This window comes from Solanum verrucosum, unplaced genomic scaffold (assembly GCF_900185275.1).
Source record: "Solanum verrucosum unplaced genomic scaffold, falcon-dt-bn FXZP01000051.1, whole genome shotgun sequence".
NCBI classification, from domain to species: Eukaryota; Viridiplantae; Streptophyta; class Magnoliopsida; order Solanales; family Solanaceae; genus Solanum; species Solanum verrucosum.
In genome coordinates, this window is record NW_026020110.1 from 2,025,504 (window position 1) to 2,086,451 (window position 60,948).

At 33.5% G+C, this 60,948-nt stretch overlaps 3 protein-coding genes across 3 annotated transcripts; 1 reads left to right on the forward strand and 2 right to left on the reverse strand.

Moving 5' to 3' along the window:
• The first annotated feature begins 32,007 nt into the window (after positions 1-32,007).
• LOC125825367 (uncharacterized) lies at positions 32,008-32,925 on the forward strand. The gene has a single exon (XM_049504708.1). It carries the CDS (start codon positions 32,008-32,010, stop codon positions 32,923-32,925), a length of 918 nt encoding a protein of 305 aa, XP_049360665.1.
• A 13,016-nt stretch (positions 32,926-45,941) lies between these two features.
• On the reverse strand, positions 45,942-46,988 carry LOC125825391 (putative RING-H2 finger protein ATL12). Its single transcript, XM_049504737.1, has one exon. It carries the CDS (start codon positions 46,986-46,988, stop codon positions 45,942-45,944), a length of 1,047 nt encoding a protein of 348 aa, XP_049360694.1.
• A 2,102-nt stretch (positions 46,989-49,090) lies between these two features.
• LOC125825389 (ninja-family protein mc410) lies at positions 49,091-59,460 on the reverse strand. The gene is made up of 3 exons (XM_049504734.1): positions 59,291-59,460; positions 56,816-57,900; positions 49,091-49,950 (listed from the first exon to the last, which is right to left on the reverse strand). The coding sequence occupies exons 2-3, from the start codon at positions 57,843-57,845 to the stop codon at positions 49,451-49,453; spliced, it is 1,530 nt and encodes a 509-aa protein (XP_049360691.1). The 5' UTR covers positions 57,846-57,900; positions 59,291-59,460; the 3' UTR covers positions 49,091-49,450.
• Between the last annotated feature and the right edge of the window lie 1,488 nt (positions 59,461-60,948).

Consider the following 60,948-nt stretch of genomic DNA (forward strand, 5'->3'; position numbering starts at 1 on the left):
AATGAGCACGAAAATGGACAATGGGGAAAACAAGAGAGACAAGGAGAAAGAAAGCAAGATAGAAGCTGGAAGAAATGGAACCTAAGGCATCTCCGTAACCTCTCCGCATCGCGGAGACGAAATAGAATTTGGCCCGCGAAATTCAGAATCTAGGCAGAGCACTCTGTGCCCTCTCCGCGTTGCGGAGAGGGAGTTCCAATTTAATTCAGCGAAGCGAGTTTAAAGCAGAACACTCCGTGGAAGGCCTCCGCATCGCGCCCCATGTGCCCAGTTTTGGTTGTTTCAACTTTTAGTATAAATAGGTCATTATAATATTTTATTAATTATTCTTTTTCTGGGTTTTGAAGAACGACGAATTGGGAGAACGTTTTCACCATTTTTAGGGTTCTTTCCTAAGCTCTCTTCTTTTTTATCTATTTATGTTCATTAAACATTGTTTGATCGATTCTTAATTATGAGTAGCTAAATACCCTAGTTCTAGGGTTGTAACTACAAGATGATTGTAATCTATTAAGTTTTCATTGAGTTAATGTCAATTATCATATGAATCTTTCTTATGTTCTTGCTTTCTATATTTCGTGACTGATCACCATTGAAATAAATACATTGTCTAAATTAAACTCGAGAGAGGAATAAGAGGATAGAACGTGGGACATAGGGAGCATGATTAATTCTAAATAACTAGGGTTAATTTGTATCTAGGATAGGGATATACCTAGAACCAAGCTTGGCTCACCATACAGGAAGAAATAGTAATGCTCGATGCTTAATTCATCCTATCCTCGCTCAATGATGTAGTTAGGGTGTTATTTATCATAGGCAATTAGAGGTCGAGAGACCATGATCATACATTCAACCCTGTGATTCATTAATTCGATAGTTGATAATTACCCATATAAATAATTTTGATTGCATAAATCCTGATAGAAGCTGCAGCCCTGGACTTTACCCAATCATTATTTTTAAACCCTTGAAATTGAATCACTGTTATTGCATTTTGTTACAACTCTAGATTTAGAAACTAAATCACGTTTGAAATTTTGATAACTTTTGTGATTAGCTAAAAGTTAGAGAAATTGTGTGATTCTAAACGTAAGTCCCTGTGAGTACGATACCCGGCTCTTAAAAAGAGCCACTTTAATACTTGAATGACCACGTGCACTTGCGTGTGCGATTTGGACGCAACAAGTTTTTGGTGCTGCTGCCGTGGACTTTAGAATTAGAAATTATATGATTTTTCTAATTTCTGAAGTTAAAAAGCAAGTGTTGACAACTTGATCTTAGCATTTCATTATTGCAGGTTGTACTGGAATTTCAAACTGGACAACGATCAAGGATTGGTATCACCTCTAGCTGAACCGGAAAGGTTTGTTCACTACCAAAGAAGGCAAAGACGACTCACTTATCCGGTCCCTCTTGTTGCTAGTGAACCAACATCTCCAGTAGCAAGAGTTGAGGAAGAAGAACCTGAAACAATGGCTAAATTGAAAGTACGAGACGTGGCAATCCCATGTCCCACCAATGTGACATCATGCATTCAGAAACCTGAAGTTGGTGGAAGGTTTGAATTGAAGCAGAGTATGGTGCAACTATTGCACACTAATGGGTTGTTCACTAGTCTGTCGCACGAGGTTGCAACAGTTAACATTCAGAATTTCCTCGAGATCACTGATACATACACTCCAGCTGGAGTGAATGTGGATTACGTGAGGCTCACTTTATTCCCCTTCTCTCTTCTTGGGGAAGCAAAAAGACAGTTAAACTCAGAGCCCGCGAACTCAATTACCACTTGGAATGATATAGCATAGAAGTTCCTCATCCGATTTTTTCCATCTGGTAAAACAGCTAAGTTGAGGAGTGACATTTTGAGCTTTAGGCAAGTCATTTCTCTATTTTTTCAAAAAAAAATTTATATTTAGACATTTCATATATTTGTCCCAAGTCATTTTTGACTTCTTGGAACTGATTAGTCAGTCACCGGGTCGCTCATTTAATTTTTATGAAAGTTTTACTTGTTTAGAGCTTTTGCAGTATGGATGGTTGAATTTGGTCATAAATTCAGGTAAACTTCGTTAGAATGCAATTTTGATGTTTACATTAGCTCCGAAATATCGAGTTTGGTAGAGATGGACCATTGGTTCTTGTCCCCACTTTTTATTGAGATGACCTATGATGGATGTTTTGACATCTCTGTTGAGCCTAAAATGTCAAATTTGGTGGGGTGGTCATATAATTTGTTTTTGTGCAAGGTATTCCAAACGAATCCTGAGCTCTTATCGGGTTATTTTACCAAATTTGAGGTGCTACAGCCTTTTGCAGGTGCACCTTGGTTTGTTCATTGCATTCGAGTTTTACTTAAATTTATGCGTGAGTGTACCTTCAAGACTTATGGGGTTTAGTTAGGTTTAGATTGATGTACTTACTTCTTTTATGTTGTTAGTACATTTGTGTGCATTTATGTTAGCTTTCCGCTCTTTTAACCTTTGTTTGTGTTTTATTCTAGCATTTCATATTGCTTTTACTTTTCTTGCTCAACTGTCCTATGATGCCTACCGAGTAATTGTTGTTTTGGTACTCATGTTCCTCTTTTCATCTGTTTCGTGATGCAGGTCGGAGCACCAGTTACCAACATTGATATTCAAGTCGATTACAGCTTCAGTTCAGAGGCGAGGGTGAGCACATGGCATCCTGAACTTACCTCTCTCTATTTTGATGGCTAGTCTTTCACTTTTTGAGACTTGTGACTTCCAGGTTTTGGGAGGGATCTTATATTTTGGTTTGCTTCTGCCTATTCTTCTGCTTTCTATTATTTAAATGTCGCTTCCGCTTTGTTTCTACCCTTACGCTCATTACTTGTTGTTCTAGGTTACGGATGGCTTACTTACTGGTGGATTATAGTAGGTCCCATCTTGAATTGAGGAATTGGGTCGTGGCATCCCAAGACCTGGTATCAGTCAGTAGTTGACCAACTATTAAAATAGCATTACAATGACAATACAATTATACATAACTTTCTCCGAAAACAAAATAAAGACTAATCCTAGGCAAAATAGAGAGAGATAGGCAACTCCGAATGCCAGGAGATCACCCAAGTCTCTAAATCCCAAGAGCTTCTCTGTATGAGAACTAAATAAGCAATGTGAACTGGTACTATGATCTGCAGGGTGCCGAAGTGTAGTATGAGTAGCCAACAAGTGTCACTTAGTAGGCATATTTTAACTGAGCTCCAAAGATAAAGCAAACATAAACAACATGTAAGAAATGAGCATATATGACAAGTAACTAAGCAATAACAAGGAACTTATAATAAGAAACAATCTGTAAAAGAGAGTAAGGAAACATGTATATGAACCAAGGGATGAACCTGGATGCGCTAACCTAGAAACCTATTCACGACAATGCTCTACTAAGGGAAACAACTGGCCAAAAGCATACTATCAAAATAACCACAAATATCATCACATAAAAGCCAAGAAGGCCATTCTAAACCAAACCCTGCATAAAAAGTTTCAAATAGAGGAGAAGAAGGGCAATGTCTACCTTCTAATAAAGGACCACCATTCATACCGCTACAAATACACAATCAATCAAATAGTAACCTTACCAAGCCACTATGTGCCTGGAAAGCACACAAAAGAAAAAACTAAACCCGTACGCCCCCCATAAGACCAATAGGTACAACCAATTATGCTTGTGATAGGCAATGCATAATGAGTGCAAGTTATGTAATAAACTCAGTAATAGTTCCAAGTGCCAAGAGACAAGGTATATACACCTATCCCCAGTCCCCGTTAGAGAGGTAGGACCCATGTGCCTCCCTCTTTCTGCCATTACCACACGTGTATTACCTCATAACAATAATGTATTCCATACTCAGATGAATTATTGGCCTTTCTTTGACTACTAACTCTCAAAATGAGACATACATAGGATGGACGGACCAAGAATAGAACTTGGTTTCTTAGATTATTATATGTTTATTATCTCCTAACAACAATGTATTCCATTCCTAGATTGATTATTAGTCTTTTTTGGCTACTAAATCTCTAAATGAGACATACAAAAGTTGGACGGAACAATAATAAAACTTCACTTCTTACATTACTACACGTGTATTACCACATAACAATAATGTATTCCATATACAAACAATAAAATAGATCTAATCCCACGACCTAGTAGGTGCTAGTACAAAACTACTAAAAGAGAATACAAGTCAAGGAAGTGGACAAAAAATACAGACTTGTCTCGTATATAAAAGGCTAGCCAAAAAATATATAGAGAAGGAGATAGGATGAAATAGGTCACTATTAGCTGACTCTCAAATCTGAAGTCCTCCGTAGCTAGCCCAAATCGACGTTGTCGGCTGGCGGTAGGATCTGCATCAAAAAAACAAATGCAGAGTGCAGTATGAGTACCAAAACATCATGTACCCAGTAGGTACATAGGCCGACTGAGCTTGAATAATAAAGTCAATATGAAAAGCAAAAAACCAAAAGAAACTAGAAGTCAAGCAAGTGAAATGATAACAGAAGACTAACTATATAGAACATGAGTCCAAGAGCGAATAAAAAGAACAACAAAGAAACTAGTTTTAACCTAACTGGAACCTCATAGGCCCAAAAGGTACACTTGTGTGCAATCGTAAGTAAATAACCCAAATACACCCCCATAAGTCCAATGGGTACACAAAAGAGCTACAACTATTTAAGAATGATAACAGTGAAATCTAGAACAAGAGAGTGAATAAACCATACCTCAAAAAATGGCTAAGACAACCAAATAACCCAATAGAACCATACAACTGAATCTAAACCTGACAAGAGTAATGTTCCCAAAACTTGAACTGTGACTATAGACAATGTGACAAGACCTTGAACCAAGACTATAAGAACAATGTACCCAAAACTTGAACCACAACTATAAGAACAATCAAGGAAGGATCCCATAACATAAGTCATCATCTTACGGGCTACCATTTATTAGGGCCCAACTCTATAGCTGACATGAGTCACTCCAAGCTCGAATCCAAGACCAATCCCAAAGTAGTCGAACGAAGCTCGATTTTGCAATCGAATAACATTAGGGACATAGCATAAGGGAAGTTATGGATGAAAGGTCAGGAGAGATGTGTTTCCTCCTAGCTAAGGATCATACTATCATACCCAAATTTTCTATATCAGTCTACAGGGAGCTAAGTCATCTGAAGCAACACCGGAGAATTTCTTAGGCCTATGGGCTCCAAAGAAAAGTCTAAGACAATCACTAGTCTATGCCTAGGCTAAGGCCAGGAACAAGATACCAATAAAAATATGAACAACAAAACATACTACAAAGCATAGAATAACCAACACAACTACAGAAAGCATGCCCGAGTTCCCGAAAACTATCTGAAATACATCTAAGGCATGAATTATGATAACTAAACATGATTCAAACTACAAAACTACCCCAATCCTAGATAATCAACATGAATTCACAATTATAAGCTCAACCTAAAGACCGATAAGTTGTAGTGTACCTCAAAGCTAACCACGCGCGCTAAAAAATCACAATTCTGGAGTTTTCCCCTTTTGAATGGCCTCTGATAGCTGCCATACTATCAAATATATGATTACAACATCAATACAAACATTTAAACACCAAAATTAAAATAATTGAAGACAAACCCAAAATTCAGTGATAAAGAATTATGGGACCCACATTGGAAATTCTGAAATCGACTCTGTCAATTAGTCCTAATTAGTTCAAGAAACTTATGCCCAGAAAAATAGACACAATCCAAGCTCGAAAATAACAAATTTAGATCATTCAATAAAAAATAAACCAATTTGCAATTAAAGCTCACAATAGAGAAGAAGGGATGGCAAGTTACAGATCAATACACGCGATAACCGAGCCCATAATCGCCCCATAACAATCCTGAAGGACTCGTAACAACAATAAGACAATTACCACAGAAAAAACTAGCTCCAAAGATTAAAATTGAGTTCTAAAGATATGAGAAATGAACTTAAAATGGGTATAATTACTTGCAGATACTGCAAAATTGATCACTTTGGCTACTTAAGCGGCATCGCAAAAGTGATGGCCTAACCACTAAAGAGGCTTAGCCATGCACGCAGGCTATCACTAAGTTAAGCGGTGGTCGCTTAAGCGAAGCGAGGGACGCTTAAGCGGTTAGCCTTGAGCTGGAAGGCCTTGCTTATGTGACACACTAGCCACTAAAGAGGCTTCCAGTTAAGTTGTGTCAAGACCTCTTGAGTAGCTGCACCAACACGGTGCACCAAAATTTTTAGTTATGTCTGAAAAGATTCTACTCGGGTGCTCGGATTGGTTCAGAACTCCGTGCATGCAAATGAACTATGCTACCCCACTACAGTTGACATTTCGAGCTCAAAGGAAATATCGAAACCCCCAACCGAGGTGGTCTAGATAAAAAGTGAGTTCCACACTCAAACCTCATATTAAGACAAAATCTATGAGGTGGCTCAAAATGAGCTCGAAAGCCTCGAGATATGCATCAAATGTCCTTCTACTATACCCACCGGAGTTAACAGAACTGTCAGAATTGTATTCTGAGGTCGTTTACCATATGTTTTTATCGAAGTTAACCGTTCAAATTTCAAAAGCTTCAAAATACGAAAACTTGCATAAAAACAAAATGAACGAGCAAGTGACCGAACTCTCAATCGGGGCAAGTCATAAATGACATGGGATCTCTATAGGAACGCTCTAAACGCCAAAAAATTCAATAAAGAGAAAATAACCTAGAGGGTCATTACAAATTGTATGTAGGTATCCAAAAGGTAAAATATCAAATTACCAATCCCTAAAAATCATCCCAAAAGCCCCCAAAAAATAGCAACAAAGAAGTGTTGAAACTAAATTGTTGGTTTTGTAATTAAAAACTATATTTAGTTAATAAAACATAGTAGATTTATATATTATGATATAAAGTGTTAAACACAATATTCTTGTATATTTTCGTGTTTTTTATAACTGATATTAATATGTTATTACTATATATAAAATTTTGTTAGACAATCCAGGGGTGAACAAAATCGAATAAAAAATTGCACCAAAGCTCTAATAGAGACAAGAAAATCGAGTAGCGATTTGATTTGACTTGGTTTGGTATTGGAACAAAAAACCCAACTATACTTGGATTAATTTGGTTAACTTTAAAAAGTCAATCCAAGACCAAACCAATTCAATACTATATATATAATTTTTTTAATTTATTTTATACGTAAAAGTGTCTACTTTGATACAATTCATAAATATTTCTTATAATTTTTCATAGTTTTTATCTGTTAACATAGTTTTACATTGATTTAGACAATTAAATTGCGTAACATAATTTAGTCTTTCTTTAATATTTAGTTATGTAACTAATACTCATTAGACTTATTTTAACATGATTTAGTACTTTTAAATTACTATCATTTTCATTATGACTTATTTATTTGCAATGTTTATTTTATGTGATTTCATTATTATCTTTTGTTGAATATTTTAGTATCATCACTCATATTGTATTTTGTATATTTTCTTAAGAAACAACTTAGATTGTTGTATTTTGGTAGGACCAAAAAAATATTTAAAGTACAAGTTAATTATACTCTACCAGAAAAACTCGAAAGAATCTGAAAACCCGAAAAAAACCCAAAGTAGAAAAATTCGAATTTTAATTTATTAGTTTGCTTTGGTTTGGTTTGATTTGGTTAACAAATTTAAAATCCAACACAAATAGTTTGATTTTGTATTTTAAAAAAAGTCTAAACCAACCCATCCATGTACATCCCCTAACACGATCAATGCAAAGAATGTAACTCTCAATAATATTTAAAAATCTAGCACACTTCATGAATATAATTTCACATTCATCATAAATAGAGAAGAAATATGTTTTTGGGAGAATCTTAATAGCTCAGTTAGTTGACTACCTCAAATTTCACCTTGTTGGTAAAGATTCAATTTCCTACATTGTAATCACTCCGTTGTTTCCCCTTCCTCTGCCCCCATTTTTTTTACAATCTTAAAATATACATTTCATTCACAAATATAATCAACACATGTCACTCTACCAATGATACATGAGTAACACAACCAAAAATTTATTTTACCAAAATAGAATTGGTTCAAGCATTATATAGTATGTACTGAAATTACATAATCCTTTTGAACAGTAAAAAAAGAATGATATCGACCTAGAGATGAAGAAAAACAGACAAAGATGACCACTTTGAACTTGACAATTAAAAAGTTGTTAGGGTTCCAATGAGTACAAGTCCATTTTGAAGGAGTAAATTTGAAAATGAAATGTGTTGATGTAGTGGCCCTCATATTTCAAATTTCGTTATTCTTTTCCAGATGAAAGGATGAATGCTTAAAACAAGTAATTTAAGTGTGTTTTTGAACTTTGTCGTTCGTGATAAAGAACATCAGCATGACAACATCTGGATTATATATATATAGTTGAATATGTACGGATGAGATATATAGATCAGAGTCATATTTCACTAATAATTAGTAGTATCTCGTAAATAATGTAGGCATAATACATAAATATATATGTTCTTTAACTTGTTTTCAGTTGGTATCGATGTCTTTCAAGTTTGAGGGTGCACAAGTTGACACTTAAATTTGTATAAAACAGAATAAATAGACACATTCATGGAATTTCAAGACGCAACTATAAATGAGTGGGCATGAAATCTCATGGGGACTTGGCACTAAGAGGATAATTAAATTGAATCTCATGAGACTGGACACTTATTAAATTACGCAATGGGTGCGTAGTGATGTGAGAAATATGGATAGGTAGGTACATGTGTCTAGGCCCTATGGGGTTCAGTGAACAAAATAAATAATTAAGAGATAATAATTAATATTGTTTAAAGAAATTTATTTAAATATCTTCATGCGGCTTTACTTGTAAATAAATTGGTAAGAAAAATCCTTTTTTTTGTTAATTTTACCACAAATTTTAAGAAAATTCGCAAGTAATTTACATGAGAAATTTAAATCCCTAGGTAAATTAGTTGGGAATTTTGAAATTCATAGGAAATAATTACGTACGAAGAGTTTACCTTTGAATTTTTTTTATAGAAAAATCTGTAGGAAACTTATTTTCCCTGCGAATTTCATATGTAATACCCAGAAAAATTCTCATGTAATTCACACTTTTCTTGTAGTGTTCATCGTACGTGTCGTCATACATGACAATTTTGTGCCATATATAACGTAATACATGTATTATATCACGTAAAATATGTGTCTATTTATTTAATTTTATATAAGTTAAAGTGTCTATTTGTGTACATTCAAAATTAGAGGACATATATATATCAACTAAAGTTGAATTAAAGGAAAAATCTATGTTTTATGCCAATAATCTAAAGTAGCAAATTCGTGAAATCCTTTAGATTGTATTTAATGATTCAAGTAGAGAATTGAAATAAAAAGAATTGATTGGTTAGCCAACCACTCCCTTGGAATTTAGCAATGCCTATGAATACTTTTGTGGATAAGTCAAGTAGAACATTATACATTTGTCGTTAATAGGTGATGTGAAGCCTTACCCCACCCCACCCCACCCCACCCCCACATTCACCCACATCCCCATTCCTTTAAAGATGGTTGGCCCTATATGTGTTGGTCAATGCCATAAAAGATAGGCAGCTATGTCCAACCTTTGCTAAGCAAAAACAAAGGCGTTGTTTCTTCCACGCGTTTCCGGTCTTTTGTTTTTCATTTTTTCTTCTCTATTTCTTTTTTGTGTTTTATCTCTATACCATAGCAATATACATATACTTTTATAGTATCATTGATTAATAAGTAATTTTTAAATAAGAAATCATAATGATACCAATACATATATGATATTGATTTATCAGCTTTAATGATACCAATACATATATGATACTGATTTAGTATCAGTTAAGCGAAAATTATCAGTCTTAATGAATGAAGGTATGTGCTAGAGATGGCAAATGGGTGGATTCGATCGAATTTGGATGGATTGAGTTAAAATGGATTAGATTACAATCCACCCATATAAAATATCGGTAAATATGGATTTGGTCAAATATGATTTGGGTAAAATGATTGTAACTCACTTTAATCTCCTAAAGCCAAAACATATTAAATCAACGCTAAATTTTTAATACGTCAACCCCTACCACCCCACCCCCTATATTATTATTATATTTAAAATAATTTTTCATATAAAAAAATTATTTTTTACCCTGTACCCCCACCTCCCCCCACCTCCAAGAAAAAACAATTTAAAAAACTTTTTTTGAAAAAAAAAAATCATTTTGCCCCCATCCATCCTATCTCCCCCCTCCCCCCAATTTTTAATTTTTATTTTAAAAAACAAATAGTACATATAGTTAGGGATTTTTATTGTAAGTGAGTGAATTATGGATTCTCATGTTTACCCATTTTGTTTATATTTGTATGAGCTTAAATAAGTTGAAGTTCATATTTACCCATTTAAGAAAATATGAGTGATCTATTTAATTTAATTTGGAAAAAATGAATCCATTTCACTTATATTGGCTGAAATTGTCACCCCTAGTATGAGCTGTAATTGTTTTTGAGAGAATGAGTATTTCTTGAATTACTTTGGATTGAGATATGAACATGTAATTATTTTGAGTTTTATGGCCCATTTATGTAGTTTTTTCTTTTTTGTGTTTTTTCTTTATTAAACTTTTTATATTTTATTTGGACCAAAAGTATGAGATACACCTGCAACACATGTGTTCGAGAACTAGTTCACAAAAATACATGATTTTATATACTTTTTTTTTCTTGAGTACTAACTACAAACACTTACATTTTCAATATTAATTCGGTCATTGATTTAATTTTTTAAAGTAAAATGTACATAATCAGAAAGTAGATAATTGAAAAGTTAACATTTCAGCTTTGATTATTGCCAAGAATATTTCGAATTTTTTTTGATAAATATTGTTTGACAATATAACTTGTCATTATTAGTAGAAATATGGAGTAAATATCTTAAAAGGTACTCAACTTTGAGAAATTATGTTACAACGTCATTACTTTTGTTTTATATCACTAAAATCCCTTTAACTTAAGACTTGTTTCTTATAAAATCACTCACCCAAATTTATCATTAAAAAAAATCTCACATAACAAAATAAATTATTTTTTAATCTCATATATACATGAATCTCACTTTGACAAATCATCCCATCTAAAATAAGATTTCAACTAAAATAAAATTGAAGAATTTATTTTTTCCTTCAAATAGTGATGAAGATTTGCAAACTGGAGCAAAGGTCATGAGAGGTTGAAGCCTTGATGAAAAAATTGCCTCTTTTTTTTAAAAAAAAAAAAAAGTATTAGGTTTACGCTGAAGTTACTGAACTTCATTTCTTATCATTTTAGTAATAATTAATTTATAAACTTTTAATTTTAATTTATTAAAAAATTGTTAGAATTTTAGTAAATATATACACATAAATAATAATAATAATAATAATAATAATAATAATAATAATAATAATATAATGAGCTCAAAGGTAATGATATAATTTTGTGGATGTTATGCTTACCTTGAGCTCACTATTTTCATTAGTCAAGTAGTAAATAATAATATCCTGAAAAAAAAAAAGAAGTACTAGTAAATAATAATTGTCTAAAGTCCTACTGGTCAATCAAGAAAAGTTAACTTATCATATTCAAATGAGAAAATATAATATGAATAGTTTGAAAATATTCTGAAAAGTTTTTTAATATTATTTTAAGACTTTTTTATATAAAAATAAAAATAAATTTAAAATATATATATAAAAAGAGTAATTCATTTGTCAAGTCAGGATTTTTTGATTGAAAATTTGGATGAGTGATTTTATAAGTGAAATGTCCTAAGCTGAGTGATTTTATTGATACAAAATAAAAATTAATGACTTTTCTATATAATTACTCAAAGTTGAGTGACCTTTTAAGATATTTACTCCAAAAATATGTGATCCACGAACACATATTAATAAAGTTGTTTTCACTTGTTGTTCACTTAGGTAGATATGATCTGTTGCTCATAAATGAAATGGAAGAAATAATTGAATTGCATCCAAAGGTGCAGCAACATATATATGGACCTAATTTAAAACACGTATACTTATACAAATCTTCCTTCAGAGGTAAGACATCCTATTCAACCGATAAAAAATGAGGGTGTATTGGACATGGAGGAATGTTTTTTTTTTATTTTCTAATGTTTAGTTGGTTAATATTTTTAAATATTTTTTTAAGAAAACGAGTTTCTTAAATATGAGAAAATTGACTCCCCAATTTAAGTATGAAAGATATTAAACACCTGACACTTGTTAAGTTTGTGAATTCTGGGAGTCAAAATCCTATCAAGAACAATCGATCGAAAGAGTATGAAGAGGATCTAGAAAAAAATATCTGCATTGTTTTTTTATCATTGAAGAGAGGCACAATATATATACAATGACTTTCATGCTTAGCATCTAACCGACTTAGCTAACAACTCTACAAATAATTGTAACTGACTATGTAACTAACTCTACAACTTGCACAAATAACAGTGTGGTGCATAACATTAGTACATGTACAACTAACATGATCAAGGCACATTTATACACTTATTTATTTCCTTTTTCCAGTTGGGAGCTATGAAGATGTTCTTCATTCCCATCTTGAACATAAGGTTACTATGAGGACCCTTCCCAATTTCCTTGTTAGAGACATCAACATGCTGTTCTGCAGAGGATAAGTGGTTTGTGACAAGCAAATCATCTTGTATCTTCTCTTTTATAAAATGACAATTAATGTTTATATGCTTTGTCCTCTCATGAAAAATAGGATTGGCAGCAATTTGGAGGGCTGAAGTATTGTCTGAGTATAGAGGTACTGGAAGTATAAATAATGACACCAAGTTCCTGAAATAAACCAACAAGCCATACCACATCAACAATTGTTGAAGCCATGGATCTATACTCAGCCTCTGCTGAACTCCTAGACACTATGAGTTGTTTCTTACACTTCCAAGAGAAAGGTGAGTTTTCATACTGAACCAAGTACCCAGTAATGGACCTCCTACTATTGATGCATGAACCTCAGTCTACATCACAGAATACCTTTAGACATTAGAATTTCTAATTATTAATTTTAATAGTACACTGTCATATTATATGAATACTCATAATATAGAAAGAAATACTTAGTACCTATAGGGAATAAAAATTCATGTCATACCAATCATGCTATTTGCATATTCATGCTATATTGCATATTCACATGTTTAGTTTAACATAATGAAATTTGTACAAGCATCCTTGCATACAATAAGGAAAAAAGCATGGAAACATAGAAAAGCTTTATTGCACTTCGATAGAGCAATTAAAGAGATGGAACTAGCATATTTGCATACAAGTCATACCTATGATGCTATGATTTTCCCTATACATGAAATAAAAATGTATCGAATACAAGAATATTTCGAGTATAAAAATACTCAATCAATATTAAAAAAATATACAATTTTTACAGCATAACTGCATGAAAAATATTCAGCAGCCTTTGCATAAAATAAGAAAAAGGGCGTGGGAGCATAAAAAGGCTTTATTTCACATGAATAGAGCAATCAAAGAAATGGAATTAGTATATGAACATGCTAGTCATCCATATGAAACTCTAAGGTTCTCTATAAGAGAAATGAAGAGTTACAGAGCTCAAGAGTATTTTGAATATCAAGATGCTCTAAAAATCTTAAAAAATTATGTAATATTTACTGCTTAATTGTTAGTAAATAAAGTTATTCCGCAACCCTGTTAAAAATAATAAAAAATTAACAGCCGCCAAAATAATGATATCAGAGCCTAGTTACTAAATCAAATATGGAAACAACCATAAAACCATTTTGGTATATAGAACAAGAAACCTTATTACAGGTAATAAAAGATTTAGATGAAGATCTAAAAAGAAAAATAGTCTCTATAATCACTCTTAGAAATAAAAAAGAGGAAGAGAGACAAGAATGGATATATAATTCATTTAGTTTTCACGATGAAATTAATATGATGGATACTTCTGATTATTACTATTCAGAATAAAATGAGCTTAAAAGAAGTCTCAGAACTTCTTAAAGACTTAATAGAAAGTCAAAAACAATTAACCTTACGGTTAAAAATGATAGAGATAGAAATTAGATATATAAAAGAAAATCTTCCAAGAAAAATAACTAACATGATAGAAAAAACAGATAAGTTTGACAGAAAAGTGAGTCAAAAATATATAAAAGAATTACTAAACAAAAGGTCTGCAAGTGCCAGTACCTATCAAAAGGGAAGTATGGATGAAATCTTAATCCAAAGTTTCCTTGAAAAACAAAAAATGAAAGAACAAGATCTTTATGATCTAGAAACAAATCTAGAAAAAAATGAAAAACTTAATTCTGAGTCAAAGGACAAAGAAGAACAAAAAAATGAATGAATTAGATGAATTAGTTTATTCAATGGAAGATCTAAGTCTTTCAGAAGAAATAAATGTATTCATGAATAAAGGGGAAACAGGAGGACCCCAAGGAAAATTTGAAGCATCTACTTCAATTAAACAAGAATGGCAAGAGCCAGAACTAAATGAAAAAATTTTTGCGAATAAAGCAAAGAAAAATAATGAATTTTCAAAACATTTTCATGACAGTAACAAATCAAAATTTATGCCAAATAGGCTTCCAACAGGAGACATAGGAGCTCAGTTTCTCGATCTTGATTGCAAGAGAGATCCAGAAGATAGCTTAGACCTTTGGTCCCAAAATATACTCCTTTACTTCTTATTAGGAAAAGGAAATTATACTGATGAAGAAAAATACACCATCATGATAAATACTTTTGTAGGAAAAGTAAACGATTGGTTTTCTGGATTAACAGATGATGCAGAAAATATAATCAAAAATGATACCATAGAATGATTAAAAAACTCAGTACAAGAAGGGATAACAAATTTAAAACAATACATAGCTAATGAATTCTTTGGAGGACAAGGAAATATAAAAGAAAATAAAGAAATAATTAGAACTATAGCCAAAGAGCAATTAGAAAAATTACAAATATGCAAAATGAGTTATATTCAAGAATACACTTGTGAATTCGAACAATATTACTATAAAGTATTTGATAGCGGTAAAGAAATGATACCCTATCTAGAAAAATACTATCAAAAATTGCCAGGCTTCTGGGCAAAATACTTCAGAGAAGAATATGAAAAAGAAAATAAAAAAAGGAGACACTCTTGGCCAGAGAATAAGCTTCCTTAAAAATAGACTTAGCCAACTTTGTATGTCTCATAACATTCAAAGAAAAGCTAAAAGAATAAATACACAAATTTATTGTAATGATACAAAAGCATCTACTCAATGGGGATGTGATGATAGACCATACAAAAAAAGAAAACAATTCAAAAAAGGTTTGAAAAAGAGAAAAAACTTCTCAAAACATAAGTATATACCTAGAAAAAAATATTATAAAAAGAAAAAAGATTTTCTAAAAACAAAACCAGCTAATAAATGCAAATGTTACAATTGTAGCGAAGAAGACCATAAAAGTTATGAATGTAACAAAAAACGAGTTAAAATCTCAAAGATAGATAGAATAGAAATTGATTCAGATCTTGAATCAATAAAATCTATAGAAAGTAATGATTTCTATGACGAAGTTTATGAAGAATATTCAAGCAGTTCAGAAGAATCTGAATAAATGAATAAAAAAATAAAAGAAAAGGAAAAAGATGATTCTGTTCAAATCCTAGAAACAGAAGAAGATCATCGAGGATATGCTTTAAAAGCAACCTTTGATGGAGAAACATTTAAAAGAATCCAAGGATTAAAATTAAATCTCAAAGTAGAAGACAATCTACTAAGTAAAATGCAAAGAATGTTTGCAAGGGATAAAATCTCTTACCATGAATATCAAGAAGTTGAAAAGGTAATAGAAATTACCCAAACAACAGGAAAACATAAACTTAACCTGTTAACAAAAACTATGATAGAACAAATTCTTAGGAAAATTCCTGAAAGAAAAAGAAAGAAAATGAATTATGTTCATTTAGGAGGAATCCAGATATTAGTCAAATCAACTTTTAAAGAAGGAATCAATTGCACGATAGTAATAAATCTATCAGATGAAAGATTCATAAATGCGAGAGAAGGAAATCTCGGTATAGTAGAGGGAAACCTAGCCTATACAAAACTCCTTTTTACATATTATCCAAAGTATTGTATATCACTCAAAGATGCTGATTTTAATGACGCACTGAGTCTACATTTTCAGATCAAAAGAAATGATCTATTCAAACCAGGTAATCATATAATGAGTATATATTACCAAGCATTGTATACTGTAACAAATTCAAATTATGGAAAAATATACAAAAACAAAGGAATGATTGAAATAGATCAAGAATGTGCAGGAATTGCAAGAATAGTAGAAGCAGAAATCCAACAAGCTCAAATTCCAGATGAATATGAAATTCGATTTGGGAAAACGAAGGAAATAGGAAGTACTAGTAACCCTAGACTTTCAATTGAATATGGAAGGAATTCCATTAGAAAAAGTATATCAAATAGATATACTCTAAAATTTGAAACTCCAAATATAACAAAAATAAAAGGAAGAATCTTCAATGGAACAGAATGGAAATATCAAGAAATCTTGATACAAACAGGAGCAACAGCTAACCATGTAAAAGGAATCCTAATAGATGGATTATCAATATACGAAGGTGAGCATTATACCTATCAGACCTTTGAAGGTAATAACTTTAGTTGTAAAAATATGGTAGATTTACCAATACAACTAGATACTATAAGGATAACAGTTCCATGTTATATTACTAATCACGAAAGTGATCAAGAATTGATTTTAGGAAATTTATTCCTAAATAAATTAGAAGACTATAGCATTGGTAAAAATGGAATAGAAATGCTATATAAAGGTGAAACTTGTTTCATACCAAAAATATAATGCCAAAAGAAACAATTTTCAAAGTATCAGTATTCATAGAAATAACATTCTATGATACGAAATTAACAACCTGTTGTCAAATAGACAATGGATCTGAAACAAGTCTAGCAAAATCTTTTTTAATAAAAGATTGGGACATAAATAAAAACAATATCTCTATGATTGGAATTACGGGAGATAAAGAAAAACTTTCAAAATCCAAAGAAAAGGTAGAAATAATTTTAGGATCAAAAATTGTTTCTATAAACAAATTATTTGCTTATGATAAACTAGAAACAGATTTATTATTAGGAAATGATTTTTTACAACAATTTCAAGATTATCATCAAACGTTGTATATGATAAGCTTAAAAACTCCTTGTGGACATTTTATAAAGGTCCCAAGAAAACAGAATCCATATAGTCTTGAAAAAGAAAGTGGAAACTTCAAAAGAAAATACTTAGATAATCTAAGAAAAATAACATGTAAATGCCTTAATCTAGAAAAGATTAAAGAAAATCTACAAAAATCTTATGGAGAAAATCCATTAGAAAAATGGGAACAAAATCATGAAAGAGCAATTTTGACTCTAAAAGATCCCAGTATAATCATCAGAGTTAAACCTATGCTCTATAATGAAGATGATAAAATTGAATTTAAGATTCAAATCAAAGAATTACTCAATTTAAAATTAATTAGAATGAGTAAAAGTCCTCATAGTAGCCCAGCATTTATGGTAAGGAACCATGCTGAAATAAAAACAGGAAAAGCTCGAATGGTAATAAACTATAAAGAGCTAAATAAAAACTGCTTATTTGATGGATATTTTATCCCAAATAAAAATAATCTAATTAACCTTGCAAAAGGAAAAACTTATTTTTCAAAATTTGACTGTAAAAGTGGATTTTGGCAAATAAAATTAGCAGAAAACTCTATTCAGTTAACTGCTTTTAGCACTCCAAACGGACATTATGAGTGGTTGGTTATGCCTTTTGGGCTAAAAAATGCACCACAAATATTCCAAAGAAAAATGGATAAAATATTCTCTGAAAAAGAATTTCTTATTGTCTATATAGATGATATTCTAATATGTTCTAAAACATATGAAGAACATCTAAAACATCTAAAAGAATTTTCAGAACTTTGTTTAAAAAATGGAATTGTGTTAAGTCAGAAAAAGGCTGACATTGGAGGGCATAAATGTGAAATGAGGCCAAGTTAAATGACATATTTATGTATTATGCCATTTTAAAAACATGCTACAATGCCTCTTTAGTCCCTTGAATCATAGTAGCACCGTTCCCTGTTAATGGGAAATCATCCACATAAAAAAAAAAAGTCATCCACATATATGAGTACTATCATCAGTTTGCCATCTTTCCTCTTAGTGAACAAAGAATATTCTTTGAAACTATGAGTAAAACGTGATATTTTCAAGGTGGTAGTAAGTTTGATGTTTTACTATCTTGAGGCCTATTTTAAACCATACAAAGAATTTTGACAATATACATGATTTATTACTTCCAGCTTTCCTATCAAAACCATCAGGGAGAGTCATATATACTTCTTCATACAAGTCACCTTGTAAGGAAACATTATAGACATTCATTTGATGAATAGTCTAATGCCTAGCAACTGCAATAGAGATAACAGAACTCACTACGGTCATTTTAACCACAAGGCAGAAGGTCTTTTGATAATCAAAACCCTTCTTCTGATTGAAACATTTAGCTACCAACCTTGCCTTGAACCTTTCCAAATCACCATTTGCATGATATTTGATCTTGGAAACCCATCTACAGCCTATAAACTTCTTGACTTTGGGAAAATCCACCAATACACATGTCTTGTTATCCTCTAATGCCTTAATTTCATTATGCATTGCCTCTACCCATCTAGCACCTTGGAAGCTTATGTATATGTACCAGGTTCTATCTCAAACTGAGAATTTTGAAACAAAACCTTGATATTTTTGGGAGAGTCCTGTATAATCTAGAACTGAGGCTATTGAGTAAATACAACTACTTGGACTAGCCTTTGTGACATAGTCCTTGTGCCAAATGGGAGGTCTAGATCCTCTAGTAGACCTTCTCACTGGTGGTGAATGAGTGGCAGCAGGAGGAACTAACACTACCTCAGGAGGTATAGTAATTGTAATAGGTGAAGTTGGAGATGTTGTGACTGAAACTTGAGCAGGATCTAGAGTACCTAAAGTAAGAACCACTAGGATATTATCAAGATCATCAAAACCAAATAGATTTTTTTGAGAGGAGACTTGAGTCTGTTGAGTTATATTGCTTCCAACAGGAAAAGTTAACTCCAAAAACAGCACATCTCTACTGACAAAAAAGGTTCTATTCTCCAAATCATATAGCTGGAATCCTTTCTGAGTTGATCCATATCCAACTTAAACAACCCTCACTGCCCTTGGTCTGAATTTATCTTGTTTGATGAGGTTGGCGGCAAAGCATAAACAACATATGACTCTGATGTGATCAAGGGAAGGAGATTTTTCATATAGTTTCTCAAAGGGTGATACCTCACCCAAAATAGTGGAAGGAATTCTATTTAATACATACACATCTACCTGAATACATAACCCCCAAAACTTATTTGAAAAACTAGCCTGGAACTTAATAGCTTTGGGTCTCAAGTATGTATATATGTGCCTTCTTTCCACTACACCATTCTGTTGAGGTGTATATGGACAAGAACTCTCATGTATGACACCATGAAGTTTAAAAAATTCATTATAGTTGGCATTAAAAAACTCAGATCCGTTATCAAACCTCATCCTTTGAATCTTTTTACCAAACTGAGTCTCTATTTCAGCAAAGAAATATTTTAATAAGCTAGTAACATCAGATTTAAGTCTCATAGAAAAAGTCCATGTCCATCTAGAATAGTCATCAAAAATTATCTCATGCCATTAAAAGTTTCAACCTTATGAGGACCCCAAACATTCATGTGAATCAGTTGGAAACTACAAGTAAACTTAATAGTACTACGTATAAAAGGTACTCTGGTCTGTTTGACCAGAGGACAAACTTCACAACTATGTAAAGTAAACGTATTACCAAAACTATGAAAAGCATTATTTTTTCTTATTACACTCATAGGGACATGGCATAGTCTTTGATGCCAGACAGTAACATCAAAACTTGGTGTTGCTGCCAAACATCTCTATGGTGTTGCTTGCACATCACCTATCTGAGAACACAATGTGTATAGACCATCATTTTCTTCACTAATCACTCTCACCTTCCCAGATGAGTCCTGAAAAGCATAACATTTAGAATAAAAATTGACATATCAGTTCAAGTCTTTAGTCACTTATGAAACAGACATAAGATTGAACTTGAATGTTGGTACACATAACACTTTCCTAAGAACATCACCTCCTCATATATGAAAATCTTCAATATGTGAGACATGAGCAGAATCTTCGATAGGCAGTTGAACATTTCCTGCATTTTCTATCAAATATTTTTATTGTAAATGTTTTGGATTATGTATCATGTAATGAGAAGCATCTGTATCTACTATTTAATAATTCATCAAGGGATCCATAAGTCAAAGAGAAGTACATGCAATATTATTTGTACCATTGCTGTCACTAATGGAGGTTTGATTTAACATTTTAAGCAGTTGTTGGTGTTGACCTGGAGTGTACATGTTCCTTGAGTGATTAGGATGTGGCGAGGATATGTGACGATGGTAATACTGAGGATGAGCAGAATAAGGCTAAGGGATGTGGTTAGGAGCAGTTGGTTGTGCTTTCATGGGTCCTGCATCGATCATAGATAGAGTTCCCAACTACTACATCCTCTTTCTTACATTTGCAAGGTGGATAGCCAATAAGTCGAAAACAATCAACCTTGAGGTATCCAGTTTTGTGACAAAAATCACACTTCATCAATTTATGACAATCAGCTCTCATATGTCCTTCCATGTGGCAAAAAACACAAAAGCCATTAGGAGCATAATTATCAGATCTAGAAGTGAACATAGAAATATGAGTCATGTTCTCAGGCATCAACCTACTTGATCCTGCAACCAATTTCTGTCTTTCATCCTGAATGATCAAGGCATATGCCTGATTCACACGGGAAGCTATGGCATTACAGGATCTGACTCATAGCTTGACTATAACTGTCATTAAGTCCCTTAAGAAATTGTAACATCCTCTAATATTGTAAAAGCTTAAAAAAATCTCTAGACTAGCAATTAAAAGAAGAAGGAGGCATAATGGAATCATACTCATCCCAAAGCCTAGAATAGTAGATTTAAACAAAAGAAACAAACTTTCTAAACAAGTGTAAAAATCTCCTTGTGAAGCTGAAAAATTCCGGAACTGTTAACCTTATTAGACCTTTCCTTCAAGTCCTCCCAAATCAATTGTGTGTGAGCAAAAAAAGGACTCCATTATGTAAATCTTTACTTACATTGCATAGAATTCAGTAAACTGTGCTTGCAGTGCATTGCATCTATCCCAAAGGTGAGCTAAGTCTCTTGAAATCTGATCTCATTTTACTATTCCATCAATGAAGTCAACCTTGTTCTTTCCGAGCAAAGCCAGTTGTATAGCTTTGCTCCACATAGTGTAATTGTCAGTTCCACTCAGCATAATGCCAACATTAAGTGATCATGGTGCATCTAACGGGTATAAATAGAGTGGATGAAGATGATCAATGGTGAAAGTAGGTCCTAATTGAGCTCCTGTAGAGAAGAAGAAAGAGAAAAAAAAAAGTACGAATCAACTGAAAATTAAGAAGGATCTACACAGCTGGTAGAAGATCTGTTTGTTCCAAGCTTGATGGCTCTGATACCATGTTAAGTTTGTAAATTTTGGGAATAAAATCCTAACAAGACAAGAACAAACAAAGAACAATTGATCAAAGAGTATGAAGAGGATCTAAAAAAAAATATTTGCATTGTTTTTTATCATTGAACAGAAGCACAATATATATATATATATATATATATATATATATATATATATATATACAATGACTTTCTTGCTTAGCATCTAACCAACTTAACTAACAACTCTACAACTAACTGTAGTTGACTATGTAACCTCTACAACTTGCACAACTAACAGTGTAGTGCATAACATTAGTACAACTATAAGTAATATGATCAAGACATATTTAATTTAATTCCTTTACAACACTCCACATTAATAATGTCCTATCCACCTTTCAACATACCTCATCTTCACCCAACTCCACATACTCTACCCTCCACCACCACCACTCATAGTATTTGTGTAGATTATTAACGAATATTTTTAGGATAATATTTTATTTGCATAGCAAATACACAAAAATAAATAAAGAACTCATTTATTTTTCTAGAAAATATTTTCTATCATACCGAACACATCTTGAATTATTACTCTATTAAATGTCCTTTCTCGCTTGGGTATATTTTTGTTTTAATTTTTAATATAAATGTAAAATTTCGCTCTATGAACTAGACACTTTCTATTTGTTTTGTTAAGTTTAATGTATGAAATTTAGTGGTCCGATAAATTAATATTTGTGTCGACTTGATATATCAAAATGATTTATGCAAATAATCCTTTTTGAAGCAATTACATAAATTTTGTTCTGACCACTTTTTAGATTTTGTCTTGTGCACTACACAATTGGATGAATAGGGATGACAATGGAACAACAAAAAGACGGTTGCGAGCGAACCTGCAAAGATTTCAACCCACTCCGTCTGCATAGACCAACTCTTCTCCACATATGTATTAAGTATTATTTTTTATTTGAGTTTGACATAATAACTCAAATTCATAAAATTAGAAACCAACACATAAGTCATCTTCAGCCCCTTAAATTTGTTTGCATATTTCATTTAGACACCTTAATTAGGGCTAATACTTGTTGAACACTTAAATTGTTCAAAACATGTGCCTATTAAACACAAAATGCTGACATGGCAGAAAAAGTGTTCTACACTTTCCATTCGCGTGTGTGCAATGTGAAATCATATTTTATTTTAATTTTCAATAAAAATAATTTTTTTATTAAAAAAAAAAAAGCCTCCCAGTCCTCTCTCAGTCGTCTTCTTCACCTGCATCTTGTGGCAATTTTTCTTTTTATAATTTTAAAATCAACTGATTGGATCTGCAAAAAGAAAGAAGATGGAAATTTTGGACATTCAATCAAAAAACTTTAGCCGACATCAACTCCATTTCTGAGCATCTCTAAACAAACATCACCATTAAAATTAAAATGTAAACCCATTTAACGTATAAAAAATAATATTCAAAAAATTGATAGAATTAATTTGGGTCTTCTTGATTTGGGTCTTCATCACTCTAGTACAAGTCTCTCTCTATATCTTTCTCTCACGTATTAGGTATGAAATTTATTTATTTTTGAAAAAACTAAATCCGTAATTAAGTTGCTAAGATGTTGAGTTTTGTGATTTGGGAAAAGAAATGGTGCAGGGAAGAAGATGAAGAAGAAAGGGGTGGGGTAGGGGGCTGGGTAGAAAATGTATTTGAAATAAATTTTATTTTTTAATTTAAAAATTATTCTTCTATAATTTTTGGGATCCACTTGCCACATGTCATTTCATCAATCATTTTGCCATGTCATCGAGAGTGTATCTCACACACCTTACATTTTTTAGTTGTTTATCAAAAAATGTTTAATAGGAACAAGTTTTGTATAGATAAAAGTGTTCAATAGGCAATAGTCTTAGTTGAGGTGCCTAAATGAAATATGCGGACAACTTTGAGGGGCCGTCGATGACTTAAGCCTATTTATTTTATTGAAATATTATATTCAAAGATTATGACATACTAGCATATAAGCAACAAAAGAATCCAGATTATACGATTGAATAATTTTACTAAAACACAATACGGGGTCATTTGGTAGAGTATATTAGGAAATATAATGCATGCATTAGGTGTGTGTATTAGTAATACCTTGTTTGATACGCTTTTTCATGTCATGTATAACTAATGCAAACATTAGTTATACACTCTGTTGTATATTACTAATACCAAAGAATTTTAGGTATTAGTAATATATAGCATTTTAACACTTGCATTAGATTAAATAATTATAAAACTACCATCAAAGCCTTTTTAAAACATTTCCTAGCATTTTTCCGCAGCTGTAGAATCTTTTCATTTTCTTTGTTGTCATGATCATAAGTTTTTATTTTTCTTTTGATTTGCTTTTCAGTTTAATAGGCTTTATGGCCTCTTAAGTATCTTTTTTTAAATCTAATTTCAATTTAATTTAATCAAAAAATTTACTATTGTGACGATAAATTTGATAAAAAAAATTCTTTGCCAACCTTTCACAAAAATATTTTGACGCAATAGTACAACTATTTAATATTATTTTTGAAAGAAGAAGAAGAAGAGTTAATGATGTTTTAACAAAGAAATCTTTTTTGATATTTTAACAAAGAATTTTGTGGCAAAGAAAGTGTACAAATAAATAAAGTGCGAAGGATATTTTTGTAAACATATATTTTTAATAGAAATTATGCAAGATTTGTTATTTCTAATACATCAAACCAAACAGTGTATAAGAAATAATGCTTGCATTACTAATACAGGCATTACTAATACACCACATTTTACATTGTTCTTATACACTCTACCAAATGACCCCTAAATATGTCATATTCTACTCCTCGCAATATCCCAACTCTAAGAATGACAAAATATCAACATAGAGACAATTACATCGGAGACCAAAAGATAATGTCATTTCGATAATTATAAAATAAAGTGTAATGAATATTATAAAAAAATCATGAATATTACTAGAGAATAAATTTAGATAAAATTAGGGGAAGAGTATATGGTTGAAGAATTTTTTTGAAAAGAATAAAGTGAAGAAGTGAGGCAATAGACAGAATATTATTGGTTCAAACAGTTCTTTAAATAAAAAAATGAACTAACTCACACTAGAGAAGTAGGGTTGATTTTATTTACGATGTTGAGAGGTGGCCATTTAGCTCTAATAGAAAAACCCAAGAGAGTTTCCTTCGATCAAGGATTTGTAGCATTTCCTTGATTGAGAGCACACATCCATATCATATATGTTCGTGTGAAGATCTTCCTTTTCTTGATTTATTTATTTTTCCTTGAACATAATTATTTTCCTTTTCTATGTAGTCTCTTCCAAGTGGTTTGATTGCCGATATCTCTTGTGATTTATTTCCTTTCTCGGAATATTTCTATACTTTGATATTTGATTTTCCTTATAACTGCTTGATTTTCTTTTCCTTTTTGATGTATGCTAGATTGGTGTAGGAAAATCAATCTTCTCTTTATGTATTTGTTGGATTGATACTGATAAATCAATCTTCCTGATTTTGTTTGTCTTGATAGATACACAGTTCTTGATTTTCTGCAACAGAGTGAAACTTGTCATTTTGTAAAGGTCCTTGGCATCCTCGAAAAGAGAATCAAGGTTGAAGGGACCGTGATTGTCACGCCTCAAACCAACATCCTGGACGTGGCGGACGCTCAAAAATCATTGCTAGTCCCAAGCAGTGTCGGCTCAATGCTTATAAAAATTAGGCATATACTCAAATTTTTACCAACAATAAATTATGTGTTAATTTTTTTATAGAAAAAATTAATTATTTAAGATAAATGTATTTTTCATATATATATATATATATATTATTTTATTCTCCTTAACCTCAATCAAATAGAAGAAATCAAGAAAAATGTTGTTTTGTCTTCTCACACTCTCTTCACTAACTCTCGCGTTGTAGTTTTCTAGACCCCTTTATACTCTATGTAAGTTAGAGCTCTATCAAAAATATGAATCAATAGTAAATATAATGTGTTGGATAAAGCGAATTACAAGTATGTTTAGATTGACTTATTTTATGTGTTTTTAAATAAAAAAAGAAGTTTATAAGCAGTTTTGCCAACTTATTACTTATAGAATAATGTTAACAATTTATATAATAATTGCCTCAGCTAAAAGATTTTAGACCTTTAATTTAAATTTCGCTTTAGGCCTTCAAATATGTTGAGCCGCCCCTGGTCCCAAGCGAACCTTTGGCCTTGTTGACTACTGAACAGAATACTAAACATACATACAAAAGCTTTAAAAGTAAAGGAAACATGTAAAACACTTAAGGTTCCTTTATACTGGAAGTCGGTAAACCATCTCTGAGATCATGGATAGTAAATATGTGTGAACATCAAAATACTGAATACTGAACTGACTCACTAAATTGTCTATCTATGAAGTCTTTACTAACTGAATATAGGTGTCGAAACAAAACCCATAGCTACCTAAATAAGAAACTAAATGTATATTAATACTGAAAAATAACTAAATGGAATCCTACTAAAGAAAGGAGCTCTCACCAAAGCTGAGAAAGTGATGATCTCAACGAAACATCTGTTAACAATACTGAATATATGTATCTGCATCATAAAATGATGCAATGTTTGAAGACGTAAATACATGAAATTTACAATATGTAATAAGGCTAAATAAAATAATCATGACTAAAATTAACTACATAAGATGAAAGGAAATTAAAATACTCAACTAAAAATAAAGCATGTAAATGTAGTGGAAACAAGAAAAGCTTTACAGCTGAGATACGTAATAGAAGTACTAAAATAGTATACTTTTTTCTTTTCTTGGAGAGTTTCTCTAACCGGAAATCATCACTATGTGCCTCGTGATGATACAACGTATTGCCCCACGTTGTCAAAGCCATTTAATACTTTTCCAAGGTAGGGTACGATACTAAACTTATGGATCCATATCTAAGCTCTTACTAGGAGCTATGTGTGGAGTCGTCTAAACCAATGTCACGATTTTATCTTATGTTGGCTACACAGTTTATGGGATTTTAGGATTATCTTAACCCTTATGAAACTCGATGCTCAATACTACTCCAAAACACTGCAATAAGGCTCAATACTATGTAAAATTCTATTTTAGGAAAAAGGGTTCCACTTTAGGAAAAAATCTGATAATCTTGTGCTTTCTCTATAATTGACTGGAACTTATTTCTAGAATTGTTTATGCTTTTTTGAACTAGTCATGATTATACTATGAAAATAAAGCATTTGGAACGTTTAGTGTTCCCTTAAAACTCTTCCTAGATGATAGCTCAAATATTTGAAACATACATTGAGTTTGAAAATAATGCATGAAAGAAAATGTACAAAAACTTTCAAACAATTCTTTGTTAATTAGGGTCTATGGATGAAAAAGGCATGAACAATAATAGAGGACCATAAATACATGAAGAAATACAATTACAATGATAAGAATAAGATAGCAATGATACAAAAGTAAGAACAAGTTGAAGTTTATGAACTAGGGGAAAAAACACTAAATTTAATCTCATTAACTGAATTGTAGATGTAGGGTGTGAGGACAAACTTAGTCCATCACTATGAATAATCTTACATATCTGGAAGAACAAGGTTCTAGAAGATGCTTGAAACCCTAGTTTTTTCCTCTTGATTCTTTGCTCTAAGCCTTGGGAATAATTATGAGAGTGTTTTGAATGTACATAACTGTTTAGGACCTTAATTAGGTGCAGAACCGTAGGGGTTTAGGCTTATAAAAGATGGAAAAAGACCATATTAACCCTTCGTAAAAACTGATTGAGCCATCTACGAGGGTCATCTATGATCTGTAGAAACTTCTATGTGTCGTAGGAGCCTCTGGTAGAAGGCAGGCTAAATTCTAGGGCTTCTGATGTTGGGATCCATGGATCCTTTTACAGCCCATAAAAACTACTATGGGTCATCCAGTTCGTCTGTATAAATTATACTGAGGAAAGGTTTCAGGACTTTGACCTACTAACCAATCTAAAGTCCGTAGGATGGTCTACAACCCGTAGACCTGACTCGTCCTGCTTACTTGAAAATGCCAAGTTTCAGGAATTTCTTATAAGGGTTGTTCTACAGTTCATAAACACTTTTACCACCCGTATATTGGTCGGTGAAACTCAAGTAAAAAAAATTAGTTTCAGAAGTCTGATTTCCACGAGCCCATCTACAGTCAGTGATTACTTTTATGGGTCGTGGTTGCTGTTTGTAAAAACCAGACTTCAGCAAAGTTGAATTCTTTTCTATGCTTTCCTAGTTCATTTAGAGATAGGATTTTTGGTGTGTTACGATAACTCTCTCTTGGGATCATTCATCCTCAAATGATGACCAAGCTAGGAAATTATGCAAGACACGAATACAATGCAAAGATTGAAATGCACTAACAAACATTGGAACTAAAACATTCAAACACACAAATAGATGTTGAATATGAATTATGGAAAGGATTAATACCTTCATTGCCATCACTAGGAGGAATGAAAAGATAAGGGTATCTAGCCTTCATATCCTCTTCGGCTTCCCATGTGGCCTTCTCAACAAACTGATTTTTTCATAGAACTTTGTCTAATACAACCTCTTTGGTCCTCAATTTGCGAGCCTGACAATCAAGAATCTGAACTAGGATATCTTCATAGGACAAGCTATCCTTCACACTAATACTCTTTGTGGGTACAACGAGGGAAGGATCCCACAAACACTTCTTAAATGGAGATATGAAATATTGGATAGACCGCTGCTAATTCTGGTGATAGATCCAACTCATAAGCTACATTACCAACCCTTTTTTAAATTCAATAGAGATCACTATAACGGGGACTAGGCTTCTCTTTCCTCCCAAAACACATGACACCCTTTATGGGTGAAACCTTCAAGTAGGCTCAATCATTCACCTCAAATTCTAAGGCTTTTCTCCTAATATCAGTATAGGACTTTTGACGACTTTGTGCGGTATTCAACCTTCCATGGATAATCTTAACCTTCTCCATATCCTATTGAACCAAATTTGGCTTTATAAACTTAGCTTCACCAACCTCAAACCAAACAATTAGAGATGTACATCTTCCCCCATAAAGATCCATTTGAGTGCTGGAGTGATAACTATTATTGTACCCAAACTCTTTGACAGGCAAGTGGTCATCCCAGTTTCCTTTGAAGTTAATAACACAATCCCTCAACATGTCCTCTAGAGTCTGGATCATATGTTATGCATGACCATCTGTTTGAGGATGAAAAATGGTACTAAGATTCACCTTCTAACCCAAGCCTTTCTGAAATGACTTCCAAAATTGGGCAGTGAACTGAGGTCCCTATTTGAAATGATGGAAAACGAAACTCCATGAAGTTTGACTATCTTACGGATATAAAATCTAGTGTAGTCCTCTGGTGAATCATTAGTCTTTACTAGCAAGAAATGGGTTGATTTCTTAGTCATCTGATCTACAATCACCCAAATCGAATCATGATGCAAGCGAGATCACAGTAAGCAGTAATGAAATTCATATTGACAATCACCCATTTTCACTTTTGGAAAGCTATGTTCCGAGCCATGCCACATGGCCTCTAGTGCTCAACCTTGACTTATTGACAATTTAGGCACTTAGAAACAAAATTTGCAGTATCTATTTTCATGTTGTTCCACTAGTAGGCCTCTCTCAAGTCATGGTACATCTTGGTGGAACCGGAATAAATTGAATATCTAGAACTATGAGCCTCTACCATGATCCTATCTCGAAGACCATCCACTTCTGAAACACATAATCTGTCTTTGTATCTCTACACACCATCTCCCTCTTGTTTGAAAAGCATTACCTTCTACGTGTGAATTTCACCCTTTAACTGAAGTAGGGTAGGATCTTTGTCCTACTTCTCCTTTACTTCCACCACTAGAAATGATTCAGCCTCATTCTGAACAATAACGCCACCTTCTTCTGAGTCCACAAGATAGATTCCCAACCGTTCAAGTTTATGCACTTCCTTAGCCAACTCTTTCTTTCCTTCCTCAACATGAGTGGTACTCTTCATCGATAATATGCTAAGAACATCAGCAAGAACATTAACCTTACCCGGGTGGTAGAGGATACTCATGTCATCATCCTTAAGCAGTTCCAATCATCTTCTATGTGTAAGGTTCAACTCTTTGTGACTGAAATCATATTAGAGACTCTTGTGATTGATGGACACATCCACATGCAATCCATATAGGTAATGACGTCATAACTTCAATGCAAACACCACTACGGCCAACTCAAGATCATGAGTCGAATAATTCCTCTCGTGGATTTTAAGTTATTGAAAAGCATAGGCTATAACATTATCGTTATGCATCAGCACACAACCAAGTCCCACTCTGGACCCATCATAATACAAAACAAAACCTTATGCACCCTCTGGTATATAAGTTCTTGGTGATTTTGAAGAAAAAAGCTCAGATTACATGGAGAATTTGAAGAAAAAATCACAGGTATATAAGTTTCCTATGGATTTTTCTGCCACACAAAATCCATTGGAAATTCCAAGGTAAATAACTCGGGGATTTTTCTAATACTTGCAGAATTTTTTTGCAAAACATATTAATAATTCACGGGAAAATTTTGGTAAAAAAATCGTGTAAAATGAATTTCCTTGCGGACTTTTGGCAAGTAAGTTCGCATGAAAAAAATCGCAAGAAATTTCTAGAAAAAATTATGAAAATAGATTAATTATTTTAATTTATCCACATTTATTTTGTCGCATTAAATTGTTTTAATTTAAAGAATCCATATATTTGTTTGATCACAATATATTTTATATCTAGATATTTATTTAATTTTATATATCTATCTTTAGTGTTCTGGTTGAAGACGCAAACATTTTCATAGTCCCCAATTAATTCAACCAACCCCCCACCCTTAACCGACCTTTGTTTGCAATGTTTAAACTCGTGGTACTCCCGTGCTTGTCATCCATTCATCCATAGTTACTCCTTACAACTCCCAAAATTCTTATTGCTTTTGTTCAATGTGGTGGTACAAGGAGCAACTACATGATGTGTTCCTATTTTCTTAGTTTATCGATTATATAAAAGGTATATTCTCATTTTTACTTGTTAATTTTAGAATTGTACGAAATGTTTTCCTTCATATTTTACCCTTAATATTAATTAGTTATTCTGCAAATTATTTTTTAAAATCTAAAATTAAACATCAATTAATATGTATATTATAATAAAATACTTATATCCATAGTTAATTTTAAGGGGCATGCAAAGTTCAAAATGGACAAGTAAAGTGAATGAAAAGAGTATATACTTTTTGGAGATAATTATACTAAACACTCCTATAATATAATTTAATTTTGAATACACCTAATGTATTTTAAAATTACCTAAAATCTTTTGAATTACGCTAATATCTCATGTGAGGTATATACATAATTAAGTATATTAAAATAGATAAATTAAAATTATTATGTGTTTCTTCGGAAAAAAGAAGAAGATATAGTGTACGTAGACCTTACCCCTATCTTGAGATAAAAAATATATATTTTTGATAAACTTTCGGCTCAAGAAAAAAAAAATTATAAAATAATATGATTAAATTTTAAAAATAGGTTATATACTTAAAGTTCAAAAACATTATTACTAATAGTTGTTATATCTTATTAAAGTATTTTGTGGTACTTAATTAAATAATTATACTTTGACGTATTTAGTGGCAGATATATACCTCAAAGGTTTAAGTACGAAATTTCAAATATTATAGTGTTTGATTTTAACTAAAAACCATAAGTATCACTTGAAATGTTTACAAATTGTTGAAAATATGTCTCAGGATATTGCAGAAATAAAACAGTTAGCTATTTTTAGGGTTTTTAAATTATGTTATTAGAGTCCTATTTGACTTATATTTAGGAGTTAGTTCTTTTTATTTGTTATTTGAATTAAACTGATAATTTAGTATCTTATTTTTCTATTTTTAGTTAGGAATTATATCTATAAATGCAAGTCTATGGATTATTAATAAAATAATTCCCTTTGATAATACGGCAGTATTTTTTCTCTCAAAGTCTTTCTCTGTTATTTTCTTAATTTCTTTATTAAAAAAACCAACAATTGGTATCAGAGCCTTCTTCTTGAGGGACCTGTGAGTAGAAAAATGGATTCTGAAAATAGTTTTTCACGAATTGCTCCTCCTATTTTTTATGGTGAGAATTATCAACTATGGGCGGTAAGAATGGAGACCTACTTGAAGGCTCTTGATCTTTGGGAAGCCGTGGAAGAGGATTATGAAATTAATCCGCTGCCAAATAATTCCACCGTGGCCCAGATCAAGAGTCAGAAGGAAAAGAAAACCATTAAGTCGAAGGCAAAAGCAACTTTGTTTGCTGTTGTTTCGACAACTGTTTTCACGAAAATCATGACTCTCACATCACCAAAAGATATTTGCAATTATCTGAAGAAAGAATATGTTGGAGATGAAAGAATACGAGGAATGAAGGTATTAAATTTAATGAGGGAATTCGAATTGCAGAGAATGAAAGAGTCAGAAACAGTTAAGGAATATTCTGACAGATTGCTTGGTATTGTCAACAAGGTAAGATTACTAGGCACTGAATTTAAAGATACAAGAATTGTTGAAAAAGTTCTTGTTACAGTACCCGAAAGATATGAAGCATGTATAACTACCTTGGAAAACACACAAGATCTGTCCAAAATTACCTTGGCAGAATTGTTAAATTCTTTGCAGGTTCAGGAACAAAGGAGACTTATGAGGCAAAATGACATGGTTGAAGGAGCATTAGTAGCCAGCCACAAAACTCAAAGCAAGGGTAAATTTTTGAAAAATTACCCACCTTGTCAGCACTGTGGAAAAAATAGGCATCCTCCATATAAATGTTGGAAAAGACTAGATGCACAATGCAAGAACTGCAAACAACTTGGTCATGAAGCTGTGATTTGCAAAAGCAAATTTCAAACAGATGAAACAGTTGCCCAAGTCACTACTGAAGAAGAAGAAGAAGACCACTTATTTGTGGCACATGTTTTTCAACCAAAAAATCTTATTTTTGGATGATTGATAGTGATTGTACAAACCACATGACATATGAAAGAAATCTTTTTAAAGAGTTCATTCCTATGGAAAATAAGAAAGTCAGAATTGGAAATGGTGATTGTATTCCTGCAAAAGGAAAAGGGTCTATTTCAATTAAAATAAATTCAGGTACAAAAATAATTTCAGTTGTTCTTTATATGCCTGATATTGATAAAAGTTTGTTTAGTGTTGGTCAGTTAATAGAAAAAGGATTTAAATTATTATTTGGAGACAAATATTGTCGAATCTTTGATTCTACTAAGCAAGAGATTTTACAAGATGAAATGAGAGGTAAGAGCTTCTCATTTAATCCAACAGATAATGCACAGAAGTCTTGCAAGACAAATGATGAATTAGCAGATTTGTTCACAAGGTCAATTTCAGATGAGACTATAATCTACAATTCCTGATCCAAGAAGGAGTGTTTAAATATGTCTCACGATATTGCACAAATAAAACAGTTAGCTATTTTTAGGGTTTTCAAATTATGTTATTAGAGTCCTATTTGACTTATATTTAGGAGTTAGTTCTTTTTATTTGTTATTTGAATTAAACTGATAACTTAGTATCTTATTTTTCTATTTTTAGTTAGGAATTATATCTATAAATGCAAGTCTCTGAATTATTAATAAAATAATTCCCTTTGATAATACTGCAGTATTTTTTCTCTCAAAGTCTTTCTCTGTTATTTTCTTAATTTCTTTATTAAAAAAACCAACACAAATAAATATATGTATGTAAAATTCAATAATCAAATTTAAATCATTTTAATACATGTAAGAATAAAATAGTTTATAATTAAGAATTTAAGATAATACAATGATTTTTTTCGCTTTTCCGCCAAACATAATTTTTTTATGTATTGAAGCCTGAAAGAACCACTTAAAACTTCACGTTAATAGTAAGTAAATATTTTTCTCTACTTACCTAGGACAAAATTTAACTACAATTAAAATTTAAATAAGTTGATAAATATGAAAGACATTGCCATCAATAATTAAATTAATTGAATATAATGAGTTTATTAATAATCTTTTCAAAATTATTGCTTAAATCACAATAAAAGAATTTATAGGTAAATTTACTAAGGTGGAAATTCCCACGTATATGCTACTATGCTAGTATATCGTAGGTACCAAATGATAATGCAAAATTAATTATTTTCCATAGGTACCTTCTTTTTTTAATAAAAATTTTAAGAACCAAGGGGTCTTTTGAGAGAAAAAGAATTATCTTCTTTATAAAAAATAAAATAAAATAAAAAGAATCTGAGGAGCTCATTTTTTTTCATTTTCATCCTTCTATTTCATTTTATTTTAGTACATATTTATTTGTGTTTCCAAACTTCAAGTAATTCCCCATATATTTATATCCCCAAGTAAATTCCCATAAACTAATCCCCAAGTAAAATTGTATATATTAAATTTCAAGGTAAATTTCCGGGTAAGTCTATCCATTTGTAAATTCCCATCAAAATTCAAATAATTTCAACTAAAACCGCAAATATCTAAATTGTAAGTAAATCTCAATGTACATATATCCCCAAGTAAATTTCCATCAAATAATTCCAAGTAAATTCACATATATTTAAATAACGGATAAATTCATATGTACACATATTCCTTGGTAAATCCCCATCAAATAATCCAAAGTAAATTCGTATGTATCAAATTCTAAGGTAAATTCTCACATATGTATATCCCCAAGTAAATTCCCATGAAATAATTCCCAACCATATCCATAAGTATGTTTTCATGCGGATTTTTCTTCAAATACCGAAGGGATTATTTTTTCGATTTTCTTGTCATTATACATAATAATTTACATGTGAAAATATTACCTGCAAACATCTTTTACAGAATATTTTTGCACATAATCCTGATAAGTTTGCTGGGGAAACCAATCCGCATGTAAAAATTGTCAATCTATACATTTTTAGTATTTTCGCATGAAAATATGTAGGTAATATCTGTGGGGAAAAATATATCCTAGGTAAAATCCCCTAGTGACTAACTCTTTTCTAGTAGTGAGCAGAAATCAAGCGAGTTTTCAATTCTTGAAAGCTTCTCTCACAAGAAGATATTACACGAAAAGCCTTCCACAAACCTTCTATATCAACTAGAACTCCTTATATCTGTTGGGGAAGTGAGTCTGGGCCAGTTCTTTACTGCCTCTATTTTCTACGAGTCAACCTAGATACCTTTGTTGGATACAATATAAACTAGAAATGCCACAGACTTTAACCGAAACTCACACTTTGAAAACTTGGCGAAAAACTCACAATCATTGAGAGTCTGGAGGACTATTCTGAGGTGACTGAGATGATCCACCTTACTTCTAGAGTAGAGTAGGATATCATTGATAAACCCAGTAACAAACATATTTAAGTACTGCTTGAATACTCTGTTCATGAGATCCATAAAACATGCAGGAGCGTTATTCAAACAAAAGGACATAACAAGGAACTCAAAGTGACTATAACGGGTCGTGAAGGTTGTTTTAGGTATGTCACTTTCTCTAACTTTCAACTGATGATAACCAGATCTAAGGTCTATCTTAGGGAAATAAGTGACACCCTAAAGTTGGTCGAACAAGTAATCAATTTGAGGAAGAGGATATTTATTCTTTATGGTGACTTTGTTCAACTGGCGATAGTCGATACACATCCTAAGAAAATCATCTTTCTTTTGCACGAAAAAGACAGGAGTTCCCTATGGTGAGACACTAGGTTTGATGAAAACCTTATCTAAGAGGTCTTTCACCAACTCTTTCAAATCGCTAGGAGTCATTCTATATGGTGGGATAGATATGGGTTGAGTATCAAGGAGGATGTCAATTCCAAAGTCTATATCCTTATCAGGAGAAACTCCGAGAAACTCTTTCACAACAAGGACTGACTGAAAGAGTGGTGTCTCAACACTAGATTCTTTAACTCTAACTATGTGATAGATATACATCACTTGAAGACTAAATTTCTAGTCTTAAGGTATGAAATATAATGACCCTTAGGCACTATTGGACTACCCTTCCACTCTAAGACTGGTTCCTTGGGAAAATAAAACTTGACTCTTCGAGTTCTACAATCAACTAAGGCAAAACAAGCATATAGTCAATTTATGCCTAGAATAACGTCAAAGTCATTTGTGTTATATTTGTGATGAATTCATATGGTGCAATTTTTGTAGACTCTCTTAGCTAAAATAGACTCACCAACAGAAGTAGAAATAGTGAACGTCTCTCGAAGTCATTTAGGGAAAATCCCAAACTTAATGACAGTGTAAGGAGTCACAGAAGATAAACTAGCACCTGGATCAAGTAAGGAATAAACATCTAAGGAGAAAACTTTTAACATACCAATGACGAGGTTTGGAGAGTCTTCATAGTCATGGCGATCAAATATAGCATACAAGAAATTTGAACCTCCATCTACCCCAGATGTAGTTCCCTTTCAGGAGACCCTACATGTTGAAGTTGGTGATGAAGACTAGGCCCTAGTGCCCTCCATTATCTTGCTTCCACATAGGTCAGTCTCTCAAAAAGTGACCCAATTGATCATAATTGTAGCACCCACTTGTGCCATCCTAACACTCCCCTTGATAGAGCGTAACACACTTGCCACACTATGGGTTTCGTGTATATCTCTATGTCATACTACCTTGCAACTGAGAATTCTGACTAGTCTAAAACATCTATTCATTCTTATTCCCCGGTGCAGGTGAACTTTCTGAAGATGATGCATCCCAGATAATCTCTTTGGATGAAGGACTTATTACCATCTCCACTCCTATATTCATGTCGACTTCACTATCTTTCTTTGGGTTTCTTTCCTATACCTATTCTTATCTTCTTCAACCTGCTGAGCATATATCATAAGTCTAGAAATATCCATATTAGAAATCAATAAGGTAGCATTGCATTCCTTCATCACATGTTTTTCCAACCCAGAGACAAACTTCCTCATCCTAAATCTCATATCTGGAACCATCTCTAGAGCATATATATAGCGGAATAGTTGAATGAACTTGATTCCATACTCATTCACACTCATTCTGCCTTTGTTTCAAATTCACAACCTCTTCCACCTTCCCCTCTCTTAGCTCTTTGGGAAAGAAATGGTCCAGGAATGCCTCCTCAAAATTCGTGCTAACTTTTAACGCTTGGACTCCAATTTTTAACTCATGCTTATTTATAGCACAACTTCAATTTTCAACTTAGATCTACCTTTAATGATTGCAATAAATAGTGATGAAAATTATGTGTAGGAGAATAAGATTGTTTTGCGAGAAAATTCAAGCTAATGGAAGTTTTCCTTTAATTTTCTACTCTATTTAGTATCTACCATATTTGTGTTTTAATTCAAAAATATTTTCCTGGTAAAAAGGGATTATCTCATATCTATCTTTTTCTTTGAGGAAAACTCTTGGATTTATATAAATAGAAGATTTTTCTTCTCATATACAACATAATAACATCAACAATTTAGTCATCAAAGAGTCTAGTTTAGAGAGAGATTACTCTCTCAGTAGGCTTCATGTATTTTTATTAATTTTCATATATTTAGGTCAATTGACCAAATAATATCATAGCATTATGTGTCTTTAGTATATTTTTCTTTTATTTTTTATTTATCCTCATTCAATTTATGCAATTATTAACTTATGAATTATGCTTGGTGTCTTATTATTTTCTACCCCAACATCAATTACTTATAAAACAAAGTACATCATAAAAAAAGAAGAAAAAGGCTGTCACGGGCTAATTATAAAATTACGTAAGCAATAATTCATTGGTTATTATTTTTGGAACAATAAGTGTGGATTAGAAAAAAAAAACAAGGAAATAGGGATGTGATTGGTATAAAAAAAATATTTTCATAAAAATTAAATAATTTTCTTACTTATTTTTTGGTGCTGTATCAACAAGAAGAAAACATTATTGCAAGAGTATTTAGGTATAATTTGGACAACTACTATCTCATTGGACCAAATCCCCCTTTAATACGAAATTGAACCCTTGACCTGACCTGAGACACGACACTACTATCATTTGAGGAGGCACTCCTAGATCATTTCTTTCCACAAGAGTTAAGAGAAGCTAAAGTGGAGGAGTTCGTGAATTTGAAACAAGGGGAAATAAAGGTAAAATAATATAGTCTAAAATTTGTGTACCTATCATGTTATGCTCCAGAGATGATTCTGAATATGAGGTCTAAGATGAGGAAGTTTGTCTCTAGATTGAGTAAGTATGTGAAGAAGGAGTGCAAAGTTGCCCTATTGATCAATAATATGGACATATCCAGGATCATGGTATATGCCCAACAGGTTGAGGAATACAAGCAGAGGGATAGGGAAGAGTATCAGAACAAGAGGAAGACAACATGTCATGATTCCAGTCAGCAGAGGAGTGGAAATGACAATAAGGCCTTCTTCCAAAAAAGTTCATATGTACCTACTCCATCGTCGGCTAGTAAACCTACACCAAGGAAAAAAATTATTAGAGGTTTCAGAATACTAAAAATTTTAGAGCTCAGGGCTCTCAGTCTCAAGGCAGTGCGACATAAGGATCTACTTGAAACCCACCTTGTGGTAAGTGTGGTAGGCCCCATCTGGGGAGTGTCGTGACGAAACCAATGGTTGTTATAAGTGTGGACAGATGGGCCACTTACTAAGAGACTGTCGAATGGGAAGTCAAGGTAATGGGGGGGAATAAGGCTCATTCTTCTTCAGCGGCTCCATCAAATAAGGTTGCCTAAAAGGGTGCTACATCAGGGACATGTAAAGGTTCAAACCATCTGTATACTATATCTAGTCGCCACGATTAGGAGAACTCACCAAACATCTTCACTGGTATGCTTAAAGTCTTTTCTATTGTTGTTGATGCCTTACTTGATCCGGGTGCTAGTTTGTCTTTGGTGACTCCTTATGTAGCCATGAAGTTTGTGACTTGTTCCGAACGAATTCTTGAGTCTTTCAGTGCTCTACTCCTGTTGGTTAGTCTATTCTATCAAAGAGAGACTATAGAAATTGCACTATCTCTATCCATCATAAAGACACCATAGCTGACCTAGTTGAGTTTGATATGGTAGATTTTGATGTCATTCTAGGAATGGACTAGCTAAATACTTATTATACCTCTGTCGATTGTAGGACCCGAATAGTCAAGTTTCAGTTTCCTAATGAGCCAGTCTTAGAGTGGAAAGGTAGTCCAATAGTGCCTAAGGTTTGTTTCATCTCATACCGTAAGGCTAGAAAGTTAGTTTCTAATATCTATCACATAGTTAGAGTTAAAGACTCTAGTGTTAAGACACCACCCCTCCAGTCACTTCCAGTTGCAAATAAGTTTCCAGAAGTCTTTCACAACAATCTTCTCAGAGTCCCACCCAATAGAAAGATAGACTTTGGAATTAACGTCCTTCCGGATACCCAACCCATCTCTATTCCAAAAAATAGAATGGCTCTAGGTGAGTTTAATTTTTTTAAAGACCTCATTGATAAAGGTTTCTTCAGACCGAGTGTCTCATGTTATGGCGCTCTCATCCTATTTGTGTGAAAGAAAGATGGTTCTCTTAGAATGTGTATTGACTACCATCAGTTGAACAAGGTCATTGTAAATAATAAGTACCCTTTCCCTAGAATCAATGACCTATTCAGCCAACTTCAGGGTGCCACTTTTTTCTCAATGATAGACCTCAATTCTGGCAATCATTAGTTGAAAGTGAAAGAAAGTGACATCACAAAGACAACTTTCAGGACTTGTTATAGTCATTGTGAGTTCATTGTCATGTCCTTTAGTTTGACTAACGCTCCTACAACATTCATGGATCTCATGAATAGAATATTTAAGTAATGCCAAGATATTTGTGTTATCATTTTCATCGATGACATTCTAATCTACTCTAAAAATGAAATGGATCATGTTGTTCATCTCAGAATAGTCCTCTAGACTCTAAAAATCGTGAGTTATTTGCCAATTTTTCAAAGTATGATGTTGGCTAGGATCTGCAGCATTGTTAGGCTACATTATGTCCGGTGAAGGTATACGAGTTGATTCGCTAGAAAATAGAGGCAGTGAAGAGTTGGCCCAGACTACATCCCCAACTAGCAAGGAGTTTCTTGGGTTTGGCAGGTTATTACATAATAGTTGTAGAAGGGTTTTCATCTATTTCGTCCCCAATGACTATGTTGACCCAGAAGAAGCCAAAGTTTTAATGGTCTTAAGCTTGTGAGAAAAACTTTCAGAATTTGAAAAGTTGATTGACTACAGCTTCAGTATTGACTCTACTAGAATGTACAAAGGGTTTTGTTGTATATTGCAATGCATACAGAGTTGGACTTGGTTGTGTACTGATGCAGAATGGTAAGGTTATAGCCTATGTATCTAGGCACCTAAAAATCCATGAAAGGAATTATCTGACTCGTGATCTAGAGTTGGCGGCAGTAGTGTTTGCTTTACATATATGTCGCTAGTATATATATGGCGTATATGCGGATGTGTTTACCAACCACAAGAGCCTTTAGTATGTTTTCAGTCAAAAGGAGTTGAATCTCAGATAGAGATGGTGGCTAGAGTTGCTTAAGGACTATGATATGAGTATTATTTATCACTCAGGTAAGGCTAATGTTGTTGTTGATGCTCTTAACAGATTATGCATAGACAGTACTGCTAATGTTGAGGAAGAAAAAAAAGAGTTGGCTAAATAAGTGCACAAACTTGCACGTTTGGGAGTCCACCTTGTAGACTCCAATGAAGGAGTTATTGTGCTGAATGGGGTTGAATCATCTTTGGTGGCGGAAGTGAAGGAAAATCAAGACAATGGCCCTATCCAACTTGAGTTCAAGGAAAATATTCATAAGAAAAAAGTGATGGCTTTTGAACAAGAGGGAGATAGTGTATTAAGGCATTAAGGTAGGTTATGTGTTCTAAGTGTTGATGGTATCCAAGATAGGATCATGGAAAAGGCCTATAGTTCTAGGCATTTGATTCATCCAGTTTCCACCAAAATGTACCATAACTTGAGAAAAGTCTATTGGTGGAATAACATGAAAAGAAGTATTGCAGAGTTCACTGCTAAGTGCCTGAATTGCCTGCAAGTCAAGGTTGAGAACCATAGGCCATGTGGTGTGGCTTAGAACATAGCTCTTTAAGAGTGGAAATGAGAGATGATCAATATGGACTTTATTATTGGGTTACCACGATCTCACCAACAACATGACTCAATTTGGATGATTGTAGATCGGATGACTAAATCAACCCACTTCTTGCCGGTAAAGACAACTTATTCAGCAGAGGACTAAGAGAGATTGTACATTTATGACATAGTTCGACTTCATGGAGTTCCATTGTCCATCATTTCATATAGGGGAGGTCAGTTCACCGCTCAGTTTTAAAAGTCATTTCAGAAATGTTTGGGTTCAAAGCTAAATCTTAGTACCACTTTTCATCCTTAAACAGATGGTCAGGCAGAGTGTACAATTGGGACTCTTGAATATATGTTGAGGGCTTGTGTCATTGACTTCAAGGGAAATTTAGATGACCATTTGCCTCTCATAGAGTTTACGTACAATAATAGTTATCATTCTATCATTTAGATGGATCCTTCTTGAGGCTCTTTATGGATGTAGGTTTATATCTCTAAAGGTTGGTTTGAAGTTGGTGAAGCTGAGTTGATAGAGCCATACTTGGTTCATCAGACTATGTAAAAGGTGAAGATCATCCAATAAGGGTTGAAAATAGCAGAGTCATCAAAAGTCCAATATTGATGCTAGGGGAAGAGATTTGGAGTTCAAAGTGAATGATTGGGTCTATTTGAAGGTTTCATCGATGAAGGGTGTTATGGTTTGGGAATAAAGTGAAGCTCAGTCTTTGATATATTGGTTCCTACTATATATCAAAGAAGGTTGGTAATGTAGCTTATGAGTTATATCTACCATTAGAGTTAGCGGTTTTCCATCCAGTATTCCATATCTCCATGCTTAAAAAGTTCTTGGTTGATCATTCACTCGTTGTGCCCACAAAAAGTGTTGGTGTGGAAGACAACTTGTCCTACGGAGAGATCCCAGTTTAGCTTCTTGATTGTCAGGTTCGCAAGTTGAGGACCAGAGAGGTTGCATCAGTCAAAGTATTATGGAGGAATTAGTTTATTGAAGAGTCTACATGGGAAGCCGAAGAGGATATGAAAACAAGATACCTCGTATCTTTCCCTCTAGTCCAATTTAAGTTTGAGGTATTAGTTCCTCATATGTACTCTTTTGAATTTATGCATTTCAACTATATATTCTCATGTTTTCCTATGCATGTATATTTATGAAATCAGTTTTAGACTTCATTTTTTAGCCCAGAGTCTATCGCTGCTCAGTTTTATGCATTTTTGTGTGTTTTGCAATCATGTTGGGCTGTTAGATCTTTCCCTACTCCAATCATGCTTAGTTGAATCTCATTGAAGAACAAATATTCCTAAAGTCAAATATTGTAACACCTCAAAAGTGTAAAAATTAGTTTAGGTGCAAAAGTTATTGGTGTAGTACTTCACGAGGGCATTGTACGGACCGTCAATGGATGTACAACTTGTGTATATGCCTAGTGATTGACACTTAGAATGGGAGAATATTGGTTCAGTATTTATGAGTTGATTTTATGATTCGTGGTTAGGTGTACGGGTCGTGGAAATGGCTCATAGACTTGAGTTCAGAAAGTTGGAGAATTGTAAAGTCTTTGACCCATTTTTTACAATCCAACAGGACAATTCATTGTTGGGAAGACAGGTCGTATATGGGTCTTGTAGAAGTAGTCTTCAGACTTAGTGATTTCAGTACCTTGGGTCTACAGATGGCATTGTACGGATCATACAATGGACCAAAACTCATAGATGGTTGGTCGCGGTTACCCTTCAGGGATTTTTCAAACTCAATGTACGAATGGGTTCTACGACTCATTGATTGGACTACAGGTCGTGAAAGTGTTTCAAGGTTTCTTGTTAGAGACTTCAACTTTCTGTAAGGGTATCTACGAGTGGACAGTACGATCCATGGAAGTTTGTATGGACTGTAGATGGCCTCTCGTAAACGGTTCTTCCAGTTTTAAGTGGGGTTATTTTAGTCTTTTTCTAACCACTCTAAGACTAGACCCCGACGTTTTTACACTTAATTAAGGTTCTTTTCAGTTTAGTTCGACCCTAACATTCCCATAATCATTCTCAAGCCTTGGAGCACGGATCTAAGAGGAGAAATCTAGGGTTTCCAGCATCCTTTCAAGTTCTTCAAGAAACTTGTTCTTTCATGTATGTAAGGCTATTTGTAGTGATAGATTAAGTTCGTCCTCACGCCTTACATCAAAATTTAGTAAGTAAGAGTTAAATCTAGAGTTCTACTCAATGTTCCATGAATTATGAGTTCTGATTTCTTATTATTGAGATTATAGTACTTTATGCATTTTGGTTTTGAATTGTTGTTCATGCCTATTTGTTCACATGAATCTTATTTAGTTGAGAATTGTTGAAAGCTTTTCCATAACTATTTTCATGCATTGATTTTCGAATTAAAGTAAATTCAAGCATTTTAAGTGATCATTTGAGAAGAATTTTAAGGGGACATTAATAGTTCCAAATGCATTATTTTGTATTGAGAAAAGCATTGCTAATTTAAGAAGAGCATAAATAGTTTCAAAAGAAGTTCCAGTCAGTAAAGTAAATATTAGTTTTCCCAAAGAGGGCCTTTGAGTATTAACTCAACATAGTTATTATTATTATTATTATGAGCACTATGCATGTTTTGGGAGTAATATTGAGCATCAATTTGGGTAAGAGTTAATACAACTCAAATCCCATAAACAGTGTTGTTAGTGTAGATATGACTATGCCGTTAATTTGGGCAACTCCTAATAAGCCTCGTTAAGGGCTTTTTAGATGGATCCATAAGTTGAGTTTTTTGTCCTATGCTCAGGCAAAGTATATGATGGTTCTGGCAACATGGGCAAGACATTGTACACTCACAAGGCTCATAGTGATGGTTGTTGGTTAGAGAAACTCCCCAAGAAAAGTAAAGTATTATTTTAGAAATTGTTATGCATTATCTTATTCAAATGTAAATCTTTTCTCGTGTTATTACATTGTATGCTTTACTTTCAGTCAAGTTATTTCAGTATTCATTTAGTTCCTTTATTCAGTTCAGTTGTTATTTCATTGAGTCTTATTACATATCATATATTACATGTACTGACGTCATACGACATTGCATTATTTTATGATGCAGATACAAGTGTCTAGGATCAACAATAGGCGTTCCATTGAGATTACATATTCGTCAACTTTTGGTGAAACCTCCTTGCTTTCAGAGGACTCGAGTCTTCATACTTTATTAGTACTTTTAAGGTAGTTGTGGGTTTTGTCTCGGCACCTATCTTCAGTTAGTAGTGCTTCATGGATAGACAAGTTAGAGAGTTATTTTCAGACAATTTATGAGATTGAGCTTATTATTTTAAATGTTCATCAACTTAAGCTTTCGTATGCATGTGTTTGGTCTTTCACTAGGATGTCAGGCAGGCCAAGGATTCGCTTGAGGACCAGCAATATTCTTCGAGTATCGATCACGTACAGGGTGTAGGATCGGGGCATGACATCAAGTCTCATGACAGGTCTCAGATTGGGGTCATGAGCGTGTCTCGGGTCTCGAGTTGGGGTCAAGTAGGAAGTTAGGTCTCGAGTTAGGGTCGGGAGTCGTCATGTGTCTCAAGTCAAGTTCTTGGTCAGGGTCGGATGGTAAGGTTGAAGGAGAATTTTAAAAGATAATTTACTATTATGGACAGAGGTCATTATCCTTAAATTGGAAGAAAATGAGTCTATTTGGAAAACATTTTTCATAACATTTAAGCCACCAACAAATAAGAAAATCTTTCAAATGTTTTCTTTCCTGCCAAACACACCCTAAATAGCTTGTTATTTCGTAAAATGTGAAATGTTTTAAAACAAATTCACTTTACTAAAAGGACAACTATTTGGGAGAGGTGGTATTATAAGAGATTCAAACTTAAAAGATTCTCATTCCTCGATCATAAATAATAAATATTGGTTGGTTCACGAATTTCATAACCTCGAAACTATGGATTGATACACAGAACCAAGCGGAAACTATTGTCTAATGTTGTTTTCTTTATTTATTACTCGCTCTTTCTAATCATAGTTGTCCACTATATTATAAATAGTTATCCAACAATACTTGTCCAGTTTAGAAAATCAAGAGATAATATATTTTTTGTGTCTATTTTACCGTTGCTATTAAATACTATTGTTCATCTAATACATTTTTCAAAGCATTAAATTAAATAAAGTCAAAGAATAAAATAGTAATATTACCCCTATTATTTATTGTTTCTTAAGGGTTGTCAAATTAATAGTGGACAACTATCGTTGGACGGAGGAGTATCATATATACAACTACATGTTACAACTAAACACATCTTTTAAATTACCACTTTGCTTTCCTAGGATTGGCAGCTTAATTTACATGCAAATTGAGGCTGGTGAAACTTAAACAAAATTAACAAAGAAAGGAAAAAAATATATATAGTTACCATCAAGTCAGCCCTTTTGATACAATAAATGATATCCAACAATGCCCTGCATGTAGAACATGTTTTTGAATCATTAGATAGAAAGATTTTATCCTTTTTTATGATTCCCTCCATTGAAAACTAACATTCACCTACCATTTCTCCCTCACTAGAAAAAGAGAGGTAAAAAATCTCAAGAAAAATTCATTAACCAGATAAGAACAACAATCAGAATATATACAAGGACGCACCTAGCGGCCTATAGATATTGGTTTATGTGAATCCAGTAGCTTTTGTTAAGATTTACAAAAAAATTATAAATGCTTGGCTATGAGGCAATTAAAGCTAGATTATTGTTGGGAAACTGAATCAGGACAATCTTGCTATTATAATATGAAAAATATATATATATATATATGAAGTTTACCTCCATGTGCATGAGTGGAATTAATCTTCTATACATTTAGTGTTTGTGTTGTGTTTTCTGTTCTTTCCCTATTAGCAAACCACTTGACTGTTCTCCTTGCAATTGGAAGCCAAAGTTTCCTCCTCCTTTCATCCCGAACTGAAAGCTCTCGATTCCTGTTGTTGAATCTTGAATACACTATAATCTCTGACATGGATCTCTTCTCATCTGCAACAAGACATTTTGATTTGATTAATTTGCTATCAAACAATCTTTTCCTTTCCATTTCATCCTTGATATTGATCGATTGCTCTTCTTCTATCACTGTGGATTGCTCAGCATTTCTATCCATTGATGAGAATCTATTGCTTGTCATGCCATTAAGCATTTCTGAATTCAAGAATATCAGGTCTGAAGAAGTGACATTGCTCCATCGATTCTTGAACACAACATCTGATACTATGATCCTATGATTGAACCTGTGTAGTTCTTTTTCTAACTCTTCGGTTCCATTTTCCTCCCTTTCAATATAGATTTCCAAGTTTGATTCGTCATCTCTTACTAGCTCCTCAGACTGACTCCACAAGAATCTCAAACTATCTGAATATGTAAGCAATGAAAGGTCTTGACAACTTATCTTATGCCTGCAAAGAGGGCAGGTTGAATGTTTTTCCAGCCATTGATCAATACAGTTAATATGGAATGCATGTTTGCACATTGGAATCAATCTAAGAATTTCAATATCTTCAAATTTTGATAAACAAACACAACATTCAAGTCCTTGTTTTGATCCTCTCAGTAAAGAGAATCTGAAAAAAGGGAGTGATTCCACCACAGTTTTATCGATACCTGAGGAACGAGACACTGATCGAACAAGTCCTCCATCATCCTGAATATGAGAAGATGCCGTATGACAAAACTTGGCATAGAGGAGTAGAAGAAAAGTTAGTGAAAACATGATAAAGAGGACACCGATAACAACAGCAAGGCTTGGTTGAAAACTGCTAACAACATCTTGTGAAGAAGAAGACGTTCGCAAATCTTCAGCTTTTACATTCAATGAAAGAAGTAGTAACATTAAAATACTCTTGTGCATCTCTTTATTTGTTGTACATGTGTGAGGGGAAAGTTTTAAAATTTGGAATTATGTAAATAAAGTGATGGAAATGTGGGAAGGCTTAAACATGAACACATATATTCTTCTGCTAATAAAAGAATAATATCACCAGCAGCGGAGCCAAAAAATTTATTAAGGGTGTCCAAGAATAATGGTGCATGGATTTCAAAATAAAACAATAAGAGTGTCCAAGAATAATGGTGTGTCGACGTCAAAATAAAACAAACAAAAAAACTATTGTGCTATTTTGGGTTTGAATGTGAAACTCTTTCTTTCAAATGGATACTCATTACCACTGCGTCAAAGGCATAACTTTTGTCAAGGGGTGTCCAACTTTAAAGATATATCCATTGAATGTAGAATTTGACATATATGCACAAAATAATTTTTCGATGAAGGGTGTTCAGTTGGACATCCTGGGATGACTATAGCTACGGCCCTGAATATCACTATCTTTTACCTACTCAATTTTGACCACATCATCTCACTCATAGCTAGAGCACAACTAGCCAGGGGACAACTTTCTATATTATTTTCAGTATAATCCGAAAGACATTGACTCGACTAATTTAGATTTAATGGAATGTCGACGTTTTCTCAAAAAGAAAAGTCGATAATAATTAAACAGAAAATCCGCATGGTTTTGTGCCAAAAGCACATGGATGAATGCTGAAGAGTAAAAGAATTTTTGGTTAGTCAACAGAAATGACAGATAATGTATTGGTGCTTCTTTGATAAGAAAAAATAAAATTATTTTCTTGGGTTAGGTTGGATGACACATGATATTAGTTAGTACCTCTTAAGCACGTCTTAATATGATATGATATAAGCCATCACTAAACACTAGTTGGCATATTGGAGATAGATTAATACTTTATAATTTATATTCATAACAAGTATCCCCTCCATTTCATTTTAAAATGACAATGATGGTGAAGGTGGAGCAAGTGTTAGTGGTGGAAGAATAAGTAAATGGGAGGAGTAAATTAAAATGAGTTGCGCGCTGGCGTGGTATGCCATGTGACGCTCACCTCATTAAAGTGTTAGTATTATGTGGGGATTCGATGGACACCTTTTACAACGCTCGCTAACAGAAGAGGTATATTTGAACCATTTAAATAAGTGATTATATACAAATAGTATAGTGGAGTGTGAAAATGATCCTTGGCCATTTACCATTATAAATTTCAGTAAATATTTTAAAGCATTATTTGCAGGTAGGTTGGGTTATGACCCGCCCAGATTTACTTTGGGCTCAAATGGGCTAAAAATCGAGTTGGATCATGACTCATCTAATTTAATCCACTTAATCTCAATAATTTTTACATTTGCTATTTAACTTTTATAACTACAATTTAAATTTCAACTCAATTTTTTTTTTTTAAAGTTACAAATTGATAGATAAATCCTAAAGGACATAAAATAGATAGTAATTCATACCTTCAATATAGGAACATCTATTATATCAATACAAATAAAAAGCCTCAAAACGGGTTGAAATTGAAGATTAAATTAGACTCAATTGAATTCTCTTAAAATAGGTTTAAGGCTTGAATGAGTTGAGATTTAACTCAATTCAGATTATTTTGAGTTAAACCCTTAAAATTCTAGATGGGTTATCTATATTTGGGCTATTTTTGACAAGCTTTTCCACAGTGGTCAGATATCCACAGCAAACAGTAGCCAGCCCTTGTACTTCATATCACCCTTCGGGATTTGGGTCATAAACCATTTTGACTACAAGGAGGCAACTAATTTAGCATTTCAATCAACAGTCTGCAATAACTTTTTCTGTTTCCTTTTATAAATAAGGGTGGTGTCCAAACCAACCATGACTATTACCTGCTAACTCCCACTAATACGTCTTACCAACTAACTCTGTTCTCCAAGACTTAGGCAAATGCAATGAAAAGTTTAAGCAAGAGAAGCCAACACAGCAAAGCCTCTTTAGACAAGCTCAGGGCGAAAGACCAAATTAAAGATAGGCTCAAAGGTCGAAAACGATGTCCTCTAGAAGCTGACCGGTGACTTCAGTTACATGAAAGTGATGCTCGATGTGGTTAACTGTAAAAAAAATCTCTTATTTACATGCTTGGCACCTTGTGACACTCCTTTAGCTTGCACCATAATAACTGGAGTAACAAAAAAATGGACTTTCCTTTTCAATAGGCCTTCCAGTGCAATGAAATGGAAAGCCCCAAGAGAGTGCTTATGATATGCTTGATAAGGAAAAGGTCATAATTTATTACAAATATTTGGCTAGCATATCAGTTTCAGAGGATACACTAATACAATTTAATGGGATATGTGCATATGCATTAAGAAATCTGCACTCATTCATTTGAACTATATAATATAAAGATGCTTCTGCTTCCTACAATTTATTTAGGGATACAATGAAAGCTTACTTCATTCTTCGACATATGATTTCATATCCTAAATCAGCTTTGTGCAGACGCAGCAGGATTGCTACTTGGAAACGATGAAACACCAGCACCACCTTCTTGACTAGTTTGCTCTTCGCTAGCATGCCGTACAAACTCTTCCGGTGACATGTGAGACCCATGACAAGCACAAACAATCCTGATTTGGGTGGGATTGTATCTATAAGTAACACCAGATATTGTTCTACCATTTGGACCTGGACCAGTTGTTGAAACCCATGGTAGATTCGGATAGGAACCAGATCCTCCAAATTTCAGATCTGCAGCAAGACCTGGCCTTATAGTTGCAAATTCTGAAGGAACTGCTTCTGCTCTGGGCTGCTCAGGAGGGTCTTTTGACCTGAAGCTTATGTTGCTACCTTTAACATTTTCTTCCGCTCGAGAAGTGGAAGTTTCTTCTGTGTTATGCTGTCTCCCATTGCCTTTCACATGCTCCATTACCCTCCCATCATATTGTACAGATTCAGAAGACTTGTGTGGAATAATCGGCAAAGTAGCTATATAAACATAGCAAGTACAACTTCTTAGTCACAAGGCTGGACAATTATTGAACTAAGAAATCATGCCCATTGATGCAGCAGTCTGTGCATGATTTGAAATGCAATAAATTTGAAGTTTTGGGAACTTCTGGGCATCTCATGCAACAGATTAAAAGTTATATGAAATTTGTGGTAATGTTAAATCTATAAATCTCTAAATTAAAAGTTAAATTATGATATTACCCCTCTTATCAACCTAAATACCCTACAATCTAATAAAAAATGGAACAAAAATAATTTGTAATTGACATAAAGAGAAGCGACACATCTGTTCAAAAGGAACAAAGGGTAGAGTTCTTATAATCAAACAAAATCTCTGTTACTAAGAAAAAAACCAAGCAGAGGTAACTCTCAAATTTCAATCTCGTGCTTTTCTCCTTACCAAGATTTTTTTTACCTATTTTAAGTATTGTGCAAATTTCAGTTAAGCTGATAAGTCAAATGTAAAAAATGTTATTGGGTTTATCAATACTGGGCTATATATTAACGATTTTCAAACAGTTTTGTTTTATAAAAGGGACAATTTCATATATATACAACAAAGTAATTAGTTTACAACAAATATAGCCATAAATTTTTTTACATAAAAAGTAGCCCAAAAGCAAAAACAAAACGCGAGGTTTAGCCACGCGAGAACCGCGGCTAAATGGGAGAAAAACCGTGGGTAAGCTGCATTTTTTGTATCTCAAGGTATTTCTCACATTAAAAAAATGAAAACAATGTGATTGAACAAATTTCTAACCCTTCCATACATGTGACAAAAATAATTTCAAAAAAATAAAAAACATTGTACATGTAATGTATATATATTGTATAAATAGTAATGCAATGTATAGGTATTGTATACATAGAGTATAATCATGTATATATGATGTATATCTATGTATCAAAAATATACATACAGCATTGTTTATACAATATATTATATATAAAGGGCTAATTTCAAATATATACAATAAAGTTATAAGTTCACAATAAATATAGCCATGTTTTATTTACATAAAAATAAAGTAAGAGGAAGTGTATACACTGAAATACAATCTATCATGCTAAAAGTCATAGAAAGTATACAATGATTATACAATATAGCTTGTCAAAAGTCATAGAAAGTATACATTGACTATACAATATGACTTATACAAGAACTATACACTACTATACATTATGATACACTCAAAAAGTTGAATAGAGCTTAACGATACATGAAGTATACACTGACAATTCAATCCCTATCAACTCAAAATCACCTCTAAATAGTCCCAAATTTTAGATATGAAATCCTCTCGATGTTTCTAGTATTTGATATATAATTCGCTCGAAACGATTCACGTTTTTGGTACGTCAAATTTTTCAATCAAGCAAGCTTTGAAACTTGTTGATTGATCATGGAGAATGAAGGAAGGAAGGAAGGAAGAAGAAGAAAAAGATATAATCGTATTGATCTTCAGTTGATTCTTATTGATTTTAGAGGTAGCGATAGAATTTGCTGCCTTTTTTACCAGTTTTCGCTTTTTTATTTCGTTCTTAAGAGGCATAGAAGATTGGAGATTGAAGAAGAAGAAGAAGATATTTAATGGTTGATTGAAGCAATGACGAAGAAGAAAAAGACGCACGAAGGAGGCCAAAGAATGTAGCAGAAGTAACGCACGGCTATTTTTTTATTTTTTTGGGGAAAAAATAGGGTGAATTGCCATTTGAGGTAATTTAAATAAATTGGGCTATAAGATGGTAAGTAAACCTTGGCTGACAGTTTTCATAATTTTCCCTTATATTGGTCTATCAATTCCTTTTTTTCAAATTGAAGCTAGCTTGATTGGCCATTTTATTGATCATAAAAAAAGAAATTATTTACACAATGAAATATAGAGATTCAGCTTAAAACAAGGCCCAAATCTTGACCAAACAAAAATAAACAAAAAGAACAACAATACACTAAAGGGGAAAGTGAGGTCAAGGAGCTCAAAGGTTTTCTTCACCACATCGCCAATTCGGAGAAGCTTTCATCGGCGATTGGTCTATCTATTCAGTTATCAGTTCTTTGAGCTTACTTAACCATTAAACTAATAACCTATGTTGCTCGGACTCTACAAGAATGTTGACGGGTGCATGTTGATCCTTCAAAAGTAGTGCATTTTTTAGGGACCCGATATGGGTGCGGCATCATTTTTGGAGAGTCCAAGCAACATAGCCGATAACCAAACGAAATCTTGTTTCTTTTTTATCCCTGGTTACATAAAAGTGATTTAAAATTAGAAACCCTATTCCTAATATTTTGTTTCTCTTTCATAAGTTTTGTTAGCTTGGCAAGATATAATTAAACAGATTTATGGTTCATAGCATACCTAAGATTTTCTACCCAGTGAATAGTTATATTGTCATCTCTCCAACAAAAAGCAAGTAAATCCCACCGTGATATTTACCATCCATTTAGTAGTACTAAATTTGTTTATACAACCTCAACTAAATTGAAAGTAAATCAAGGAGGGAGCTTAGTCCAGGTTGATGTTAAAAGATTGTGATTTTGCATTAGTGGTTTGTTGTGGTAACGAATGTGTGCTAATGTGGAAGTCAAAGATGAATAATTTAGGCTTAGAGGTTACCATGGTTGAAGAAAATGCATAGTTAAAAATGAAAACAAGAAGGGAAAGGAAAAATTTCTTGAGGAGCAAGTTGGTCGTTGGCGCCCCTAGAAGACATTTTCGTATAGGTTAAACCGATAATCGAACTGTTAAGAACCGCTAACAGACTAATCAGGAATTGATTTAGGATATTTACGAATTGATAACCGATATCAACCACTACCTCCACTACACTCAATTCCTACTACCAATAAACTCCGTCATCACAACTAGCACCGCCGTCAACAACCATCATACATTCTTTGGTCACCACCACCACTGTCGCCACCTCCACCACTACTACTAGCCACTACCACCAATGTGGTCAATCTCTACTACCAACCACCTCCATCATCATAACTAGCACCACCACCAACTACCATGAACACATCCTCAACCACCACACATTTTTCAGTGATCACCATCGACACCACCAACTACTAACATAAACCAACTTCACCATTACAAGTTACAACCACCAAACACTACAACCAATCTCCACCATTATGACAGTCAGTACAACACCATCCACCTCCACCATCAGAACTATCATCACCATCATTACTAGCCACTAACAATTACCCATCACCACCACCACCTCTAGAAATTATCTCCACTATCACTAGCAAGCATAAATGTTTCATTTTTAATCAAATATTGATTTAATTTTATTAATTTTAATATATTTAATTATTTTTTGTTTGAATTAATTTATTATGTACATATAAATAAATTATGTACATTCAGAAGTTGAAAAATAAACATTCTTAATTTTTCAGTGTTCAGATCTACAGACAACATCTTAATCATTCAGATATGCATTCAGATCAAATGTCTAAATCTTAATGAAACCAAATGAGGTCTTACAATGTATTGCATCCCTCCATTCACTGCATCCCTCATAGTGAATGTTCTTCCTCATTCCATAACCACTTCATCATCAGGCTATTGATTAGGTTTCTAATGCCCATACCCCCTGTTTCTTGTTTTGTTGACTACTACCCGTTTAACCAGATTATAACCTTGCCTTCATCCCATTTAACCAAATTATAACCCTTGTTTTCTTTGTTACCTTGACACAAAAATTCTCTTCTTAGCTTGTCTAACCTTTTAATCACCTTCGTAGGAATAGGAAACAAAGACATCACATAGGTGGGCAGTGAATCTAAGACAGTTCTTTTTTTTTTTTTGACAAAAAGTCTAAGACAGTTTATTAGAATGACCCTACTCCCTAAAGAAGATATTGTACCTTCCATTTTGCTGACTTCTCTATAATGCCACCCCAGATTATATTGCCTTGTGTTAGTAACCCAAAGGCATTCCAATTTCCAAGTTACATAGTTGGCAAAGTCTCTATCCTCCACCCTCAATCACCAATTTTCAAACTTGAAATAGGAATTTTTGAACTAACAACTCCCACAAGTCAACATAATTGGGTTGTGAACTGATCCCAGTTTTGGTAATAAAATCTACTTGATTTGGATGAAATTTTCTTCTCATTCTGAGCAAAACATGAATCTGTCATTTCTGAAAGCATTTCTATGATTATCCCCCCTTCTCCATGTGAAAGACCCTCCAAATAAAGGAGGGTTTAATAGTTCCAAGTCATTTGAAAGAAGAGAATTCAGCCACTGCACCTGATATTCTGTTGAAATCTGATCTTTCTACAGGTTATCTAGTGACCTTAATCACCTCCAAGTCATTCAGGACCTTTCGAAGCTGACATTACAACCTTGCATACTCTTATGTCTCAGCCACAGTAGCTTGAGGTTGTTGCACTAGATTAATATTATCAGGAAATATTTCTTTAAGAGTCCAATCATCATTCCAAAAAGAAATTTTGATGCCAGTACCAACTTTGATATTGACATTTGTAGAAAGAAGTGGGCCATGAGCATTTTATATGCCTCCATACACTTAAACCATAAGAATCAGAAATTCTTCCTATACACCAAAACCCAATTGCCCCATATTATTCACTGATAACCTTCCTCCATATAACCTATTTCTCTTAAGAAATCTTCGCAACCACTTCATAAGTAAGCTCTTGTCATGTTATCCCAAGTTTTTTATTTCCAGGCGTCCTTTTTTGCTGCTAACTAGAGTACTCTAGCAAGACTCACCGCAAAGAGTTTTTGAACTCTATCCTAGGACTCGTTCCTAAGAGCATCTCTCCCCACATTTGCACATTTTAATAGTTAATGTTTACTGCATAAGCCACCTTACACATCACTCTTTAAAAGATAGAAGTTTAAAATTGTAGAGCATGCATAAATTCATATTAAGAACTTAGTTACACATGCGTTTTTTTACTAGTTTAATCAAGACATTAAAGTCGTTAAAAAAACTTACAAATAAAATATGGAGTTATCTTTCCTGAACATTCATGGCCTCTGATGTCTGTTGTCCCAGTTCTTGAATTTTATTTTATTTTCCCTTTGGGTAGAATCTGGTTGTGATGGAAATATCCTTCTAAATGCAAAATCTAACTAAACTTAAGGCAAGTATAAGAGGTTGATTCTATAATACCAAAAATCTTAGGATTACTAATTAATCCAAGTCACTATTATTCAATTTTAGTTTGACAAGGATAGCAAAAAGCAATGTTGCTCGGACTCTTAAAAAATATCGATAGGTATGTGTTGGATCCTCCAAAAGTAGTGTATTTTTGAAGGATCCGACACGTGTGCAACAACATTTTTGGAGTGTCCGAGTAACTTAGGTAAAAAGAGTCTCTTGCACAATGTCCCTGGCAAATACCATTTACCAGATGAAGCTAGGGGGAATTTTCCATTTCATTAACCATGTTAATTTAGGATCTTGAGTAACACAATGTTCCAGGACAACTTTTATTTATAATTGTGGTGTCCAGGACAGCTCGTGAGCACCTCATCCAATTACACGAGGTACCTGCTACCTCCCACCAACATGTGTTTCGGGTAATTCTGTCCACCAAGACTTGGATAAATGGAAAGGAATCACCTCGATCTTTTTGCTTTCGCTTATGGTTCCCAACCCACTTCACTGACCAATTGATCACACCTTTGGGTGCCCCCAAGACTACAACTGGAAGCATAATACACCCAGTTGTCAAGGAAAAAAATAATTGAAAGAAAAGAAGGTTTAAAAATTTCTAAATTTCTATTGAACCTACTCTAGTGCCCATTAAAGGAAAATATACAATCAAAAAGTATTTCAACCTCTAGACCATACACATGTAAATCCTTTGTTTTTCGTTGGGAAACTTTCAATGCAAGATGGTCTCTCAGAATGACTTATCGAAGTCTTCATGGTCTTTGAATCCCTGAGGACAACCATAAAGTGTAGGTTAACTAGGAGTGAAAATTTATTGCATATACTATAAATATTACTGGGGCAATTTCAATGGAATGCAGATTGTTAAAAGACAACCCAAATTTCCCTCCATTTCCTAGGAACCCATCTTGCACTCTTAGCTACTAGATTTTGCCTCCCTCATCTACCATCAAGGGAAATCATCAATATCTTTGCCGTTGCTGCAAAACCTACAGATACTTCAAACATTTTGTTGTCCTTATCATGCGCTAACGTATGATGGATGATTTCTATGTAGCTATGTTTGGGAACTATACAGTGAATCCAACTGCTCAATTAACTTTAATTCTTGTAAGGTAGGATATACTTGCACTTTTATATTTTAGTCTGCATTATATCCAGCTAGTATGGAACAGATTACCTTTCAGTTTGCTTCTATACACCATTTTTATTTTAAAATTTAAAGCAGTATCTTTCCCTTTGATTGGTAAAAGCACAAATGCATATATGACCCTTTAAACAGTATACAAAGAAGTGGTTTAAAAAAGAAAAAAATCCATAAAGTTTGTTCAAAGGTCCAACACAGTATTGCTCACTGGGAGCAATAAAGTTGTCCTCCGATGAATGTCCAATGACTAGGGAAGATCTACAGGTCATTTAACCACACCTTTTCACGACAGGGAAGCATCTCTTAAAGAGTTTCAGGAAGTAGAATGGACGACTTAGCTATTTCCTAAGCAAAACAGGAAATACACAAGATCCTAAGGACTGTGATTTGATTATTCCAAAAATCTTCTTTGTATTTTTGTAATGTGCTATGGGTCCTCAACTCCTCCAATAAAATTTAGCTCCAAACAAATCGTAAACATGCATTGAAGAAGAAAGAAAACTCATAGAGTTAATAGGAAAACCTTGAGAAATATTTGGTCCATCTTTGTGCTTATCGGAGCCCAAGGAACCTCGTCCGTAGGAAGGGTGAAGCTGCTGAAGATGAGAAGCAGCACCGCGGGAATTATCCTTCTCCAATGTTGGCAGCTGTACAGAAGAGTAGCCAAACATTAATGGCAAATTTGTAGGTATGACAGGCTGGGCTCCAGGTCTATCTCCACTAGTGGTAGCCATTACTTGCATCATGCCAGGAACTGGGTAACCAGTCGTACTTGCTGTATTACCAGGGTTAGAATCTTTCAGAGGCATAGAGTACGGTAGGTTCATGATGTTTATTGATTGACCTTGGAATGGGGTACTATATGGCATATTCCCGAACTTAACATCCTTCTCAGAAGAAATGGTAAACCTTCTCTGTCCAAGTAATTCTACACCACTTGAATCAGGAACACCACGAAGCTCCTTATGAACCTCAGCACTACTTCCAATAAATCTCTTAGAGTTCTCATCATGCTGCAAAATTTGCCTGGAAGTTGAACCTACAGTTTCAGAATCAGCAACATCTTCATTTTCTGCAGTTGAACCATCATCTGTTGTTATTGAAATGTGTGATGCCCTTGTCTTGTCATGCATATCGGCATGGTGAGCTTCTCTCTCATGCTTCTTTTGTTGACTTGACTCCCGGAACAATTTTTTACGCTTTTCACCCACATCAGTTCTCCTTTCTTCTTCAACTTCTATAGGTCTATTATCATTTGGAACCCAGAATCCTCCACTATTTAACTTTTTAGAAGCATCTGCATCAACACTAGTGCTGGAAAGCAAGTTCCCACCATGTTTTGTTGAATCACTTCTCTGAGAACCCACACCACAATCATGCTTTTGGCTGCTAGTGCCTCCATCCAGAAAGTTCTTGAAATCATTAATCACTTTGCCATCTCTATCAACTTCCTCAACCTTGGAATCCGATGAGCTCCCACTTTTACTTTTATCTGACGCAACCACCCCACCACAGGGAAGACCCAAGCTTAGATCAAGACCATTTTCGTCCATTTTAATCAAACACAAAGCACATTGACCAGATTCACATGTGAAACTTCAGTTCACTCTGCCACCAAAAAAGAAAGAAAGTTTCACTCTGGAATATTTTACTACTTCATCTTGAATGGAAGAAACTTTATTCAGATAAAATACCCGTTGTAATATCTGTTCATGTTAACCTTGAAGTCTAATAGACAAGAATAAAAGACTCCCTTGGTCTTAATTTGTTTGACCTACTTTCCTTTTTAGTCCGTTTAAAAAAGAATGACCCTTTCCTTTTCTGTAGCAACTCTTCAATTTTAACTTTTCACATGACAATGTTTAAAGCACAAGATTAAAGGGAATCTTGGTACATTTTGACATATGTTTAATTTTAGACCACAAAATTCAAAAGTCTTATTTACTTTCTTAAACTCCATCCCAAATCAAAATAGGCCAAACAAATTGAAACGGAGGGAGTATTGTTTATCAGTCAACCAAGGGAAAAAAATATTAGTTATAACATTCAATAGTACATAAAGGCACAAAGAAGAAGCTCAAAACAAAATGCAGAAAATAGCCTGATTGGTTTTTCTTGAAGTCACGTATGCTGTGTTAAACCAACATAACAAAGCTGAAAATGTTTGCATAAGTGGTTTATGTCTCAGTCAATGATTATTTAGTTTAAGCAGACCCATTAAAATAAGTGAGATTAAAACTCATCTACTCACACTTGCTAGGGTAGCAATGCAACTCCTCTAAATAGCTAATGACCAGAAATCCAATCTAAAGATGGTGAACTGATGTTTAAAAAGAAGGGGAGCTCAAGAGGACAGTATATATTGAAGATAGAATCAGTCAAAATAGGAGACCTCCTTTCAAACTAGATTTCTGGAAACAAGAAGGTTATCAAGGAAACCATAGCAAAACAATCAATAAGGTCAGAATATGAAATAAACCAAAAGTTGCTTTAGCTATTCACAGACTATGCCTCTGTGGATCATCCATATATATTCCACACTATTCCTGGAACTACTTCTTTGGCCTTCAACCTACCAATTACCATAACCCTCTTCCTTCAACCCACCATAACCCGGAATACGAAGTACTATTCCGGGAACTACTTCGCATTTACACCTGCCTAAACCTTGAGAAAATCATCTAGCTCAATCAAACAGACCCCAATTCATCATTAACTAGATCTAAAAGTCGAAGTAAAAGAAACAGAAAGCCTAGAAAGAATAAGCAATTAAACTAGTCATCTTTAGGGACAAACAGTAACAAATCTATCTACATATAGATCTGCCTCTAACACAGGTTTTGCACAAAAGCACAAGTAAAAAGATTTACTTACTGAAAGCACAGATACAAAGTAGAAACCTAACTAACTAGTTCAAATTCCAGATGATCAAAAATCTGCACTAAAGATACTTGGAGCTAGCTGGGAATTCAGATCAACAGAAACAAAGGGTATATACCTGATGAACAAAACTGTGAACCACAGAGAAAGATAAGGAGAAGGGGAAATGCGGAGTCGAGGAAAGTGGACGTTGGCGCCGTAGTGAAGACGAGTCGACGGCTAGCAGTAGGTAGGATGTGGGCGGAGTGACAAAATGTGGATGCGAAGACCTGACTCACCAATCTTTCTTCTTTCTTCTTTCTTCTTTCTTTCCCATTTAACACATAGAGCACGTGGTGTATATGCAACTTCAATGTACCTCATCCTATGCTTCTTTTGTGTTTCTTCCACATGTTATATTCACTACTCAATACTTCATACTTGAGAAATACAAATCAAATATGCTAGTAAATTTTATTATAAAAAGAAAGAAAGTTATTATCCAACAACTTTATTGAAAGGATTTGTTTAATTTTTCAGAAATTAAGACTTATAAAATGGTAGATTTACAATTTTTTAAAATTTCTTTTTATAAAAAATAGGTTAGTTTTATTATTTTATTAATTTTGTTTTACGTATAGAAATTTGATACCTGATTGTAATTTCAAAAGTTGTTGCTACATGTTCAACACATGGTGTTTCTGACAATTTACTGTTGTAATACTTTTATTATAACCTTGATTCGGTCAACAAAGGGTTGGTTGATCAACTTATCCAAGATGGAATGATGCGACAATCGTTTGATGTAGCAACAATGTTGCTATATGATATGACCAAGATAAACCGAGCATGACACACTAGAGAGGATTAAGTATCTCCTCTGCAATAGTAAGGAACAGATGGAGAAGAATCATGACCAGATGAAAATATGGCCAAAATGATGAATCAACTCAATTTTCTATTCAAATATGTCATGGAGGTGGTTTCAAAATGGTAAATGAAATTGGAACAAGCACATCATAATCGTTCCAAGTTGAAAGATGCTAGACCAAAAGGAAATCGAACTGATGATATGCTAACAAGGATCTTCAACAAGATTGAAGGGTCTGACAGGGTGTTGAAGGATTTGAAAAATGATTTCTCCACCTTGACACAAACAGTTACTTCTCATTTCATGTCAATCAAGCAACTGGAGACTCAAATGTGCTAGATCTCTGCCCATTTAAATCCAAGGCAAAAGAGAATTTTGCCTAGTGACCCCATCCTTAAACCCAAAAATAATTGTTGATGGGTAAGAATTGTGTTGTACCACGACGTTAAATAAGGTGTTGCTTGGGAGGCAACCCAAGTTTATTTTATTGTTTTGTTTTTTTCAATAATGTGTGTTGTGAGTTTAGGGTGAAATGAAATTAAAAAGTTGGAAAAAATGCATTGGGCGATGCAAGTACCTGGTCGGCGATGCATCGGAATGGTTTGGCGGACATCTTCATATTCACATTCTAAGCCAAGAATTTTGAAAATGGTACTGTCAACTTTGGCGAACATAGACCTATTTGACGATCAGTCAAATGACACTAAGCAGACTACATCGGGTCCGTCGAGTTAAACTTCAAGTTTGGTATTTGTTCATGCATCATTAGTGAGCTTAAGCTCCTTCGGCGACATTAATCGTAGACCGCCGAACGTGCATGAAATAGAAAGGTCAAGAGTCTTTTCAATTTTTAAACGACAACTTGTAACAACCCGGGAAACTAGTGAGACCAAGCTAGAGTCTAATGGAAACTAGTAGGTGAAGCT

Coding starts and splice junctions, on each gene's coding strand:
- LOC125825367 (XM_049504708.1), top strand. CDS start 32,008: ATGGATTCTGAAAATAGTTTTTCACGAATTGCTCCTCCTATTTTTTAT.
- LOC125825391 (XM_049504737.1), bottom strand. CDS start 46,988: ATGCACAAGAGTATTTTAATGTTACTACTTCTTTCATTGAATGTAAAA.
- LOC125825389 (XM_049504734.1), bottom strand. CDS start 57,845: ATGGACGAAAATGGTCTTGATCTAAGCTTGGGTCTTCCCTGTGGTGGG. Junction 49,951..56,815: donor TGGACCAAATATTTCTCAAG/GTTTTCCTATTA, acceptor ATGTTTATATAG/CTACTTTGCCGATTATTCCA.